At 41.4% G+C, this 72,089-nt stretch overlaps 1 protein-coding gene and 2 pseudogenes across 2 annotated transcripts; 2 read left to right on the top strand and 1 right to left on the bottom strand.

Moving 5' to 3' along the window:
• The first annotated feature begins 13,065 nt into the window (after positions 1-13,065).
• Positions 13,066-13,599, top strand: LOC147621713 (secreted RxLR effector protein 161 pseudogene; annotated as a pseudogene).
• Positions 13,600-34,759: 21,160 nt separating this feature from the next.
• On the top strand, positions 34,760-36,532 carry LOC147621712 (F-box protein At1g47056 pseudogene; annotated as a pseudogene). The gene has a single exon (XR_015269697.1). The product of XR_015269697.1 is annotated as an F-box protein At1g47056 pseudogene (transcript).
• A 28,070-nt stretch (positions 36,533-64,602) lies between these two features.
• On the bottom strand, positions 64,603-71,168 carry LOC147621711 (uncharacterized). The gene is made up of 3 exons (XM_086823579.1): positions 71,042-71,168; positions 65,434-65,723; positions 64,603-65,327 (listed from the first exon to the last, which is right to left on the bottom strand). Exons 2-3 carry the CDS (start codon positions 65,657-65,659, stop codon positions 65,203-65,205), a joined length of 351 nt encoding a protein of 116 aa, XP_086679705.1. The 5' UTR covers positions 65,660-65,723; positions 71,042-71,168; the 3' UTR covers positions 64,603-65,202.
• Between the last annotated feature and the right edge of the window lie 921 nt (positions 71,169-72,089).

Raw genomic sequence — 72,089 nt, 5'->3', positions numbered from 1 at the left:
TTACACATCAGTCATCAAAAGGTCAATTGCTTAAATATAAGTTATGACTTGTGTGAGCATTAAGTAGCAATAGATTTCTTGTCCCCAAGTTGTATCTCCATCCTTGTGAAGTGGACATCCACTTGAATCATCTAATATATTTTGCAAGGAACGTGTTTAAACAAAAGGGATTTTGTGAGCAATAAAACAAAATACGTGACCATGTCTCTTGTCCATTACTCCCAAAGGACAATGTTTGGAAGACACATGTGACACTTTCAGAGAGGTATTGATTCACTACAAATTTCTTGAAATTTATATGTGAAATTGCATATATTTAATTGTAATGTAAGTTCAAACAAGTTTCTTGCATGCGCTTGCACATAATTGCATCCCATGTATAACATATAATATCAAAACACAAGATTTACCCAATATGTAACATCAAGTAATGTAGGCTAGGATTATGCTCATGGAAGCATGTTTGATGAAAAAATGCAAATATAGCTGAAGGGATATGATGGTGTGATGTAATGCACTCTATAGTCAAGCCTTTTCAAATCAACATATCTAAATGCTTATAAAAGTGAGAGGTACTAGTGCAACAACCTCTGTACCCATGAACTACATGTGGTACTAGGTAGTATGAAAGCATGCCTACACAAATATATATACCAATGTGCACCCATCCATGCTAGACCAAGAATTGTAAACTTGAGTGTTGCACAAGACTTTGGTGTGTGTGGTATTCAATAGTAGCGAGGATATACATATCACCATAGCAATAGAGAATAGTTGAAGTTCTTTCATCCATAAGCCACCCACTGTAGGTCCAATCCTTCAACTCTTGTGTTACAACCTTGATTTGTTGTCTCTTCCATGGCTTTTGACAATAGTTTTTCATTAGCAACTCTAGTCTTCTAGTCAAATTAAACTATAAGGGAAGTGCCCAACTGGTACAAATTGACAATGCTTTTAAACCTGCAATATTGATGCAAAATTTAAAGACATAGGAAGTCATTATAAGATGAATGGAAGAAGCCCAAAGTCTGGGTCTTAAAGCACAAGACAAATGTTGCTTTTGAGAGATTTGAGATAGTTGTCAAAACTGATTGGCTACTTTCCAAGGTTTGATATCGCACATGTGTAACATTATTATAAGGCATCATACATTGGATGTTCCTTCCCCCCCCCCCCCAAAAAAAAAAAGAATCCTGAATGTGAATCCGTAGCTTTCCAATAATTGGAGTGACCGATGTAGATAGCTAAGAGGTTCCTCATGTGCTATGATTGTGTGGTGTGGTCATACTAGCGCTACTACACCGGATCCCATAAGAACTCCACAGTTAAGTGCGCTTGGGCAACAAGCCATTGTTGTCAATGTGCAATGCAAACAATCCAAAATATTTTGTGGCATGCTTATCCTCTTAGTGAGTGATTTTATGAACTTGAATATGTGTCTTTGTAGTTCATTGGCGAGCTATTGTGGAGACCCACTAGTATAAAGACCTCTAGAATTGGGCACGAAAATCCTTGATTACTTGTCTTTAAAGCTCGTTGAGTAGCTATTGTGAGACCCACCAACCAAAAGACCTCAAGAATGAATGGAGATTTGGTGACCAAGAACAACCACGAATGGAGGTTCCTTTTGGAAGAATTCCATTTTTTGGAACATGATCATTTGGACTGCCCTTGTTATCATCCCTACACTCATTTTCTTGATCAAAATATATGCTCGTTTGGCTCTTCATATGAGTCAAAGATTGTTGGAGTTTGTAGCTCATTGGTGAGCTACAAACTCATGCATATTTGAAAGAGGCATTAAAGGCTTAAAGGCTTTACAAACTTTGGCTTTGAAGAGTCATTTTGCTTTCCTAGATCATGTGCTAACACTATGACCCGCACTGCTCCATCTCTGTTGTGATTGCATCACGAGTACTAAAGCTTGTAGCTCATTGGTGGAGCTACAAACTCTTGCATATTGGAAGAGGCATCTGTAAAATGAAAAGGCTTAAGAGATTTATGAACATGGCTTCAAAAAATTGCTTGGTTTTCCTCAATTGTGTGCTAATCTTATGATGCATATTGAACCAATGCTCTCCATAGGACTAAATTGGCCAATTTGCTACACAAGCTCTCCTCACTTATGGTTGTATGAGTCCGCCAAACTGGATCATAGCATGGTGGTCAAGTTGTATTTTCTAGTGTTAGTGCTTGGCTCCACTATGTAGGAATATTTTAGAAATATAAGGGTTTTTAATAGAGCAATTTTCAAGAAACATGTACATAGGTCAAGATAGAGATAACATAAAATAGCTACAAAATTGCAATTGTTAAGAAGAGGCTTTTAACAAAAAATGTGGGGGGTTTGTAGTTCGCTAGTGAGCTACAAACCTCCACTCTCTTTCATGAAACCAACTTCTAAAATGGTGGTATTTATAGATACTATTTTTCAACTTGGAAGTCTATGGGAATTGTAGCTCATCATGTGGCGAGCTACAAACCCCACTCATTCTTCACACTTGCCAACTTAAAGACACTAGTGCTTTATCTTAAGGATCAACCCTCATCCTCTTCTTGTTAGATCAATCCAGGGGTGAGACAAGAAAGAAAGCCACCACTCAACACTCCTCCTTTATGTCTTAAGGCCCTTATTTTTCTAATTTGGGATCACCTAATAATAGCATAAGGTGCATGCCTTGAAAGTACATCTCTCCCATCCTTGTACACTAAGATCATGAAACACTTCCCATGCATGTATTCAAGATTAATCCAAATTTTTTTGACTATGTAATGACTCAATAGTAATCCAGATGTTGCTTCTGGGCTACACTATTTATCCTAATTCAAGCCATACCATGTTTCTTTTTTTTAAAATTTGAAGTTAGAGATATATATTGTAAAATAAGAAAATAAAGTCCAAAACCCTTTGATAGGGAAAGACCTTAGAAAGAAAGAGCCTTGTATGGAGAAATTCTTAATGCAAAGTTTCCCTAGGTTTAGTAGTAACCTTCTAGCATTTTTTGTCTATTTCCATCATGCAAAAAAATAAGGTAGTTTGATGGCTTGTCCACTGGATCTTGCTTGTATGCTTACAAGGGAAATAAAATGACTAGTTTTTGATGCCACAATGCTTGCCCACACTACACCATTGGCATTTATCAAGGCTCTACTTGCATCCTATGTCCATCTTGACTAATGAAAAGCATACTTCCATCTCATTTATTCCAAAAATCAAGAGAAAACACAAAGGCCCATTGACTCCATACATTTTGATCCTATGTTGGATGCTTCTTTGCACCTTCCTTACATGCATCCGATGTCCCATTCCACTAAGTAAAATAATACTACCATCTTACTATTTTAAATCAAGAGAAAAAACAAGGCCCATTGATGGCATGCCTTTAAACACCACACATTTTGAATCTACATTGGATGTTAACATTTTTGCCCCCCAACAAAACATTCTTGTCAATGTGCAAAGCAAACAATCCAAATAATTTTATGGAATGTAGTGCAAGACAATGCATTCTATTTACCTAAGTTTTAAGAGATAGGAAAGTGAGTTTTCTTAATTCTTAAGAGATGGCTTACTGAAGTGCTTAAGTGAGGTGCATAATATCCTTGATGGGGGGGTTCACTATATAGGAATTATCCATAACACGCTATCGTGCCATGGCACGTCTATGGTGTGAAACCATGCATGTGAGGCCATCAAATGCAAATCCAGATGCATGGGATTAAGTGCCACAGTGTACATGATATTCCGAGGGCCAGCAGAAGTCCCTGTGCCCGTGTACATATGATGGTGTGCATGGTTTATGAATAAGCTTTGCTCTGAATGCCCTGGCAAATGTACAGAGTGGGTGGTTTTATGTTTTTTTTTACGAGCTGATGGTGATGCCTGCATGTGAAAGTGTGCCGGGAACTCCGAATGTGATGATGGTTGGTCAATCTAGGGCTGGTTCTGGATGCAGAGATGGCACTCCATTTTTAGCAAGCGTGTGGCGATGATTGGTAGTGCATGGCTCTGATGGAATTGATGTGTCTGGTAAGTTGATGCTGCTGACTATGAGCTGTGCACTTCTTACATCTGTTCTGGAAGAAAGTCGTGGATGCCGCACTTGAACTTGAAACAAGGTGATGTAGAGGGCATTAGTGGCCATTATTGAGCTTTAAAAATAAATAAAATATGATACAGGTGGCCAATAATTAGAAGAGATACGTGGAGGTCTTATTCGTTTGCCAGCAGAGGTTCCAGAAAGGTGGCGAAGGCGTGGAAGGTGGGTGAGCGAGTGGAAAAGGAGAAATGAGCCGCCTAGAGGGGCCCCGGGTTCGACAGACAGGAGAAGCAGTGAAGGTAGTATTGCCGCCTCGTAAGCTGGAGGTCGCTGGCTGGAGACTTGTACAAAAAGGCGCCCGGGTGATCGTGCAAAGGGAGTGTGTAGGCGAAGAGGAGCTCACGCGACTGGAGCCGCCTTGTGTGAGTGAAGCACCGGGGGGGGGAGTTCTGCAGCCACGACAGCGTGGAGATAGTCGGGTGGTGCAAACAGCCGCTTGGTGTGCGAAAGGCTGGTCGTCAGCAAAACAGTGGAAGTGGAGAGCGAGGGGAAGCGTGGAGCGCAGCCACCACAGCTGAGAGCGGGGAGGTAGCTACAGACAGGCGAAGAGGGAAAGAACCAGGCCGCCTCTCTGGTGTAAAGGGCTCACAGGTAATATAAAAGACGTAGAGTGGTGGAGCAACAGCCTGGTTCAAAAAGGACGCTTGGCTGGTGATACTGCAGGAGCAAGGAAGGTATAGCTGCTTATGGACCGCCTTGCTGAAGAGAAAGGGAGCAGCCGCCTCGTGGACGAGTGAAACGCCCTGGTGATTCCGTGAAGAGCAGGTTGTGGCCGCTGCCTTGTACCAGAGGCAAGAGAGGTGTTTAGGCGTGGACCAGTTGTGAGGTGGCCGCCTTGTAAAAGCTGTGGAGAGCGTGAAGAAGCCTGGCGCAGAGCAGCCAATAGCTGAAGGCACTGGGAGCCGCTTGTGCAAGTTCACGAGCTTCAAGAGTCCAAGAAAGACCAAGAAGGCAAGTTAGAACCTTCCAAACCATTTATTAAGGTACATGTACCTTAGGTTAGGCAGAGTCTTAGGACTTGATCCTGATCTAGAAGACAACCTTTCCAACACAAACTACAAGTCTTCACATTTCAGTGTGCCAAGTTTTAGACAAAATAGATCTGACGATTCCAGATCTAACTACAATTCAACCTTTGTTCAAGGACCTGAATAATTCAAGGACATAAATATTGAAGACACATTAAGCCTAAACTGTAGCATGGATCATCAAGACAAAGCCAGAGTGAATATTGCTCCTAACTCTACAATGGTAGAGGAACAATCACTCTCCCACATCATCATCAGTAGAGCTAGATTGTATCAAGGCATCACCAATATAATGGGAAGATTCAATTTCTAGGATCCAAAGTATGTAGGAGGACCAAGCATCCAAAACAACTTACCTCAAATTGCAACTCGACCTCCTACCTCAGAACTAATGACTCAAGACCCTATTGCAATCATAGTAGGGGAGAATTCACCCAAGGAGAATCAACTCTGAGAAGGCCCTCAGTAAGATTTGAATAGTATCAAGTGGGACAATCGCATGGTTACAATTCAAGAAACATACTAGGTTTTTTCCAAGAACCAATACCATCTCCTAGATTCCTCAACATGCCTCAAAATTTAGGAGAAAGGATGGCTGAAATAGCCACATCAATCGCATCCATGCCATCTGCATCATCATCCAGAAGGGTCCGACCAAATGATCAAAATTTTAGCACAGAAATTGAGATGATAACCACCATAACCCAACAACAATTCATGCCATCATCTCCAACGTTTGAGCTAGACCCTTAGAACAAATTCTAGATCAATTCGGAATGCCATCGCACATAACTTGGGGTCTGGCACATACCTTTATACCATCCACGCATAAGAGAGTTTCAAATACCAACATGTCAAGAACCTAGGAGGAATTTGTACCTCCACAACTTGCATTTGTGCAAGCCACAACAATTCTGCCACAATTGGTTCCACCAATGCCAGGATGGCATAAAAATTCATCCAGATTTCCAGAATCCCATAATTGCACCACATTATGGAATGGGAGGATATTATATGCCTCAACCTGTGCCACCATCGATTAGTCAAACCATAATCTTAGATGATGCCATGAGATCCCTAGTGCAAGCTCTAGGAAGGGGGGCGAGCAATGCACCTAACAATCCAAATGCTGGAAGAGAACAAAACTCATCAAGAAACTGTTCAATTGCTATATCCAAATCCCTCACCAAGCTCCTTGGTGAGGGAGACCCAGTCTCACACATCAAGTGATTTGAACAAAATCGTGACACATATGGAGAAGTTGGCGATTTCGACAAGGGTAAATGCCTTTGGGCTAAGCCTTGAAGGAAAGGCAGGCCAACGGTATAGAGCCTTGGAACCTAAGGAAAAAGTAAATTGGACCCATTTTAAGAAATCATTTATTGTAGGATTCTCACCAAGTGGACCAAGATGGAGTCCAATAAACCAACTATACCAAGTCAAGAAAGAGAATCTTTCGCTTTGGGACTACATTGCTAAGATCAAGCATCTAAACACTCGTTTGTGAAGCTCATGAAAGACTTGGTGATGAGCAATTTTTTCCAAGATTCTTGTTAAGACTCAAGAACAAAAAACTGCATGATTTGCTATTTGCAATGGATCCAACCTCTTTTGAATTATGCAGCAAGATAGCAATCAAGCTAGGAGACAATATGATGGAAACTGAATCGGATAGACCATTATCACTAACACCATCTCTCTCAGGATCACAAGATTCAAGGTCATCTTCAGGAAAGGAGTCCAAGGGAACTACATAGACATCCAAGGACATGGATGTTGATGACTTGGCCAAGAAGCTTCTAGCAAGATTGAATGAACCCACAAAGCCAACAAACAACACAGAATAACCCACATTTATACCCATAGAGAGATATGGTATGGTGTAGGGTTTGTAATGGTAATCATCCTTTGAATGACTGTCCTAGTCTTTGCACTAGACCACCATCATTGTGGTGTAGACATTGTAATAGATGGGAAAACCATGAGACAACTAAATGCCGATACTCATCAAGGGTAGCGCCACAACCTCAAATGTATCAACCAAGAGCCCAATTGGCCTTACCACCCCCAATAAGACAAACCACTCAACAACCAAATTTTGCACAAGTCATCCTAAATCAATATTGTCCTCAAAACATACCACTACCTCCCCCAATGCTAGGACCAAAACTGCCACCATCACGCATCACTCTGATGAAGCAAGTATTGATGGAAGCTGGTACCATGGAATGGGTGGAGCAAGAAATGCCAATAGAAGAATCAAGAAACCTCAATTAGTATCTATGGAAGAGGAATTGGAAATGACCAATGTCATTAGCCACTATGTGCTTCACGGAGAACAACACAATATATCAAATAGTACCAATAAATCCAAAAGCACGAGACATGAATGCCACAAGCACAAGATCGCCTATCCAATGTTACAAGTGTAATTGGCCTCACAAGGCTTACAAATGTCCTTATCAAAATCAACCAGGGCAACCAATACTGTGTCGCGGATGCTAGGGCAATCATTATTACAAGGATTGTTCTTACAAGAACAATATTGCTTCAATAGTTGTTTCAACACAACCACAAGTACCCCCAACACAAAACATAGCCTCATGTAGTGGGTGTGGAGTGGATCACCTATAAAAGGATTGTTCAATGAGGAGGCAAGCCACACCAGCAGGAGATCTAAAAACAACTAGTCTCAACCTCTCAAGAATATAAAGAGGAAAATAGCTCATATTCCCTTAAATGCGATAACGTGTCTACAAGCCAATGCTATGAGACAAGAATTGAAAAAACATGAAAAAGAAAAGAAAAAACAAGCTAGCACATCCGAGGATCGATCACCCAAGCCAGAGACATCACGAAAACATTCAATCAAGCTGGCAAGGGAAAAGATCAAGTAATTGTGCAGAGTGTTCTGAAGAGGATACCTCCACTTATGCAAAAGCAAAAAAAACCCATAGTATGGTGAGTGAGAAATCTAGATCTTCAAAGGAAAAAGGACTAGGACCAGGCAAGAATGGACTACGACCAAGTATGCCTAAGGGATTGAATGAATATCCAAACCCTACGGTGGAAATGGAAAGGTTGAACCAGGCCAAGGCACTAATTGCAAAATATGAGAAACATGAGGAAGCTCAATTCTGACCTCAACTCATAAGAGAAACAATGTTCCCACCCCACTTATCATATCCTTGGCCAAAGTCTCCACTGAGAATAACTTTAATTATATGCGAGGAGGAGGGAATGTCCAACAAGAGTTCCTTCTTGATGGATCGAATGTTCGCAGAAGATCAAAAATGGAAGAAGAAGGTCCAGGAATGGTATTTAACCTTTCGAATAGATGTTCAAATGCACTCACAAGGCCAGATGGACCAAGGGATGTTAGTGGATTAGATTCATTCCTATCCATGGAAGTAGAAAATTTGCCGATTGCCATGCTATTATGAAGTAATCCAACCGTGTGTTATGATCTATGTGACTGGATGAACGGTCAACTCGACTCAATGGATGGTGGCAAGAGTGCCTAGTGAACCATCGGAACCTCCTTGAACCATCCATGCAAGGTTTGCAAGAAGTCCCATTGGTTCCAACCAATAAATTGGGACAAAATCTCAAAAGTGACAAACCAACGCCGTAATTCATGTCTCCTACCAAGGTAGTAACAACCATCTTAGATAGAGGAGATGGAGTTAGCATCATGACACGACAATATTGGGAAAAATGGAGCAAACCACCCATGGAAGAAACTTCCTTAATAGTCAAATTGGCTAATGGTGGAACAACAAGACTAGTAGGTGTAGTCAAGAACTTGAAGTGAAAACCTTTGGACTGACCTACAAAAGTATGGTTGGTTGTCATGGACTTCAGCAACCAATCAAACTCTTACAACATAATTTTAGGCATACCATATGTGTGTTAGATATCAATGCCTCACTCTCATGTAACTACGTGATAACCAGCTAACTCTACGTGATAACCAGCTAACTCTACTTAGCCCCCCATATGAGAAGGCATTTGAGTAGCTAGGTCATCTGGTAGGTCCTGGTTCAAACATCATATGGGGGCCATGTGTGGCCTGATTGGCTGGACGGCTTTAGATAGAGTTGGTACATTGCCAATTAGGCTACATGCAAGTGCAGGAAGGCATCTCATGACTAACTACACTAAGGGTAAATGGAGCATTTCCTAGGGCAACCCACTCTCGTGTTGCAGGGCTCGTTTGGGGCCCGAGATGATCTCGGATGGCTTTGGGCTGAATGGAGACCATAGGTTAGTTGCTCTATTCTATGCCACCAACCTAACAAGTGGTCGGGGGCCTAGTTCGTGTGACTGACCTCAAGGCGGCCATTTTGGGCCGACTAGGTCGAGCACCTAACTAGACCTCAAGGCGGCCGTTTTGGGCTGACTAGGTTGAGCACTTGACTAGACCTAACTGACCACGTGGTGGTGGCTATATAAGAGCGAGACCCTAAAAGGTCAGGTACAACACAAGCTACAAAAGCCATGAGCCTTCAGCATACAGCCTCCATCCTCCACTGTTTCTAGCATGCCATCGAAGCTCTCGCAACGGGAGCGCATGGCTAGGAGGCACTGCCATCTATTATATCGAGATTACAGTAATCATTTTTTTTATTCTACATACTATCAGTTTGTCTCTCTTGCATATGAGATCTTGCTATCTATTGAGCACAGATGTTTATTGTTTTCTTACATGGTATCAGAGCCTAGGCTCTAGCAAGAAGATTTGGTAGTTTGTTTTTTATTTGTTGTGAATAGATTGTAAGGGATGGCTCAACTCGCAAGACTGCGTATCCCACCATTCAGTGAAAGCGAAAAGTTGGATGGCTCAAACTACCCTCTATGGAAGTTCAAAATGAAGGCACTCCTGAGCACATACGAGCTTTGGTATACAAACTAGGATGGATGCGAAGCTAGTTACGAGACCAGACCTAGCCAATGCAAGGGTCTTGTTACAGCGCTGAACACACAGAATAGAAATCCGCCCCTCAACTTTGAGGATTTCAGTGCTATGCTTCCGGAGGAAGAGATGTGTCAAAATACAAGGAACAGAGAAGATTCAGCTTTCTCAGCTGGAACTAAGAAAGGTAAGGGTAAGGATTATGCTAACCCATCTTCTTTAGATGAAAGAAGAAAAAGAAGAAGATCAAGTGCTTCTACTACAGCAAATCAAGGCACAAGCAAAACGAGTGTCGAAAGAAGCTTATAGATGAGAAGAACGATGTAAAGAGAGAGTCCGCGGCAACAGTGAGCAGGAAGTACCAATAGAGGTGTTTGTCGCGATTGAGGAGATTTGCACAAAAGTGGTTCAAGTACCTACAGATGATTTGTGGATCATTAATAGTGGTGCATCACGCCACATGACCAGTCTCGCCATAAGAACTGGTATACCTCTCTACAGTTAGTAGAGAATGACATCCTAGTAGCGGTCGACAATGACACAAAGTGCCAGCCAAAGGAAAAGGTACGATAGCTCTCAAGTCAAATGGAGTTCTAAAGCAATTGTCCGATGTTCTTTATGTGCCAGACATCAAGAGAAACATATTGTCTATTTTTGCAATTACGGATCAAGACCTCAGAGTTCACTTTGACAAGAATGGCGTAGAGATCTTAGATCTTCAAGGGAAGGTTGTTGGAAAAGGTTCATGGTGCAACAATGTTTATGAACTCTTAGCTTTCAGTGTGTTGGAGCCGATGTGAGCACCAGTAAGTTGTGGCATGAGAGGTTTGGTCATCTAAACCTTTCTTCCTTAAAAGAGATGCACAAAACTGGTATGATTGCAAACCGAAATTACAAATTTGTCAAATGTATGTAAAGCTTGTATGATGGGCAAGGAGCATCTACAACCCTTTTCCAAAAAGGCCAGCAAAGTGAAGGCTCCTCTAGAGCTTGTTCACACAAACCTTTGCGAGAAGATGGAGACGGAAGCTTTGGGTGGATCCTACTACTTCATGTCGCTAATCAATGACTACAGTAGAAGGATATGGATATACTTCCTGAAGACTAAGGACCAAGCTCTTGGAAAATTCAAAGAATGGCATGCAGCAATGGTCGAAGAACAAATTAGGGTGAAAGCTAAAGATGGTGAGATCAGATAGAGGTGGTGAGTTCACATTAGGTGAATTCGATAGTTATTGAAAAAGTCATGGAATCAAGGGGCAAAAACCTCCCCCACATACACCTAAAGAAAATGGAGTAGCTGAACGCAAGATGCGCTTCATCGTTGAAATGGCTAGAAGTATGATGAATGGGAAAGATTTGCCAGAGTTTCTGGGCTGAAGCATGTAACACTGTAGTTTATATCTTGAATTATAGCTACACAAAGGCTGTGAATGAGATGACTCCACTACAAGCCTAGTCTAGTAAGAAACCTTCAGTTGCACATTTCAGAATCTTTGGTTATGAATGTTTTGTGTATGATCTTGATGCCAACTGGACCAAGTGGGATCCAAAGAGTAGGAAATGTATTTTTTTGGGCTATAATGAAGAGGCAAAGGGTTACCGCCTCTATAATCCTGTTACCAAGAAGATAATAGTGAGTCACGATGTGGTTTTCAATGAACGGCCGCATTAAGTGGAGGAGGGGGCTTCCTTCCCAAACAACCAGGATGAGAATATTCATCAAGTACACCCACCAAATGCAGACTGACATCCCCCAATGGTGCTTGGGAGGAATGAAGACAAAGAAAAAGAAGAGGACGAGCCTATAGAACCACAACGGCAACGGCCATTCCCGAAGTGGGTAAAGTAGCTTTTGGATGGTACTCGGGGGGGTCACTCACAAAAAAATGTGAATATCACGTGCGTTCAACAGAAGCATATTTTTAATTTATGAAACTTACATAAATATATTTACATAAGGGTATGATTTAATTTTTTTAATTTTTTTTACATATTCATAAAGAAAAGGGGATATTATATAGATAAAAAAATTCACAGATAAGGGATTTAAAATATAGGCCTTGAACGCACGCGATAGGGGTATTCTACATATAGTGACCCCCCCCGAGGGATGGTAGAGAACCTCCAAATATTCAGGAGGAACAATCTGAACACCATCAGTTTAAGCGACTAGAGGAGCAAAAAAGAGCACATGGACACCTAGTCAACTACGCATTGATGACAGAAGTGATCCGTGCTGAAGAACCCAATTGTCTTGCAGAGGCACAGGGGGATGATAGGTGGATGGAGGCTATGCAGTTGGAGTATGGCTCCATAATGAAGAACAACACTGGGGACCTTGTGGATCGACCACCAAAGCGCAAGGTAATCGGCACCAAGTGGGTTTATAAGACCAAGTACAAGTACGATGAAACATTGGATAAGTACAAGGCGTGGCTCATATAGGCGAAGGGTTTTGCATAGGTACATGGTTTTGATTATCAAGAAACCTCGCTCTCATAGCTAGACTCACCACAATTCGTAGTGTTTTGGCCTTAGCAGCACATGAAAATTGGCACATGTTTCACATGGATTAAAATTCGCCTTTCTAAATGGAGATCTCAAGGAGGAGGTCTATGTGGAGCAACCACTAGGATTTGTGATCCTCGATTCATAAGGTAAAGTCTACAAATTGAAGAAGGCACTTTACGGGCTGAAACGGGCCCCATGCACATGGTATCAGAGAATTGATGCCTACTTTATGAGAAACGGGTTTAAGAGGAGCCCATTAGATGCAAACTTATATATATAGAGAGAAGGAGGCAAATGTATGATCATGGTCCTTTATGTGGACAATCTTGTCATGATGGGGAACCATGAAGAGAAGATCTCACAGATGAAGCAGATGCTGGGAAGAGAGTTTGAAATGACAGACCTCGGACTGATGCATTTTTGTTTGGGGATAGAGGTTTGGCAAGAGCAAAACCAAATCTTCATCTCAGAGTAGAAGTATGCTGCAAAGATACTGAAAGCATTTGGCATGGTTGAGTGCAAGTCAGTTGGCACACCTATGGAGGTTGATGTGAAGCTTTCAACTCAAGACTCATCATCACTGGTGGACAAAGCAAAGTACAGAAGGCTAGTGGGCAGTTTGATCTACTTGTGCAACACACGATCGGACATCAGTTTTGCAACTGGTATACTGAGCAGGTTTTTCAATAAGCCTCGGGAGAACCACTGGAGGGCAGGGATGCGAGTGCTGAAATACATCAAAGGCACGCTAGAATATGGCATCACCTATACCAAAGGCAACATCTTGACTGGATTTTGTGACTCGGATTGGGCAGGAGACGTGGACAGTAGGAGATCAGTGATAGGTTACTATTTTTCACTTGGATCTGGAGTTGTTTCATGGGTCAACAAGAAGCAGCCTATGGTTGCTCTCTCTTCTACCGACCCTATTTTTCACTTGGATTTGGAGTTTTTTCATGGGTCAACAAGAAGCAGCCTATGGTTGCTCTCTCTTCTACCGACCCTAAGTACAAATCAGCATGCTTTGCTTCCTGCGAAGTAGTATGGTTGAGGAGGATATTGGGAGACATGTGTGCAACATAGAGCAACCCTACACAGTTGTTATTCGACAATCAAAGTTGCATGGCAATTTCAAAGAACCCTGTTTTCCATGCTCGCACAAAACACATTGAGATTTAGTATCACTTTGTGCATGAGCTCATCATGGATGGAGAGGTCAACTTGGTGTATTGTTTGACTACAGAGAATGTTATGGACATCTTCACAAAGGCTCTTGGGAGAGACTTGCTAGAGAGACATCTTCATCGACTCAACATTGGGCCGAAAAGGTAGTTCACTTCAAGGTGGACATTGAGAGGGGGTGTTAGATATCAATGCCTCACTCTCGTGTAAGTATGCGGCAACCAGCTAACTCTACTTGTGAGCCCTCCATATGAGGAGAAGGCATCTGAGTAGCTAGGTCATCTCGTAGGTCCTGGTTCAGACACCAGATGGGGGCCATGTGTGGCCTAATGGCTACACGACTTTAGATAGATTTGGTACACTACCAACTAGGCTACATGCAAGTGCGGGAAGGCATCTCATGATGACTGACCGCACTGAGGGTAAATGGAGCATTTCCCAGGGCAACCCACTCTTGGGTTGCGGGGCCTGTTTGGGGTCCCAGATGATCTCAAATGGCTTTGGACCGAATGAAGACCATAGGTTAGTTGCTCTATTCTACGGCACCGTCCTAACAAGTGGTTGAGGGGCTAGTTCATGACCGACCTCCAAGCGGCCGTTTTGGGCTGACTGGGTCAGGCACCCGACTAGAACTAAGCAACCACATTGTGGTGGCTATATAAGAGCGAGCCCATGAAAGCCCAGGTACAAAACAAGCTACAGAAGCCCTGAGTCTTTAGTATACAGCCTTTGTCCCCCACTGTTTCCAACACGCCATCGAAGCTCTTGCAACAGGAGCACACGACTGGGAGGCACCGCCATCTATTGTATCGAGATTACAGTAATCATTTTTTTGATTCTACATAATGTCAGTTTCTCTCTCTTGCATGCGAGATCCTGCTATCTGTTGAGCACATATGTTTATTGTTTTCTTATAATATGGGTACGGCAAGCCTGATACATGATTGGTTAACAAACATCATACCTGTGAAAAGATGATCAAGTCATCAAGGTAGATCTTGAGACCTAGAAACACAGACTGATCAATGGTCATTTGTTTGTAGGCGAATCAAATACAACTGATAGAACTATTCCAATAAATATTTTTGAGGCTGAGAATGAAGGAATTGACCAAGATGCCAAGTGGTATGGACCACTTCCTGAGCTAGTGTATTCCCATAACTAGACGCACTTGCTTGCAACAATTGATCTACCTACAACACGAGGAACCCAATTTGTGAAGGAATTAGACCACAAACCACCAAAAGGGACCATTGTGCCCCTAAGGATGTTTAATCTCCTTTAAAAATCCATACAGAATGAAGAAGTTGTGCATGTACGATCTGATCTTCATTGGCTTAGACATGTATGGGCAAAGACTGTTGGCCGTGAGTTCACACCCTATTGGGAAAGGAAAATGGAGGAGTTAGTAATACCTATTGGATCAATTCAAGCAGAAGAGACTCCACCATTACCTTATTTGTAGCCACCAAGAGAGAGCTCTTCTAACACAAAGACCTATTCTCTTAAGCCCTCGAAGCACAAAGTCATAATCTTCCACGAAAACAATATGGCAAAAAACCCAAACTATAGAGAAACAACTCACGAAGGAGTCAAAATCAAAGGAGGAAAACTTGTCAGACTCTAGGGTAAAATCAGAATCCTCATTTGAGAAAGATGAAGACGAAGACTTGAGAATTGTACCACTGCATTTCAAGTCTTATACCGTCCAAGATAGACACATTTTTTGCAAAAAGGCTAAAAGAATCGTTGATATTTATGACAATGGAGCTTATGAAGGACCCGCAAAGGTCAAGGATGTAAACTTGGTAGGAAAAGGTGAGACACATAAACCGATGTTTATTTCAATAGATCTCATGACAAGGGATGAATAGCGACGATTGGTTCTACTTCTCAAAGAATATCAAGATTGCTTCGCATTGTCATACAAAGACATGAAGGGTGTGCCACCCGAAGTAGTGCAACATATGATTCCCATACAAGATGATGCAAAACTAGTCCAACAGAAACATTATGATATGAATCCAAAATACAAATTGATTGTCAAAGAGGAAATTGACAAATTACTTGACGCCGGATTCATTTATGAAATTGAGCACACGAAATGGGTATCACCCATTGTGATTGTTACAAAAAAGAATGGAAAAATACGAGTATGTGTTGATCTCAAAAAGGTCAATGCAGCAACTATGAGGGACCATTATCCTTTACCATTCATAGAACATGTGCGCAAAAGAGTGGCAGGACATGAAGCATACAGCTTCCTAGATGGATTCTCTTTTCTGGATACAACCAAGTGTCCATTGATCCTAATGACCAACATAAGACCGCATTTGCCACAACATGGGGAGTTTTTGCATATCGAAAAATGCCATTTGGATTAACCAATGCCCCAGCAACATTCCAAAGATTGATGAGTACGACCTTTAAGGAATACTTGCGTATATGGCTAGAAATCTTCTAGACGATCTATGTGTGTATTGTCAATGGTTGGAGCATCTCAAATATTTACGAATGGTCTTCAACCGCTGTAGGTTATAAAGGATTTCACTTAACCCACTTAAATGTCAATTTTGGGTAAGACACAGTGGAATCCTAGGACATGTAGTGTCAAGAGAGAGATGGAATCTCCACCAATAAATGCAACATTAAATTGATTTGGAGTTGCGACCACCCACAAACTTTAAGGGATTTTAAAAGTTTACAAGGCACAAGTTATTATTGAAGATTCATCTATCTCTATGCAGAGATAGCATGACCATTGTGCAAACTACTCGTAAACTTTGAATGGACAAAAGAATGCCATAAGGCATACGAGGCCTTGAAGCATGCCCTTGCCACAACACCAAATTGGAAATTAATATTTTTCATGTGCATATTGATGCCTCTAACTTCGCTATAGGATGTGTACTTGCACAACTTGGTGAACGAAAACTTGACCACCCCATATATTTCACAAGTCGAAAATTAAACTAGGCTGAGCGGAATTACATGACAATAGAATGAGAGGGTTTAGCAATGGTGTATGCTGTAAAGAAATTTAGGCATTACCTGTTGGCCAACAAGTTTGTGTTCTTCATGGATCATTAAGCTCTGCTATATCTTGTCAACAAACCATGTCTAACCGAGCGCATCACAAGATGGATGCTAATCTTACTTGAGTTTGACTTCATAGCCACAATGAGGAAAGGTATAACTCATGTGTTGGCTGACCACATGTCATGGATTCCTAATAGAGAAGCGGCTACAAGAGTGGATGATGACCTTCTAGATGCCTCACTATTCTTAATTGACATTGTACCAGGATGGGCGGAAGAGATATGTCATTATCTTGCCAACGGACTACTAATCAAAATACCCTTAGACAAGGTAAGAGAGTGATGATGATTAATTCTAAGCGTAGCTCCCTATCAACTCATCATAGGGGAGTTGTATAAAATAGGGAAGGACGACATTGTTAGAAGATGCATACAAGAAGATTGGAATAGTAGGAGGACATTTCTCTACTAAAACAACTACAAGAAAAGTGTTAGAAGCCGAGCTATGGTGGCCAATGCTTTTCGGATGCACCGTAGAATACACTAAAAGATGTGACCCATGCCAAAGAGCTGCCATACTACAAAAATGGAGAATGCCCTTAACAAGAAATCTAGTTTCTCAGCACTTTGAGAAGTGGGGAATAGACTTTGTAGATCCCATAAGTTGCAAAGACAACACAAGCTAGATACGTCATTGTGGCAACAGATCATTTCCCAAAATGGGTCGAGGCAAGAGCAATGAGAAAGGTCGATGCCAAATCAATGGCAAAATTCCTGTATGAACAAGTCATATCCAGATTTGGATGCCCACTAGATCTTGTGAGTGATAGAGGTTCGCATTTCTTGAATGGTGTAATTTTACAACTCACAAGTGACTTCCTTATCATTCATAGGAAATCAACCCCCTACTATCCTCAGGCCAACGGATAAGCTGAAAGTACCAACAAAACGTTATGCAACATACTGACCGAAATGGGGAAGCCAGTCATAATGACTGGGAACACAAGCTTACAGCCATGCTATGGGCTTATCAAATAGCCTACAATATAGCAACAAACCATACCCCCTTCAATTTAGCTTTTGGAATGGAGGTAGTAATGCCTCTGGAATACTTAGTACCAAGTTTGAGAGCGGCAGTAAGGGAAAGATTCACTGAGGAAGGCTTATCAGAAAGGTTAGTTGAACTCGAAAGGCCAGAAGAAACAAGGCTAAGGGTAGCCTATGGAATGAAGGTTGAAAAACTAAGATGAAAAATGTGGTTTGACCAAAATATAAAGGACAAGGATCTCACGGGAGGAGACCAACAAATGAAAGAAAGACATGGATAGCCCCACAAGGATTCATCTCTAATGATGGCTCAACATCACAATCATGGACAAAACATATAGCAGAACTCCACAACCTACCATGAGAACACTCAATGGCATATTGTCCCCTGACACTATCCAAGGTCCCACTACCCAACTAAAGATGCTAAACACAAGAGAAAAAGTCAGCACAAACATCACTAAGACATGGCACACCTATTCCTCATGGATGTCCACTTACTCTGCCAATATAATTTCATAGAATAGGCACACAATGAAATAGGTACCACAACTCGGCACTCACCCATTTCCAACATGGGAAGTTGCCACTACTCTAGGATTATGTACAAAGATTCAAGAATGGATATTGAGATATGAAGATATTCCAGATCCACCATTTATTGCTACTATTGATTATTTACACTTTAATCTTTTGCTCCTCAAGGATTGCCCAAGATCACATGAAGAGCAAAAAAGTCCATTCTGAGCTCTTCAACCTCAATAAAGGGCCTAATCTGAAGCAGCTCATTTGATTGTACTATAGAGTACACAACCTTCATGCATATCACATTGTTATTTTTGAATATATGCATGATACCAATTTTTGGAAGCCATATTATGCCTTCTGTAGCAAGGAGTACCAGCTGTTGTCCCAATTTAGCCTTATCACTTGGGTACAATGAGAGCACCTACTCCAAGGAACTTGAAAGATTCCGAGGACATAATCTACATCGAGAAGGAGGGCATGTTTACTTCCAAATGTACTCTAACATTTTGTAACAATGTGTGTCTTTAAACGACCAATAATGTTGTTCCCAATACTAGGAATAGCATAGGAAGCTAGCTATGTAAAGATCTTTACTTTTGGGCCATGTAAATGCAAGAAATTGGTCTCTTTTGAGAGGACTAAAAGGAATTAGGGCTAGGGCTGAACCCTAAAAGCCTATGTATATAAGCTAGTTTTTCGGGCATTTGGCCTCATTATCATTTTTCACTCTTGGCAATAGAAGAGCACGCTTCCTTCAACCTTGTCTCCACTTGTGTTGTTGCAGTCTTGCATTCTTCTACTCCCTTCATATGTGCTGTGCATATGCATTCCCCATTCACCACACTCACGATGCGATTCTCTCTTCTCTACTCTCTCCCCTCTCTCTTGTAGGCATTTGGTTGTGTGAAGATGGGAGCAAGATTGACACTCATGCCAACTAGTTGGTTTAGTTGTGTTACCATATTATAGTAGTGATGTGTGTGAACACACTTAGGACCGCCGGGGCACTTTTTCCCTCACTAGGAGGTTTTTTCCCCCGTGCATTGTATATACGCCCATTATCTTCTAGGGCTGGTTATCTTTCATTTTTGGCACTCATAATACACTACTGTGTTGTGCTCAAACTTCCTCATCTTCTTGAAGTTGTGTGTGCATTCCTGCAACCCTAATTCCAACAATTGGTATCAGAGCAGGCTTCCTCCTCCCGGGCAGCATCACCGGCACCTGCCGCTTCATCTCCTCCGATTGCGACGAGGTTTCACGAGCGTCTGCAGGTTAGTATATGCCGTGGGAGAGCCCGTAGGGCATGTTCGTTTCAGAATTTTGATCTGAAGTCATTTCGCCCTCCGTTTTTGCATTCCAAGTACTGCGCAGGCAAAATCGTCCTACTGTGCAGATTTTCTGTCAAGATTAAAATCTGCAGGACAGGTGCCCATTCGTCTGTTTTGGGCTGTGCTACATAGCACAGGTCGATTTTATACAGGTTTACCTCTTACAGACAGCATTTACATCTAGTAGTACAGTCATTGGCCATGGCTGACAACAATGATGTATTTCGCATGTTGGCTGCTGAGGATAAGTTGGATGGCACCAACTATCCATTGTGGGCATATATGATGCGACATGTATTGGTAGCAAAGGGGTTATGGAACATTGTGCAGGGTATTGATGCACGTCCTATTGTGGCTGGGAATGCTGCAAATACATCAGAAACAGGTACTGTTGATGATGGTGCAGGCACAAGTGCTGTAGCAGCTGTTCGAGAACCACCACTTTCAGCAGAGCAGATTCGTTGGGATGGTAGAGATGCGCAGGCTCATGCCTTGATTGCGCTGTCTGTCAAACGTACCATTATCCCACATATTCGCTCCTGCAGGACTTCTAAGGATGCTTGGGATGTACTTGCCACATTGTATCAGGCAAGAAATGAGGCTCGTGTTGCTTATCTCCGAAAACAGTTGGAGAGTGAGCATATGAACGAAGGTGATTCTATGGATAGCTTTTTGACAAAGATCAAGGATTTCAAAGAGCAGCTCATTTCTGCAGATGAAATCCTGTCAGACAGTTCACTTGTGCAGACTGTTTTGAATGGTCTACCAGATTCTTATCAGGGTTTTGCTTCCACTCTTCGCTTGATGATGAAAGGCAATCCCAATGCCTTATCATTTGAGGAGTTAGTTTCTGTTTTGCTGCAAGAAGACCAGTCAAGGCAAAACAGGAATATTATGCGTGTCGCAGATCAAGCTTTCGTTGCTAGTCAGAGAAGCGGGAAAGGTAAAGCTGGCTTTTCTTCTAGTAAGCAGAAATCTGCAAATGCTGCGCAACCAAAGAAGGAAGACAAAGATGAGAAGAAGGGTGACAAACAGAAGACATTTTGCAAGTACTGTAAGGGAAATGATCATGTCATCAAAGCGTGTCCTAAGCTGGCTGCGAAAGAGGCTAAGAAGAAAGAGGCTGGTATGGCTGTTTGCAGATGCCTCTCCTTCTAACAATGAATCTGCTAATGTTGTGCTAGATACAGAATGGGCATTCAATGCGCAGTGCAGTTATGACCCATCTTTGCATGACACATGTATGTCTGCAGTAGATTCAGATGTATGGTACTTTGACAGTGGTGCCACTAAGCATATCACCTCGCAGCGCAGTTTATTCACTTTCCTTGAGTCTGCTCCCACAGGGAATACTGTCACTTGTGCCAATAACTCCTCTTATCCCGTTGAAGGAGTTGGACAGATTGTGCTGAATGTTGCAAATGGCAACACCTTTACACTTTTTGATGCATTGTATGTGCCAGGGATCAAAAAGAATCTGCTGTCAGTCTCCGCATTTGCCAAAACAGGTTTGGTTGTAAAATTTGTGGATGACAGATGTATTGTTCATGATCTCTCTTGTGGTGACATCATTGTAGCATCTGGTTCACTATGTCGAGGGCTGTATAAGCTCAATATGGATGGCAAATGTGTAGAGGATTCAGCATGTGCTATTATGGATACGCAGGCTATTTCAGATGCAAAACTGTGGCATGCACGTTTTGGTCATCTGAATTTTGCAAGTTTGCTGCGCCTGCAGAAATCTGAAATGGTGTCTTCTTTGCCTAAGCTTGAGGCACCTGTCAAGCATGTTTGTGAGGGCTGCATATTGGGTAAAATGCAGCGTGCTTCCTTTCCCAAAGATGGATCAGTGAGAGCTGAACGCAGATTGCAGCTTGTTCACAGTGATGTTTGTGGTCCCATGCAAACTCCATCATTTGGAAACTACCTTTACTTCGTGACTTTCATTGATGATTTTACCAGGCATGCATGGGTATATCCTTTGAAGGCAAAGTCCGAAGTGTTTTTGTGCTTCAAACAGTTTTTGGTTATGGCTGAAAATGTGTCAGAAAGTAAGATGGGCACCCTCCGTTCAGATCGAGGGGGGGAGTATATGTCTTCAGAATTTAATGCATTTCTGGCTGAGCGTGGGATAAAACACCAATGTACAGTGCCGTATACACCACAGCAAAATGGTGTGGCTGAGAGAAAAAACAGGTCTCTCATGGAAATGGCAAGATGTATGGTTAAGAGTCAAAGTCTACCACATGGTTTTTGGCTTGAGGCTGTCATGTGTGCCACTTATGTACTAAACAGGTGTCCCACCAAAGCATTACAGGTTGTCACTCCATATGAGGCTTGGCATAGCCGCAAGCCATCTGTTGGCCATTTACGTGTTTTTGGTTGCCTGGCATATGCATTAGTGCCTGTGCAACATCGCAGAAAATTGGATGACAAAGCTGTCAAATGTATTTTTGTTGGATATAGTGCTGAGAGCAAAGGCTATCGTTTGTATCATCCACAGACAAAGCGCATTTTGGTTAGCCGTGATGTTGTATTTGTGGAAGATGCAGTTCAGCCCTTGGTTTCATGTACTAAGGAGACAGATATCAGCTCACGTGATGTCTATGATACATTGTTGCCTCTTTTCAGTGGTGCACAGTCAAGTGCAATACCTCATGAGGCAGTTTTTCAGCCTATGCAGGTTTTAAATGATAGCACAGATCAGCCTATATCTGATGCAGATGTGCATGATGCACTTGAGGATGAGAGACAAGAGATTGAGGGCTCTAGGAATATGCCTAGATGGCTGGTGCAGACTTTGCGTGATAGCAAGTTGGATGCCCCTTTGTCTAGTCGCACTCGTTCTGGCTCTCATGGTGCCTCTTATGCGTCAGATTGTTATGCATTGGCTGTTTCTAGTATGTGCGATGAAAGTGAGCCTGTTTCATTTGATGAGGCACAAAGTTCAGAAAATTGGATGGCTGCTATGCAAGCAGAATACGATGCTATTATGAAGAATGGTACATGGTCTTTATGTGACTTGCCCCCTGGCAAGAAGGCCATTGGCACTAAGTGGGTTTACAAATTGAAGCGTAAGCCTGATGGCACAGTGGATCGCCATAAGGCTAGGCTTGTTGCAAAAGGTTATGCTCAAGAGAAGGGCATTGATTTTGATGAGACTTTTGCTCCCACATGTCGTATGACCACTGTTCGTAGCATCTGTGCATTAGCAGCTCATAATGGTTGGAATGTACATCAGCTGGACATAAAGACTGCGTTCTTAAATGGAGATTTGCATAAGGAGGTGTATGTATCGCAGCCTCGTGGTTTTGTTCAAAGAGGGCAGGAAAACAAAGTGTGCAGGTTAAAAAGGGCTTTATATGGTTTAAAGCAAGCTCCACGAGCTTGGTATGAAAAAATACATGCATATTTGACTGCACATGGGTTTCAGAATAGTCCAACAGAAAGCACTTTGTATGTTAAACGTGTGGATGGTGTACATCTAATCATTGCTCTCTATGTCGATGACATGCTGCTCACAGGACCAAATGAGAGTCATATTGCTGATTTTAAGGCTGATTTGAATGCCTCTTTTGAGTCAGATTTGGGGCATTTGCATCATTATTTGGGGATACAATTTAAGCAGTGTGATGGAGGTATTGCTTTGTGTCAGACAAAGTATATTGAAACATTGTTGCGGAGATTTGGCCTTGAAGACTGCAAGCCTATTGCTACTCTAATGGAGAAAGGTTTGAAGTTGAGTCTTCATGATGCTGGAGATCACTTTGATGTCACACTCTATCAGACAGCTGTTGGTTGCCTCATTTATGTATGCATTACGAGGCCAGACATTCAGTTTGCAGTCTCACAGGTGAGCAGATTTATGCATAGCCCAGGCATTAAGCATTGGCAGGCAGTGAAGCGTATCTTTCGCTATTTGAGTGGTACTCGGCATCTTGGGTTGTTTTATCCCAAGGGGGGATCATTGCCGCCAGATTTACATGCTTTTTCAGATTCTGACTGGGCTGGTTGTTATGACACACGCGTGTCCACGAGTGGTTTTTGCTTCATGCTTGGAAGCTCATGCATATCATGGTTGAGCAAGAAGCAGCCTACTGTGGCCACTTCTAGTTGTGAAGCTGAGTACAGGGCAGCTTTCACAGCTACGGTTGAGTGTGTGTGGCTCAGACGCCTTATGGCTGATTTGGGTGTTGGGCAGCCATCTGCCACCACCATCTTCACTGACAGTCAGAGCGCATTGGCAGTTGCGCGGAACCCAGTGTTCCATGCTCGTACGAAGCACATTGAGGTGCACTACCATTATGTCAGGGAGAGACTCTCTGCAGGAGAGATCAGTTTGGCTTATGTGCCAACACAGGATAACCTTGCAGACCTTTTCACAAAGGCTCTGCCTCGTGAGAAGTTCGAAGCTTTTCGCAAAGCTTTGGGCTTACTCCCTTTTGTGGATTCGTCCACATAGCTAGACACTTCCCTATACATGAGTGCTAGCTCTTGTTCACCGCATCACTCCAGGGGGGATTTGTTACCATATTATAGTAGTGATGTGTGTGAACACACTTAGGACCGCCGGGGCACTTTTTCCCTCACTAGGAGGTTTTTTCCCCCGTGCATTGTATATACGCCCATTATCTTCTAGGGCTGGTTATCTTTCATTTTTGGCACTCATAATACACTACTGTGTTGTGCTCAAACTTCCTCATCTTCTTGAAGTTGTGTGTGCATTCCTGCAACCCTAATTCCAACAAGTTGCTTCCAAACAAAGGTTACGCAAGGGATGAGCTCCTTGTAGGCTTTTTGCAAGATCCCCACGACACATTAGGTTGGAAAGCCTTAACAGTAACCAACCACCACCCTATCATAAAGAACCTTTGAGCTTGCTGTTTCATTCTTATGGATAGCCATCTTCTAGATCAAGAAGTTATGATAGAACTTTTTGTTCCTGAATCCCTACTCATTTATTCAATGGACCTAGAGGTCATAACTTAGGGTCTATTGTGGCTAGGGAGTCCAAGACAGAAGATGGTTTTTAACTTCCAACGTTACCTCCACCAAAGCTAAGAATATTTTGTCTATGAGCCACTAGGAATAATCTACCTCTTCAACAAAACAAAACATCTTTTCCAAGAATATATATAACAAAAGGGGTCATGATTCTTTATGATACTTATGTAGCATATTGTGTAGGTATCCCAATAGATCCTATTGAAGATAACCCAATGGATCCCAAGCATAAAAATATAGAGCTCCTTGAAAATAACAATGACTTGGACATTGATCAAGGAACATCACAAACACATCCACCCGTTGACACCAACAAGCCTTCCACTCATCACAACCACCACCACCATCAGCCACCAACACACACAACCTCCACATCACAACCACCCCCTGCACCCACTAGTACTCCTTCCACTTTGATCAAGGAACATCACAAACACATCCACCCGCTAACACCAACAAGCCTTCCACTCATCACAACCACCACCACCATCAGCCACCAACACACACAACCTCCACATCACAACCACCCCCTGCACCCACTAGTACTCCTTCCACTTTGACATCACCATTACCACCACCATTAGCATTAAGTGCATGAGCTTCACATGCTCATCTACTTAACACACAACCACCACCACCTCCACCATATTAGGAGCCCAATTCAATTGAACCATGCTGGTTAGGGCTGATGACCACATTTAGTTTGGATGAAAAACTTCTAGCCAAGATGCCTTATGATGACATGCTGTAGAAGAAACATCCACTCTAGTGCTACAGATACCACTACACTATAGAGCCAAAATCATTAGTGAAGGATCCAAAAAAATGGCTTGAGCATGATACATGAATTCCTAAGTGGTATGGAAAGAAGGTGCCATATAATGAAGCGTTGAGGCTCCTAGCCACATATGTGCTAGTGTACATTACCAACAAAAGATTCAAGAAGTTTCGACTAAAGATTCCAAGACCAGAAAGAGGAGGAGCAGGATCAATGGATCCACATTCAAAACCATGCAAGAGACCCTAGGGATGATAGCTTGAATGGAGAATTCCATTTCTTAGGCAAAAGAAATGGAGAATTCCATTTCTTAGAGGCAAAAGAGGTTTTGCTATCATTATTGCAATGCACCTCCATCCATAAGAATATATCCTCAATATATGCCATATCTGAGGACATGGTCAAGGGAGCAGTTCATATTTTTGTGGCAACAGGATTCAAACTATAGTTATAACTTCTCTAAGCTTCCACAATGGATGTAGTCACTACTCTTGGACTTTGCACACCAAGATTAGAGACTAGCTCTCAAGATATCATGAAGTTCTAGATCCAACTTTTATAGCCATCTGTGAGAATATCTCCATTTGTTGCTCATATTGCTCAAAGATTGCCCAAAGTCTAATGAAGAAGAGTAGCAGAGAGTAAGAAGTGAATTGGTTTTTGACATAAACCAAGGTCTAGCACTAAAGCAAATGATCATATTATAATATCAACTTCAAAGTCTATATGCCTTCCATATAGGAAATTTTGAGGACATGCATGACAAAAAAAATCAGCAGCCTTATCACTTGTTTTGCAATGTCCCTTCTAATCTACTACGCTAATACAACCTTCTCCATTGGATCAGTGAAGAACACCTACTCAAAGGCTCCTAAGAGATTTCATGGGTGGAATCTACATCAGGAAGGGGGGCATGTTACACCCCATGGCTACCTACTACATTTAGCATGAAAATATAACAAAACTCTGCAACTAGTGAGCCAACATATTTGTTCCCAACACTAGGAGTAGTCTAGGAGAAAGAGATCTTGCCAAAATGGCCATTTAAAATGAAGGAAGGCAATGGAAAAGAGTGCTCTCAATGGATTAGGGTTAGGGTTGAACCCTAAAAATCCTATGTACATATGCCAATTTTAGGGCTTTTTGCATCATTCTTCAAGTCTAGTGGAATAGAGAGCAGCTTCCTCCAACTTCTTGCCCCCATCTTGTTATTGTGGTTGTATTGCTTTCTCTTTCGCTCTATTGTGGTTGCGTTTGATTCACCATGCTCATGCTATTCTCCCTCTCTCTCCTTCTCTTCTCTACCATTGCAACACACTAGTGAGTGAAGCCAAAGCAAGGTTGACACCCTTGCGGGTTGCATGTCATTGTAGCTTTAAACCAAAGGCTAGTGTCAAGATTGAGCACCCTTGCATGCTCATTGCAAATTTCCTATGACACGTTGAGTGGTTAGACTTAATAGCCCTTTTTTTCATTACTTCTCTTGCACACTCTTGACATGGTATCAGAGCAGTCGGTGCTTCTTGATCTTCACCAACACAAAAGCAACCTTTGGATAGCAAACACCTAGTTGATACACACACACTCTCTCTCCGCCTCCTTCTTTGTTGATTGATAGTCACTTCTTCTGCCACCTAGACTAGCACCTACTTCTCCTCTTCCCGCTCATTCCCTTTTGATTGCTAGTCGATATCTCTCTCTACCTCTTCTTGGCTGGTTGGTACATCTTTTCACTCCTGATCTGGGATCTCATGCTGGTTGGCACTCTTCGTGCCTCTATTTTAGGCACTCATTACTGGTGGTCAATACCCTCTCCTCACTCTCTCCACCCCCTGTTGTTGCTAGTCGGTAGCCCCTTATGCCCTTGTTATAGGCCTCCTTGCTGGTTGGCATACTTCCTCCCTCTTCCTATGCCTCCAAACTTGACAATACCAGACTTGAGACTCCTCTACCCAAATCCCAACACCTGCAAGCTGACAGCTCCCTCTTCTTTATTCTTCTCTACAATTGTCCTCTTCATCCGCAATCATGGTAGATAGGAAGTCTAGTTCCAACCCTAGTTCTGCATTATACACCAAAATACTTGTTTGGATCCCTACTCATCCCACCTTCCGAACTTCAACATTTGGATGGACCAAATATGGTATTTGGAAAGTGGCCATGGAAGCAGTCTTGGAGACTTGTCAGCTCAAAAATCTCATTGTTATAGGATCAAGTTCTTGTCATCCTAATCCAAAGATAGCCTCTAATGCTATGGCTCAATTATAGGATAAGAAGAATGCTCGAGTCTTCTCCTTTCTTCTCCCCACTTGTCAGCCACATGTGATTAACCTCATCAAATAGATGACCTATGCTAGAGAGATTTGAGACTACTTAGACACCATGTACAATCGAGTTACCACCATCAAATAGATGACCTATGCTAGAGAGATTTGAGACTACTTAGACACCATGTACAATCGAGTTACCACCATCAAGCGGGTTACCCTTGAAATCCAGCTCTAGACTCTTTATCCTTCCACTTCTTCTACCATGTAGGAACAAATAAACAAGATGTAGGTATTTTAATAGGACATCATGGAGGCCATAAAGGCTATTCCTTCTGAAGACATGTTCATCACCCTTCTAATCCAACTTGTGGAGCTCATTGATTATGCTTTCTTATGTTCCTCTCTTCTTACTAGTGGATAGATGGACACCATCACCTAGGAAGAATTGGTCCCCTTGGTTCTTGACTAAGAGGAAAGGTTGGTTAAACAAATTGGAGATGTTGAAGCCTTGGCAACCAAACAGAGTGGTTTTAAGGGATCTAATCGGAACAACAAATAGGGCATCACCAATCAGCCTCGTCGTGCCATTGACAAAGTTTGCAATCAGTATGGTGATCTTGATTGCTTCTCGATATAGTGCCATCTTCAAACAAAACTTGGGCCACCCTGCAACCTAAAGATGCTTCCAAAGATACTTCACCAAAACTGAACCCTTCTAAGGGTTATGGACTTACACCTGTGGTCCCGATTCTTTTTTGTTGCAAAGGCTTTCCAATTTTGATAGGTCCAACCATCTTGCTCCGGATATGGATGGCCTCCTCTTCTTTAGGATTTATTTTCTCCCCCTCCCCCTGTGGTTTATTTGATACAACTGAAGTAGCAGCATTATAGGGAGACACTTATCCTCCTCTCCCACTACTTCCTTGGAGGTTCTTGGATATCAGATCTTCTTTGCCAAACCCCCTCCCTTTATACACTATGCTCTTTCAAGTCTTGCATTGGTTATTGTTTATGGCCTAACTGGGGAACTTATCTCTAGATGGGGACTCTCCACTTGCCATCTCCAACCACTCAAGCTCTTCATTGACACTACTTAGATGATTCTCTTTGGACACACCCAACTCCCTAGTTCCTTTGCTTGTAACTAGGAGCTGAGAGGGGGTGATAGCATTTTGTGCATTTCTTGTCGATAGCATATCAATGTGCATCCTGCTTGGAGTAAGGGCTTATGTTGTGGGTGCACCAACTTGTATGTGAGGATAGATTCGTTATATTTTTTCCCCATGTATCACGCTCATTTAGCCATCTTTCTAGAGGGATCTTTTCCTAGCCTTGGAGGGCCAAAGGGAGGGCCCGACGGGCCAGTCACCTTTAGGTCAGACATAATTGGCCAACACCTGGTTAGCCAAACTGGTGACTAGTTGGTTAGCCTAGTTAGGGCCAACCCTCTTTTGGGTGGCTCCTTGACCTATATATTTGCCCTCCCCCTTTCATTCTAACATGCTTGACCTCTGTAGTTCTAGCTCCCTACTCCCAAGCATCTCCTCAGCCTATGCTTCCCTAGTGCTCACCCTTGTGCTCCTACTAATTGGTTGCCCTATTTCTAGCTCGAGATTTGTGCCTTCATCTCGATCTACACCTCTCTTGCTGCCATCCTCAGGATCCAATTCAACCTCCTTCCTATGCTAGATTCGCACCTAATCAACTCTTGTGATCAGCTCGTACTGCTATCCTTGATTTTAGCACGTTGGCTCAATTAACCTCTATCTGCTTCACTTTAGCCTATTGGCAACCCCTCTCTCCCTCTCTTTCTGAGGTTGTATTCAACCTGTATTCATTTGGTTGCTGCCTTGATTTGTGGCTTAATTTACAACAAACTTATTCCAGTCATACAATGTCCTTTGTGTCCATATTTGCTTCAATCCTTTTTTGCATTCCTTCCACAACATCCTCGACACATTTAGCATGGTGAGATGCTAGTACTCTCTCTCTCTCTCTCTCTCTCCCCTTTGTATATATGCTTGGTGGTCACTCTGAGCAAGTGAAGTCCAACCAACTCTAGGTAGAATTAAGGGGGGATCCCATTAGGGCCTGGAGATTTTCCCCTTTTCATTCCTTTAGTTGCATTCTCCAATTCATCCAAAGTTAGTGGTATGTCCAATTGGACTTCTTGTCTATTGAAATCAAAATGCCCATAGCCACCCTATTGCAATGATGTTTGAACCTTTGGAGAGGCCTCTCTAATTGCAAGATTCCATACCCACCATGCATCAGAGTGTACCATCACAGGCACCATCACAAGCATGCATGGGCTGCCCAGATGGGCCTAGAGATGTAGCAAGTCTTACGGCCCTCTTGTCTACTAAAACCTAAATTCCCATAGCTACCCTATTGCAAGGATGTCCAACCCTTTGGAGAGACCTAAATTCCCATAGCTACCCTATTGCAAGGATGTCCAACCCTTTGGAGAGACCTCTCTGATTGGATGAATGTGCAACTTCCTGCTATTGAATCACTCAAGGAAAATAGCCTATATGATGAACAACCTCGGCCAACCTGTAGCACTGGTACACCTTCTCACCGAGCACATTTACCTAAGGTGCCAACAAACAAGCTAGGTGATTGTTATGAAAGTGACGACACTAATGCTATCATTCCTATCTTGTACCATGGCCACAAATATACAACCATTTTAGTTGGAGGGGTTGGAGTGATCATTTTATCACCAAGCAATGTTGGGAAGCTTGGGTTCCACCCGAGTTTGAGGCTTGCAATTAGTCAAGACGTATCATGTTGTGCTTATTTTGTTATGAGTAGCTATCTTGGTTTTTAAGTACAAATTTTCATGTACTAAACTCTTTACATTCTTTTAATATTATTATTTTGTCTAAGAAGAATCTCAAATCATGATAAGTTGGTAACATTATCGTGTCCAAACATAAAAAGTTACTCAAAGAGCTTTAAGATGGCTACTTTGGGTTTTAGAGATACTAATTATTATTGTTATTGACTTGCAAACCTGCTCACCTTTGTACCCTAGATATACCTTTGGTACCCTTTATAAAATTTGTACATTGTATATTTGCAAGAAGGTTTTACGTAACTGTCTATGTCCTTGTTATATACAACATTCAAACTTGTGGCTAAAGTTGGACTTCAAAACTTCATAAATATTATAATTCCGTTCTATTAACCTATAGAATAAGTAATAATATACAATGCAGTTTCAAAATGGATAAACATTGTTGCCTTTATGACATGATATTTTATTTTATACGAAGGATTTTATTTTATTTTATATTTATGTCTACAAATATTTTGCATCATAGTATCACATTATGTGTCCCCATGTCTTTTGATTTTTCACTTACCATGTTGTTTGACTTCATATGATGGACTAAAGATTTTGAATTTTAGTATCACATTATATGTCCCAATGTATTTTTCTTTGAAACTTAACAAATTAATGGTTGATTACATTTTAAAACTTCCCATTGTCATAATTTCCATGCATTCTATACATACCATTTAGTTCTGCCAAATCATGTATCTGATTCATTTCCAACATAAAAAAGGGCCAACATCTATAAATTGTCATTTCAAATGAACACTCTACCTATACACACATAAAGAATCTAGCTATATTATTAATTCCATTCTTACTTAGCTAGTGCTCATGAGCAGCCATAATCCATTGATCAAATTTAGTGATGCTTCACAAATCACCTTATTTAAGATGTGACAATATCCATGGTTTTTTAAGTGAAAGATAAGGTGATAGTTGAATGTGGTTATGGGTACATCACTAGGAAGCATCAACGACTTTAATAAGTTTTCTATGGAAGATAGAGAAAAATTAGAACATTACACTAGCATGGATTGAATTTTTTAAATGCTTGCAATTTGGGAAAGTAAATAAAAGGTTAAATGACATAAAATCATCAACAAGGAACATTCACCAAGCCAGAAGTGAAAACATGAAAAGAACTGAAGGAAAGGGGAAGCAAGATAGATAACGTGTCTTAACACTTACTCTTGAAAACTCAAAGTTGGGAACAAAAGTATTAATAAGAAATTAAAATGCTTATACCTTGCAAGGTTTAATATGGCATACTCAATAAGTTGTTTAAATTTGAGTGCAATATTTTGCTTAACATGTCTCCTACTCAAGTGAAAACCTTTGAATCCAAGTGCTATTATTTGTTTACAAAGAAACAATGTATTTCATGTCAAAGAAAGAAGTACACTCATTTGCTTTTGTAGATGAACTTGACATTAAGCTTATACAAAAGAAATTTGTGTGCACCGTAATCTGAGCTAATTTTACATCATTTATGAGGCAAACATGTTGTATTTAATATGATATGATTCCATCAAGTTCCTTGATAAAGCCTTGAATATTAAGGTTTTCCACAATATTTGAACTCTTTTGTATGGATTAATAATGTGTAATGTGAATCAAAATTTTTGGATAAAAATATTCAACATTATTTCAAAGATGGAAGCCTTTTTATTTTTAATGAGAAGAGAAAACTATATGTTGATCTAATATATATACATGCTATGTATTTTTACTAGCTGCACATGGCACCATAAGATTCTTATTCATGACTTAAGTTAGGCTCCACCACATGCACCAAATAGACTTTTGACATATTCATTTTATCATCCCTATATTCATTTCCATGATCCTCACTTGGCTATGTGGTTGTTATGTGGTGTGATGGGAGTGGGGAGGCACATGCATGCATCCTTGTGTGCATGTACATGAGAGAGAGAGAGAGAGAGAGAGAGAGAGAGAGAGAGAGAGAGAGAGAGAGAGAGATTATTATATATCCAAAACATGCTCCTTGTCTGGTGTTGGATAACATAAGTCCCTTCAACATGTGAAGTTGTGGCCATTCTTCCTATTGATAAGTATTAAGGTTTATGTTAGTTTTCGACCAAATGTCTAAGTTTTTTAAATAATTATAAGCAAGGAGGACACCTTCTAAACTTGAACTTCCTCTTTGCTTAAACAAAGTTGACCACATGTTTTATATCAATTATTCAAGATTATACATTCCCCTTTTCAAATAAGGAACTCTTATTTGATGGTATAAGAATCAAGAGAAAGATCACAATAAGTTAGGTATTGATCATTAAATCAAGTCCATAAGGTTAGATGATTCAAATAAGGAACATGACTCAAATTTATCCTTACATGCACTCACATCAAATAAGAATCAAGAGAAAGATCACAATAGGTATACTACAAGTTTAAAAAGATAAAAATCCATTCACTAGAGCAGAGACCGCCAATGTGCTAGACAATAAGAGAGTGTAGTGTTGTGAGTATAGTTTTTAGGTGATTGTGGATTTCATTGGTAATGCACTATCATTAGGAAAGATTAGACAAAGGCTTTTTAAATAAAGAGTATGGATGCTCTAGGAAAATGCAAGGCAATTTTTTTAATTTTAATAAACAGATTGAACAAATGATAAAGCAATAGATATTAGAGTGTGATAACTTAGCTATGCTAGCTCACTTAATGTAACGAGTATAATACTTAAGGGCATTGCCATGACAAAGTCTACTCATATAATGGAAATAAATAGGGTTAAATATATTTATTTACATAAAAAAATCCCCCACAACTCTAGAAAGCTACAACATGAGCACATATACTCATAACACTAGCTACTTGCAAAAGATCCACTGTTGTATTTAAAAGCTACCCTTTTTATAGATCCATTCAATAAAAAGGGTGAAATATAATCACAAATATAGATCAATAGATAGCCTTGGAAATAGAGCTTGATTGGCACATAGCAAGTTTCATAATTGCACACTCACATGAAAGCCTTGAAGACAATATTCATGGCCTATAAAGTGTCAGATGCACCTCACTCTTGACTTTGAAAAATTGGGCGTTTACCAATCACATGTTCCCAAATACCAGTTGAATGTGGAGTTCAACCCCAATGTCCTAGTAATACAAAGGGTCAAAAAGGGATGCTCTCAATGGGTCCATTCTATTAAGAAACTACTTTCCTAGCTGTTGAAATGTAGGGCTGGAAAACCCCATGTTTTCAATGGATCCATTCTATTGAGAAAACACTTCAAATTCAATGGTTGAAATCCAAGGATATGTAATGTGAATACATGATGGCAAGCAAAAGGCACATGCTCTAAATGGACCCATTCTATGAGAAACTATTTTTCCAATACTTGAAATTAAGGTAACAAAAATCCCACATTCTCTATAAGAAACAACTTTATCGAAGGTGAAATCTAGACTGGGGGAGGGGGGGAGTAAGCGACTTGGATGATGTTGTGAGGGAAGTCTAGTCTTGAAAGAACAAGCTGGATGTGGGGCTCATGAGGCATGCATGTGGGAGCACGAGAAGTCAAGAAGGGGAGCTCTAAAAGTCAAGCACATGAGCCAAGGAGGGAGGGTGTGTCTAGCAAGGAGAGAGAGTTTGACTTAGCTATATGTTTATCCCACAAACAACAAGGCCTACATGCCCTTTTGGTTTCTTTTTACTTCCTAGCCACAATGCCAAGGAGCCAAATATGACTAAGCATCCTTTTGTATTCTTTGATTCCATATCATATCCTACCATTCAAAGAACATTCACTCCCCCCTATATGTGCAAATCATAGAAGTTGTAGACATATTCCCATATTACAACAACATAATGAAGTTTCTGCTGAGGAGACCTAGCTTGGTGTGGCTAGGTGTAGGGGATAACGATTCTTTCCCTACGTAGATGCTTTGATACCTCCCCCTAACAAAAATTTGCAAAGGCCGAAAACAGTTCAGGCCCATGGTACCTTGCCCCTAGCCACACCGACAAAAGTTTATAATGTTAAATAGTAGAGGGAAAGGCCTAAAACATTAGAGAGAGAGACAAAGACAGAGACAGAGACAGAGATTAATTTGATTTCTTTTTAGGAACAATCCCAATGACGCAATCGAGAGGATGGAACCTACACGCCGAAAAACATAAGCCAGGAGAGAGAGAGAGAGAGAGAGAGAGAGAGAGAGAGAGCGCTCGTGTTTTTTCAGCTTTCCATCTACTACAGTGAGACCCATTCTTCGCATGCCAGTAGGTTGGTCCTCGAGAGCAAGTCAAAGTGTTGTTATGATGTGGGGATGCGTTTATAATCGAGAGCGTTTTCATCCATTCCTGTCTCTTTTTGCACATCTAGAATGGGTCAGAGCCCTTCTTCCCCAGCCCTCCTAACCCCTTTGCTTCTCCATGATGAGCAACACAAGAAGAACCTTATTGTGCCAACCCCCCCTTCACCCCTTTTACTACATGACGATGGCACCTCCTGTTTGCCTGATGAGTGCTTGGGTGCCATTTTCCAAAAGCTTTGCACCCTTGATCGGAATTCTTGCTGTCTGGTCTGCAAACGATGGTGCCTGGTCGATTCCAAGGCCCGAGATCGCCTCACCTTGCGCGCACCCAAGAACCTCGATGTGGCTGTTGTTTGCCTCATGATCCGATTCGAGCATGTCACCCACCTTTCCCTCAAATGTAGCCGCAAAGAATTGAGCATCGATGACAATACCCTTGTCCTCATCGGTTCTCATTGTAAGCAGTTGAGTAGATTGAAATTGCGCTGCTGTAAAGCCATCACCGACGACGGATTGGCACAATTCGCACAGGTTTGTGGCTCCTTGCAGAAGTTTTCCTGTGGTTCTTGCGGATTTGGAGGCCCAGGTCTCAATGCCCTGCTGCAGAATTGCCCTAAACTGGAAGATCTGTCTGTCAAGCGCTTGAGGAAACTCCGTGATAACCCAGATGCCATACTCGCTGGCCAAAGCAACCTGCATCGACTTTGCTTGAAAGAGAACATGAGTGCACATCGTTTTGAAACGTTGATCGCAGAGTCCAAGCGTCTGCACACTCTCGTCCTTGCCAGGAACCCGGGCATGTGGGATGTGTTTTTTGATAATATATCCGAGCAACTTTCGGAACTGACTGAACTTCATGTGGAATCTCTAAACATGGGTGATATGGCCTTGAGAGCCATTTCTCGATGCTCCAAGCTGGAAGTGCTTTATGTGAGTAAGGCTTCCCATTGTTCTGACAAAGGATATTGTGCAATTGCAAGTGGGTGCAGAAATCTCAGAAAGCTGCATATAGATGACAGGAAAATGGGCAGGGTTGGAGATGAGGGCCTCCTTGCTATTGGCAAGCTATGCAAGAATGTTCAAGAGCTTGTTCTTATGGGAGTTAATGCAACCGCCAGAAGTTTAGACATTATAGCTTCAAATTGTGCAGGGCTTGAGAGGATGGCACTTTGCAACTGTGATGCGGTTGGAGATAAAGAGTTGTCTTGCATTGCTGATAAGTGCTTGTATTTGAAGAAGCTTTGCATTCAGAGTTGTCCCATTTCAGATCTTGGCCTGGAGGGATTCGCAAGGGGCTGTCCCAATTTGTGTAAGGTGAAGGTGAAGAAATGCAAACAAGTTACCCCGGCTTCTGCAACTTGGCTCCATATGAATCGACCATCTTTGATATTTTCTTTACATAATTCTTCTCGGACACCAGAAGAGGATGAGAATGATGAGATCTCGGAAGGAGGGGAGGCTAGGTTTATCAGAGCTGCTGCTGCATTAGCCTGCAGCAGATCAAGGCTGGTTTTGGCTGCAAGCAATTTCTTGAGAAGGCTTTCGATACAATCTTGAATTTACACTATCTTCTGTTAGTTATGGTGTGCCCTTTGTAAATCAAGTTCTTATATCAAAAGAATTGAAAATCAGAGCTGTGCTGATAAAACAGGCAACCGATTAAGCAGTCAGTATACTCCAGCAAGGAAAATGATGTTGTTTTATCATATGTTGGCCAAACTCCCTTGTGATATAGTTTTTACTGTTTCAGAAAACTGATGGGTACTGTGTTCCAATTATATATGTATGTTCTGATTTATGTGTTTAGTTTGTCCAGGACAAGCATTCATGCATATTTAACGTTACATGTCTGGTCTTACTGCTCATATGTTATTAGTACAACTGCGCACCTGACAACAGAACACTGAGAAATATTTAAACTTTTGCTGAAATTTTTATCACAACTTTGTTTGACTTGTTTGTGATGTGGTCTGTGCCAAGAATGAATGCCATGAAATTTCCAAATGAAAGAATTTTCAGAGGTCTATAGCCGTAAATTACTTGAGATTTCTGTATTGTGTGGCTGCAAATCTTAGGTTAAAATAACTCTCTTTGAATTTGACTGCCTGCATTTGTTGAGGAGGTTTACATACAAGTGCATCAACGATTATTTAAATATAAACCAACGTGCATGAAGCTATCATGAATCCATGAAGTAGGCATCGCACAAAGCACTTCAGCAGTCAAACAAAATGCCACCAGCTTAAAATTGCGAGCTGTCGTAAGCTCTTATTTTTTCACTGCTTTGTTGCCTCTTTGCTGTGATATATGGTCTAATGGATGTCACCAGGCCTTAAAATTGAAGCCCATCTGGGCGCCATCTCAGGCTTCAAAGGAAGCTTCCAAGAAATAGCTCAAGCGTCATTTTGAAGCCCCAGAATTTTTACAAAGAGTCAAACGAAGCCTGAACCATGAGTCCTAGGCGTCCCAAGTATATATATATATATATATATATAAGTGGTGGTGCCAGCCTGCCAGGTGGTCGTGACTCGTGAGATTTTTCCCTACAAGATAAGCCTCATATTTGCATAATTTGCATGTCCCTTTCTGGCTGCCATTTTTCAGATAAGACCTACGGTCACCTCAAGGCTCACCTATCGACGGCCGTTTCTTCTTTACCTATCGACGGCCGTTTCTTCTTTACTTCTCCTTTTCAGCCTGGATTACCCGTAGCTCTAGTAGAATTACCCTTGTTGCTATGACGACGCATGGCTCCCGTGCTGCTTTCTTCACAATCTTCTTTGATGCCCACAAGGGAATTACGGCTCCTCTTGCTATAATTAGTGCTAATCCGGGATCTTGTATTTGCTCCAAAATCTTGTATCATGAACTTCTTGTTTTTATCTCGTTGTTTTAATATTTTTACAAATTTGAGTGAAGCCCTGGAATACTTTGGGAAGCTTCATAGGAAGCCTAGAATAAGTACACAGGGAGTCACAGTCCTTGTGCTGTGGGGAGTCAATTTTAAGGCCTGGATGTCACATTCCTATCCCGACCTTGGTGACAATTTCTAAGCTCATACTGTGTGTGGAAGACGGGAAGATTCAGTGTCTTAATGTGTCACAAATGTTACACTTGGCTTCCTGGCAATGAATTTAGTATCAAGAACTGATAATGCCATCCTAGAAGACAGGATGATGTGCTTTGCATTCTGAATCTTCTTTATGTCTTTATGGAGAAGTGGTGCCACGTGGTTGCTAGGTAGGGAGAGTGAGGTTGGTGAGGAGAGCAGCCACGTGCTTTAGAGATAGGTAGGTTGGAGGGTTCAGGTACTCTCTCTCTCTCTCTCTCTCTCTCTCTCTCTTCCCCCGTTTCCTTAAATTTACATTAAAAATCCTGTCGAATATCTATGTTGTCTAGAAATATATTCTTTCATTACCTAAGAGAAGAGCCATATTTAAAATAATATGTTCATTCCTCTCTCTCTCCCGTCTATGCTCTCAGCCCGCCCTACGGGGGTCACCGTCGCTCTCGTTAGGGCCCACCCGCCGCCCCCGACGACCGAGCTCGACTAGGCCGAGGCCAATCATCCATCGCAGGGTTTTTTTCGGCCTCCCATTTGACGGCCCCTCTATGATTGGCCTCTGACGATCACCAAATGCACATATATTTTTGTATCTCCCCCTTCTGCTCCATTTTTTGTGCCATTTTTGTATCATCTGGAGATAGACACACATTTTTTGTATCAGGACTAGACACACCGTCCTTCATAACTTTTTTTTTTTGTAGAAACGGTTGGCCGGCCCGTTTTGGATTCTAGCCGGTCTGAGCTGTCAGACTGTCGTTTTGGTCCTGGGATTACTCCCCGCATTTCGAACACTTCCATTGAAACCGCTACCGTTATGCTCATTGTACCAGTTACCTTTAGTCTCATAGACCTTCACGGTCTCCCGAAGACTTTAATAAACTTTCTCTCTCTCTCTCTCGATTAGAATGATAAATAGAAGGACCCTACCCAAGGATGACACACAAATTGAGAAATGGTCCAAAATTTTGCATTATACACATATTTCATCCCCCAAGCAGCCCCCAAGGACGATAATAAACATTCTTTCTCTCTCTCTCTCTCTCTCTCCCCCCAAAAAAAAATTTGTAAAATAAATAAAAATCATTTAAATTATCAAATTCAAATACTTTTATGCCTAAGGTACATACATATGTACATGTGTATTAAATTGGGTACTACAATGTGAGTGTTTTTGTGCATAAGTATTGCATGGGTTTGTATGTAAGTATGTGTGAAATGTATACTATAGCAATGCGAATATATGTGTTTATTTATATGTCCCATGTGTATTAAATGTGTGTGGGTGTGGGTGTGTGTGTGTGTGTGTTAGGCATCTAATTTAAAACTTTAAAGCCTTTAGAAATAGGTGAAAGCAAGGGATGGTGGTACAAAATTGGTTGTCTTTGACACCACCTAGGCTTGGTAGAACAAGAGTAAAGAAAAAGAGGGCAAAAAGGAAATAAAGGAGAAATATTAAGTTGTGAAAATTCCCTGAGGTGTTATACTTTAGTCTTTTTTTGAAACGTCCCATAACAGATAGACGTGGGTGGAGACGTGGGTGCAGACGCAGGTGGAATGCAAGGAAGTAGATTTCTCTCTCTCCCTCTCTCTCTCTCTCTCAGACCTCCCCTCTCTCTCTTTCTCTCTCTCTCTCTCTCTCTCTCTCTCTCTCTCTCTCTCTCTCTCTCTCTCTCTCTCTCAGGCCTCTCTCCTGCACATCCTCTATTCCCTGCCGAACACCATAGCCCTCTCTCTCTCTGTATAAACATGGCAGCTCAGGCCGTCACCATATTTACAGAGACGACGCTGGAGGTTGAGTGTGATCCCTTCACTAAGCTTGAGTCAGGGATACCTGCATTTACAGAGGATACTATCAATGAAACCCAAGCTGCTCACGAACCTGTTGGCAACCAAGAATTTCTCCGGGGCAAAAGAAGCGTGAGCAACGATGCAAGGAGCGCAACCCTGCTAGGGAAGGTAGCCTTTCAAGAACCAGGTCAAGGAACAATATATGCAAAGCCATGGCTAGACGTTGGCGTCGATAGACCCAAGGACTAACAATAGTAGAACAACAGGAAATTCTAGAGCAGCTCATGCATCATCAGCCGTTTTCCAAGTTGAGGAGTTCGGATGTGCAATCGAGTCTTCTTTCCAACGTTCGCAACACATTGACTCAATTGAAAGTACCTCACTCTGCAAGTGAGCTGTTTGTAAAGAGAGCCTCTTTGATGATGATACTGAACAATGGTGATCAGAGAACAATGTCAGTGAACCAGTCCAAAATTGTTGCTGTCTTGGATGTTCATCGACGGAATATAGCGGCAGCAGAGCAGTCGACTGGAAACAAAAGATGAGAATGAAGTGTTGCCACTTTGTGCTTGTCTCACAGACAATTGCCTTTGTATATAAGTATCACAAGTGAAAGTAGAGATTTGGTGACCGCTTTTTGGAAATCTGAGACGAGAGTTTCACCAAACAAAAAGGATATTTGTAAGCAGAGGATCGAGGCAAAATGTGTCATCAAACATCGAATTCATCTTCTAGATGACTCTCAGATAATATGTTTTTTCTACAATGCAATCCATGGTAGCCTTGATTTCTGTTGGAATAGTTCAAAATTTGTAGTCTTTGGGCAGCACTGAAAGCTTGGCTGTTCAGTACCAAACTGGTAGTTTTTTACTAGCAATCACTCTAGGCCATAAGTACCAATTTGGTACTGCAATCATTGTAGATACCAATTCCCAGATCGAAGTACCCACCATTGTTTGAATTCCCAGCTCCATAATAGTATCATTGTAGGTACCAATTCCACCTCCATAGGACCAAATTTGGCACTTCTCTGAATTTTGCATTGTACCCAACAGGATTTACGGTACAACTATTGATTGCAATGTCCAAGAGTAAGGAAGCACAGTCTCAATTTGGCACTTTTGAGAAGCACTCACACTTGGTAGTGTAATACCAAATTAGGTTTTGGAGACAGATTTGGTGCTTTCAATGTATCTTGCAAAGTACCAAATGGATGCATAGTACCAATTTTGGAGTGTTTTATATCCAAAAAAGTATCCAATTTTGTACTAAGCATCCAATTATGGTACTATAAAGTATACAGAGAAATAGCCAAGGTACTATGGATCAAGTTCGGTACTATGCAGGGTGCTTTAAGTGTGCCTGGTTAGTACCTAAGGTGTTCCACAGCTCCAATTTGGTTTTTTTGGGCACCACTTACACTTGGTAGTATAATACAAAAATGGGTTTTGGAAATAGATTTGGTGCTTTTAGAGGATACTGAAAAGTACCAAACTAGATGCATAGTACCAATTATGGCGCTCTTTGTATCCAAAAAAGTATCCAATTTTGTACTAAGCTTCCAATTATGGTACTGTGAAGTATACAGAGAAATAGCCAATTTGGTACTATGGATCAAGTTTGGTACTATGCAGGGTGCTTTAAGTGTGCCTGCATAGTACCTAAGGGATTCCACAAATCCAATTTGGTGTTTTTGGGCACCACTCACACTTGGTAGTATTATACCAAATTGGGTTTTGGAAACAGATTGGGTGCTTTTAGTGAATATAGAAAAGTACCAAACTGGATGCATAGTACCAATTTTGACGCTTTTTTGTATCCAAAAAAGTACCCAATTCGCCACTATGGATCCATTTTGGTAATATGCAGTATGTAAAACAATACCAAATTGGGTACTATGGTTCCAGCTTGGTACATAGAACCAAATTTGGTGCTTTTTTGTATTCACAAAAGCACCCAATTTGTTACTATGATCAAATTTGGTACCATGCTTAATGTAGAAAAGTATCCAATTGGGTACTATGGTCCGCCTGGTAATAAATAGAGCCTAATATGGTGCTTTTCTGCATCAAATTTGGCACTATAGTCTGATATCTGGCACTACAGTGCCAAATTTGGTACTTTAGAATGAGTTGGTGGTTTACAGTACCAAATTTTGTGCTGTAAACAGCTTTGGTGCTTTACTCTTGTTTGATAGTATTTTGAACTCTAACATGGATCATTTTTCGTTTAAAGGTGGAGCTCTACAAAAGATTCAAGAGCATGTATCCTGCGGTGAAGTTGTCACTTAGGTCCTTTGAGACACTCAAGCTGTTTTTTGTCCGAAGATTGAAAGAGCGCTATACTTGCTACTGTATTTACCATATCCAGATGGTATACTTCAAGGATGCTTTCAATCAAATGCGCCAGAACAAGTTTGGGCATCACGGCAAAGAACATCCATGTACATGCTCCATTTGTGGTACACATAGTGAGATAGGCCAATGTTCTACAAACCAAGCTGTTTTTCAACACATAAGTAACTTGCTGGATTTTATATTGTGCCCTCGCCCTAAGGATCGTGAATATCATGCGAAGAGATGCTTGCTTGGAGAGTGCCCCAAATGCGGTGTACGAAAGTTGTCACTCTGCCCAGCCGAGATTGCAACAGATAGCAAGGAGGTGACTGTTAAGATATTCCAGGATGTGGGCACTGGACAGGTTAATGGTGATGGAGGACTTGGTCGTGGAAAGGATGAAAAGTGCAACTTTCATTCATCTCTTTTCAGATCATCTGAAAAGCTTCATTAAGCACAACTTTATGTTTAGGTGGCAGGCCCAACAATTCAAAGACTGCTTGCTTAAGTTTCCCAGAGCTGTTGTGGTATCTGTTGTTGATTTTGTAGAGAATTACAGCTTTAAAGTGCAAAATGAGATCCAGTCCATGCATTGGTGGTCAACACAGGTAACAATACTGGTACACATCTCTTATATCAGAAATTCAGTAGGAGCTATTGAGAAGACTGTGCATTTTTACATATCAGATGATAAGCTCCATGACACGCTCTTTGTTCAGCATTGTTTTACGCTGCATGACAACTTGAAACAGCAAGGACACCGTTTGCGTTATTATTGGGTATGGTCAGATGGTGCCGCTTCACAGTTCAAGGCACAAAGACCACACTATTTCGTAGCCAGGTATTATCAGTTGACAGGATTGCTTATGATGCATAACTTCTTTGCTTCAGGGCATGGAAAAGGCATGATGGTGCAGGTGCTATTATCAAGAGAACCCTGATGCACGAAGAGCTAAAACCCGATGGCTGGCCCATGAAGTGTGCGGCTGATGTGGTCAATTTTTTGAACGCGAGGTTTCAGCCGACAACGGAAGGTGGAAGTGCCAGCACAAGGAGGGTGTTCTGGTTGGTTTCACCGAATGATGTGCTGCATTTTTCGTTGTGGGACTGTAAATCAATTATTGCAGGCTCTCGCTCATTCCATTGTGTTGAACGGCTACTCAATGCAGAATCCATGTGATGTGCGTTTTCGTACGCTGTCATGCTTCTGTGATCCATGTGTGAATGGGTAGTGGAGGAGATGCAATAATAAACAGCACATTGAAGAATGGAAATATGTCTCCATCGAGCCATTGACAGAGTCAGTACAACCTACAAATAGTGATGAGGACGACGATGATGAGGAGAACTACAATGATTTGTTTTCCTCCCATGTGAGTGAGGATTTAAGCATGCCTATGTATGAAGGAGACCCTGAGGTGTTGAGCCAATTATTGTCCATTGGGGATAACTTTGCAGTGAACGCAGCCGAGGAGAAGGAGGACTTCTACCTTCTTAAGTGCACAAAAACCGTTTATGTAGCACCAAGAGTAGTGAAGGACCTTTAGCATAACAAGATCGTAAGAGGTGGATTGCTAGTTGAGGGCTTGTACTATGCCCAGGTTGAGGGCAAAGTTGATACCTATACCCTATTAGATTAGACACCACCGGTGATGATCTACTCGCATCTTGTTAGAGCCATACGGTTCCCCATGGAGGCTATCCCTGGCCTCCGTCACCACTTTAAACTATCCTCAGAGATATATGAAAATATCTACAACAGTATGCCATATGAAGACGGAAGTGACCAGGACGGGAGCCATACAGTGTTTACCCCAACTACAATTCTAACCACTGGCAACAGTTGTAATTCTCTTGAATAGAATCTTGCTTGTGATCAGTACTGTCTAATTCTCTTGATTAGAATCTTATTTGTGATCAGTACTGTCTAATGCTATTGCTGTGTTATCAATTTGGTACTGTGCTTTATTGTTTTTAGCTCTGCTATGTTTCTGCAGTACCAAATTTTGGTACTGTTCCTTTTTGTTTTCACCTGACTATTGTGGCACCAAATTTGATACTCTATAGTACTGCAGTACCAAAATTTGGTGCTATCTGCTACATGTACAATCATTCAGTTACTATTGTCTTATACATACCAGTCTTTGGTGGTAATATGCCAGCAAATTTGTAGAACCAAAATATGGTAAGTACTGTGCTAATAGTTTTAGCTGATTGCTGTGTATAGTTTTTTTGCAGAGTTATAAAGCCCAACAATACGGTGGTAATAAGTAGCCTTTCTGGTACTATGCAATAACCATCCACTTTCTCTCACTCATCCTCCCCTCCCTTGCTCTCATCATCTCTATCCCTTGCTTCCTGTCATCCTCTGCCTTCCTCTCATCCAGCCATGAACAGGGACTACTCAACTCCCACTTGTCACTAACTCCAAAGTCATGCTTGTCACCAAGTAGTAACAGAAAAGTACAAAAGCAGTAGCCAAAAAAAGTACATGTACAAAAAGATAATCATCATTAAATGCCAAAGGCAATGTACAAGCATACAAAATCTTTTACACATCAGGGGGGTCAAAGCGGTACGAATACCCCTCCATAGATACAAAGTAGTTGGCAACACGAACGAGGAAATGTCATCCTCAACATCAAACAAGGGATTCCGGTGGCTGTAAGCAGTGGGGAACTTATCAGCTAGCCACCCGGAGATCCACCGAAAAATGACATCCATAAGATACTTCGGCTTGTCGGGGTCATAATACTTAGGCTCATATGACCGGATGCAGCAGCACGAGTCGTAATCATTCTTCAAGGACTTGTATCTCGTGTCGTCCACAAGGAGGGTGTTCGTTTCATTGAATTGCGGATACTTGCGACACACTTTTCTTAGGAGCTTCAGAAAAATAGGCTTGTTACCGAACTCCTTCGCAAGGACTGGCACATCTCTGAGTTTGGTAGCCCACCTTTCACAATGAGACTGGTCAAAAATATCTGTTAACAGGTAAACCGAGCAATTAGAATAGCAGCACAAATAAGAGTACCAAAGCTAACAAACAGTACATAACAGTCAACTGTCACCTCCTCAACAGCCGGCATCTCTTCATTGTTCTTCTCGCCTTGGTCAGTCTCTTGCTCAGCAACCTCCTCAATCAAATCACTTCCCCCCTGTTCTTTCTTCTCCGGTCCCTTTTCGTCTTTGTCTCTCTCCTGCACTTCCGCTTTTAGTCGATCTTCCCCCATGCTTGAGTCTACAGTAGGCTCAGCCCCTTTCCCTTCCCTTGTGTTGGCATCAAGGTCTTGCAGTATTTTCTGCACTGACTTGTAAGGATCTTCTTTAAACATGTAAGTGGCATCTGACTTACTGTGACCAGGGAGATCCTTTCTATCCATTGGGGTGTTGTCATGGGTGTCCGCACCGAAAGATTCTCTACCTACATATGCACAAAGATGAAAGACAAGATTAGATCATCAGTTCAAACAATATAAACATACAGTGTCCAACACAAACACCCCACTTACTCTTCAATAATGACCTCCCTGACACCCAGGCCTTTGCCTCCGAAGGGATTGCGATGTTGCAACGTGCCTTCATGCACATATCTCTTGTTCTCAACACAGCTGCAAAACACAATGGATGGTACTGATGCCTGCAGAAGGGAAGCATGAAGGTACCAACCACATAAGAAGTCTCCAAAGCCTCCCCACAAGCAACACAAGTACCAAACACATGAATTGTGTTGGCAGGGTCCACAACATGAGGCCTTGGAGTCAATGTATATTTCATCCCCCTCTTCACATTAGCACATAGCTTATGTACAAATTCTTGATGGTCTTGGGTCTCCAAGCATTCATTGTGGAGCTTCACATACTCCATCTGCAAAACAGACACATTCTATCCACTTATCCACCAAAACAAACAATTAGCAAGGAAGTACACAAGCAGTACAAAAACTGAACCAGAATAGGTACCAAAATAGGTAAATTGTACCATAACAGTTCTAAACAGCACTAAATGGGTACAATGAAGTTTCAACAACTCCCAAGCCAAACCCAAGCAGAATAAAAACAGTACTAAAAAGGATCGGATTGTACCAAAATAGTTTTAAACAACACTAAATTGGTACATGAAGTACCAAAAACTACCAAAACAGTACTAAAAAAGGTTGGATTGTACCAAAATAGTTTTAACAACACAAAATTGGTACATGAAGTACCAAAAACTACCAAAACAATACCAAAAATGTAGCAAAGCAGTACCAAAATAATATCAAATAGTAGCAGAATAGTACCAAATAGTACTAAAATAGTACCAAATAGGTTACAGACAGTGCTAAAAAGGTAGCAAATTAGTACCAAAATAGTAGCAACAAATAGTAGCAAAATAGCACCAAATAGGAAACAAAACAGTACCAAAACAAAACCAAATAGTAGCAAAATAGTAGCAAAATAGGTAACAAAATAGTACCAAGACAAACCAAAACAGTACCAAAAGGTTAACAAATCAGTATCAAAATAGTACCAAAAGGTAACTAAACAGTACCAAAAGGTAACTAAACAGTACCAAAACATGTAAATTATGCCAAAACAGTTGTAAACAGTAATAATTTGGTACAATTAAGTACCAAAAACACACAAGACTCCCAAAAATACCCAAAAGACCCAAAAACTTGTCACAGTGAAATTTCAAACTAGTACCAAAATAGTGCAAAAAGTACCAAACGAATCAAAGAAAACAAAAAATACCAAAGATAATACCTAGATAGCACCCAAGACATATTTAGCACTACACTCTAAAACTTGTAGCTAGAAAGTACCAAAGCAGTATCATAATAGGTCAAAAGAGTTTCAAATGAACAGCAAAGCACCAAAAGTACCAGTCATGGGTGCAACCAATTATCCAAGACAACCAAAGGTGCCCTATTAGACTAAACTCAGTAACCTGAAAGTACCAAAACAGCATAAAAATAGTTCAATAGAGTACCAAATAAAATAAAGAAGCACCATTAAGTACCAAGAAAGGCACCAGCACAACACCAAGTGTTATAAAAAATACCAAAACAAGTAAAGAAAGTACCAAAACAGTTCAAGAAGTTCCAAAACCACCAAAAATGTCAGCAGATAAACCAATCAAGAAGTGAAACATGCCAAATTGCCAAACCATGTGCAAATTAAACACTATCAACAGTCAAACACAATGCAATAGGCCAGAAATACAATACATCCTGCTGTTCAACCTCCGTTTGGAGCTTTTGGATATTTTCGAAAACCCCATGTCATCGCAACAAGCGCCGACTCGCTCCCAGCTCAGTCTCCACCTCTCTGATCTCTTCATCCGGAACAGGGATTTGTTGCTGAAGCTGAACAATGCGTGCTTCCAGGGTATTGATGTCTTCCATCAAACTCTTCGCTACGTCCTTTCTACCTTCATATACCACATGAAGGGGGCCCTTGATAAACTTTGGAGAATAGAAGTATGCAGTCTTCCACCAGTTGTGGCTGCAAATGGTTTAAATAGATCTTGCTATTCTTTTGGTACTTGAACTTGAATACAGTTAACCATTGCTCGGGTGGCATGTCCTCATCAGTCAAGTCCTTGAAGAGTTTGCCCTCAAGACTGAGACCGTACTCTTCATGCAGGTCCTGTGCCGTGTAACAGAACCTGGTTCGTTGAGGGTACTCCTCCATTTTGTTCTTACCTAAAATGTGTTCAAAACAAATCAGAGCATTGCTAACTCCTATAGATTAAATGTGGTGCCCGACATTGTGTCTAATGTGAGGTGATGCCCTACAGAACCAATTGTGGTACTCAAAGAGTACCAAATTTGCTACTGCAAAGTACCAAATATAGTACTGTTCATTTAACTGCAAATGTCAGTGCAGGGAGTGAACATGCACCATTTACTTAGCACATGCATATGCCAATAAGAGAATTGCTGACTCCTACAGATTAAATGTGGTGCCCGACATTGTGTCTAATGTGAGGTGATGCCCTACAGTACCAATTGTGGTACTCAAAGAGTACCAAATTTGCTACTGCAAAGTACCAAACATAGTACTGTTCATTGAACTGTAAATGTCAGTGCAGGGAGTGAACATGCACCATTTACTTAGCACATGCATATGCCAATGGATAGCGTACCAGATCTTGACTTGCTGGTAGATTTTGATTCATCGTCATTGAAGAGGAGTGAGGTCCGTTCGGAGTCGACCTTGCACTATTTTGCACTTGCCCTTGTGTTGGACTGGCTATGTGCTCCGGCTTTGTTTGTTGGGGGGGTGTGGTGGAAGCACCCTTCTTGTTGCTGCTCCCAGGAGGCACCATTCCCTCCTTTGCCTTCGCTTTCGGTTTGCATGTTGAAGGTGACACTACCAAATATAGTACTATTCATTTAACTTCAAATGTCAGTGCAGGGAGTGAACATGCACCATTTACTTAGCACATGCATATGCCAATGAATAGCGTACCACGTCTTGACTTGCTGGTACATTTTGATTCATCATCGTCGAAGAGGAGTGAGGTCCGTTCGGAGTCGACCTTGCACTGTTTTGCACTTGCCCTTGTGTTGGGACTGGCTATGTGCTCCGGCTTTGTTTGTTGGGGGGGTGTGGTGGAAGCACCCTTCTTGTTGCTGCTGCCAGGAGGCACCATTCCCTCCTTTGCCTTCGCTTTCGGTTTGCATGTTGAAGGTGACGCTACCAAATATAGTACTGTTCATTTAACTTCAAATGTCAATGCAGGGAGTGAACATGCACCATTTACTTAGCACATGCATATGCCAATGAATAGCGTACCACGTCTTGACTTGCTGGTAGATTTTGATTCATCGTCGTCGAAGAGGAGTGAGGTCCGTTCGGAGTCGACCTTGCACTGTTTTGCACTTGCCCTTGTGTTGGGACTGGCTATGTGCTCCGGCTTTGTTTGTTGGGGGGGGTGTGGTGGAAGCACCCTTCTTGTTGCTGCTGCCAGGAGGCACCATGCCCTCCTTTGCCTTCACTTTCGGTTTGCATGTTGAAGGTGACGCTTTGCTGGCAGCAGCTCCCTTGGCCTTTGGGGTCCTCATGGGCTAGACGACTGATCAATGCGAGCTCTAGAGCAGAGCAGCTCTGCTACAATCGAATGCGGGGGGGGGGAGAGAGAGAGAGAGAGAGAGAGAGAGAGAGAGAGAGAGAGAGAGAGAGAGAGAGAGAGAGAGAGAGAGAGAGATGGTCAGAGGAAGGCGACCAAACGATGCCCGCTTAGTTCAAACACAAATGAGCAAAAACAATAAAAAATTGAAACCACTACCACCACTCATGACACCACTACTCTCACAGGCCCCGCCGAGAAACAAAGAATCCCGGCGGGCATATTTCTTATTAATAAAAGGTGCCTGACACCCTTCAGCCGGCTTTTTGGGAAGATTGTCCTTGTTTTGGGGGCGTCACATCTTTCCTTGAAGTGCTTATAGAGCTCCCGGTTGGCTAGGAGCGTCCTCTAGGGAAGAACGTCCTTATCTTAGGGGCTATTATCTTTCCTTGTTGGCACTCCTAAGGCTACTGAGCCACTAGTCCTCAATTCTTTGAATTGTGGGCAGAGTGTGGTTCGTAGCTAATACTCGCGCGGAGATTTAGGGACAAAGTTGGAGTCACTTCCACTTTGCGTTCGAGCAGCGCAGGTAGTCTACCTTATTCTGCTCTATAAATGGTTTGATGGAGCCAAGAGTCCTCCTTAGGGGCTTGTATTGGTTCTTGATATTTGATAGAGTCTTTATTAGACAAGGGTCTATTGTCCTATACTAGAGTGTTGGGCAAACATAGATCTTTGATTTGCTTTGTCAATGTTAGAGTCTTAGAGAAGGTCTTTTGTCCTATACTAGAGTATTGGGCAATCATAGATCTTTGATTTGTTTAAAGTATCCTTAATTGGGTACGAAAGACATCCTTCATCGGGGGTGCAATGTGCATTGTATGCATGCAGTCAATTACATGTATCTTAAGTCTAGCAAAAATTAATATCTACGGTTCTGTAAGTTGAAAAATAAAATTCCTATAGGCAAAAAACTTTCAGTCATCCTTTGCAGTTAGCATGAATCGTCATGGATGTCTTTCTATTTTAAAATAAAAACAATAAACAACATATATGACGATCTTTTATTTTTGTCAAAATAGATGCAAACTAGTTTCAGATTTTTGCTTGGCTACATTTTAGCTTTTCAATAATCACTTAGTTTTTTAAGGCTTCTATGTTTCTGTGTGGTGATATATGTTTTGTAATATGTGAGTGGCTTTGTTGTTACTTCGTTTGTGTATTCATTATTGTATGCTTGCTTGAATAGGTTATTTGAGATGGAAGAAAATGTTGGACCTAGTGATACTTCTAATAGAACCCAAATTCAGAATAGCAGAAAAAGAAAGGTACCTGGGATAGAGTGGCAATATGCAATTAACATCGGTGACTGATTCATAGATTGGGAGTGTAAGCTATGCCACGCAGTAAAATCAGGTGGGGTGCCTCGATTAAGAGAACACTTTTTAGGTGGAGTGAAGAAAAAAGGCCGAGGATGTACCCACCCCTCTGCACCTGTAGTGGCCAAACGTTTAAGAGACGAAATGCAGAAGAAAGACGCAAGGAAACTGTTCTCATCTACTGCCAATGTATCGAGGCAAGAAGAACATTGTTGTTCTAATCATCAAACTCCGGAAGCATCGTCGGCTTGTACTCCGAACTTTAATGTGCAACCAGAAAGTAATCTACCCAGTGCATCTTCTTGCAAGCGTCACTTTAACATACCCATGTGTCAAACTTCATTGTAGGAAAGCTTACGTAACGGTCTGCTTGCTGATGCACAGCTCGTCCTTTGCTGAAGCGATCTACTTTTCAGGGAGTGCTATGGTGATGGTGGAGAGTGAGCATTGGAAGAGAGCATGGAAGAAAATCGGTGAATTTGAATCAGGGTTTTCACCGCCTTCGTATCATGCTATGCGAAATGATCTATTGGAGAAATGCTATGCTCAAGTGAAAGAACGTGTACATAGAATAATTCTTAGCAACATAGAGCTTTCTGGATGTAGTGTAGTCAGCGATGGATGGTCCAATGTACAAAGAAAACCATTAATTAATATAATGGTTGTTTCACTTAGAGGTGAGACTTTTATGCGTGCCGTGGATTCTACTGGTGCAATAAAATCTGGGGCGTATATTGCTGGTATCATTGCCTCTGTGATAGAAGAAGTGGGTGCCAAAAATGTAGTCCAAATTATTATGGACAATGCAAAAAATTGCAAGATTGCATCCAAAATCTTAAAGCGGCAGTATCCACGTTTTCCCGTCTGGCTGCAATACTCATAGTTTGAATCTTGTATTGAAAGATTGGTATAAAAGTGATGATACCAAATGGTTTGCCTCAATCGTCGATATTGTTTGCAAGCTTGTGAGATTTATGCTCAAGAGATAGAGAGTGTTAGATATTTTTCGGCCTCGCATGTCAGTTATGTTAAAGCTTCCTGCAGAGACCAGGTTTTGCACTCACTTCTATACTTTCGAGTCTCTTCTTCGAAACAAAGATGCAGTTTGTGAAACATTTACATGTATGGCATTTCATGATTGGGAGAGCACTCAGACTGAAAGAGTGAAAGAGAAAATCAAAGTCTTAAAGACGGCGCTCACGAAGAAAACCTGGTGGAACAGTGTAATGGATGCGTACCACTTAATGATGCCTGTTATGTATGCGATACGAAATCTTGATCAAAGAGCGCCTAATCTTGGAAAAGTATGGATGCAATGGTGGACTGTCCAGCGGAGTTTAGAGTGTCCTGAGAAATTAGAGCATTCGGTGGTTGAAAAGCATTGGCGTGTACCATTCTCCAGTCGACAAAGAAAAGTCCTATTGAAGTACTTCCATGCCAGATGGATTGGAGCGCATACACCATTACACAGTGCTGCTTATATGCTAGATCCTGAATACTGGAATATGGATTTGATGTCTAATGTTGAGGTGGTTCAGGATTTCTACACAGTGGTTAACACTTTTTATGACAATGTTGATGATCGTGTAAAATGTATAAAAGAGATGTCCTGTTTTCGATTGAAAGAAGGTCTATTTTCCAACTCCCTTGTTCAACAAATGGCTAAAGAGCAACCTGCATGGAAGTGGTGGATGATGAATGGTGGTGAGCACTATGCTTTGTTGTGCAACCTTGCGATGAAGGTTCTAGGCCAGGCTCAGAAAGAAATTGGAGCATGTGCAAATATATTCACAGCACTATTCGCAATCGACTTCTTACAGACCGAGCTGATAAACTTGTTTACATGTATTGCAATGAAAAAATCCTGCGACACATTGAAAGCGAAGAATATGAAGAAGATATGCCCAGATGGATGTACAATTTTGATGATGTAGAAGACGAGCACTTTGACGTTGGACCTACGTTGTGCACTAGCCTTGAGATAGAAGATAATCTGAGCATTGACTCGGATGAGCTCAATCAAGCAGATGGGAGAGTAGACAGTGAAAGGATTTTAGAGCACGATGTTGACATAGGGGAAGAAGGAACTTGAAGTTCCTTAAAATTAAGTTCATTATATGAATTATCAACTCAAATGAAAGATTTCAATTTGTCATTACAAGTTGTCATTACAATTTGTCAGTATAATTTGTCATTACAAAAAGATTGCCATTACACAAGAAGTGTTTGTACATTTAGCTTTCGTCTTGAAAGAGATTGCGAAGTACACTAGGAGTAGCAGAGGGTGACCCCGGTGGTTTGTATTCATTAGCCATACCGAACATAGCATAAATACCACGGTTAATTGCTATGCCGCACAATGCACATGTGGACACATTTTGCATCTGTCTCACCAAGCATATCAAGTGATAGTAGTGGCCACAAGGTAGAACATAGTGGCCGCTCCAACCGTCGAATGGTTTGTAGCACACGGGACATTGCGAGGTGGAGGAACTAGTAGCATCGCTAGCAGCCCCCACAAGCTTAGGATGCATCAAAAAATGTGAAATATGATTCCCTTGACGCATAGGATTTAAACGTGCAGATAGTCCTTGCACATCTTGGCTAAGCCGGTGAGCTGCTCTTGAACCTCTCTGTTGGCCGGGGGGAGTTTGGGCCTGTGACAATCTCACTGCTTCTTGCTCCTTCTCTGCGAGCTTTGCCCCTAGGTTGTCTTTGACCGCGTTCAGCTCTAGCCTAGCCCCTTCCACCATGAGAGCAAGCTCCTCTCTTGTGAAGGTCACTGTCTCTTCACGCAAATCGTGGGTGTTGACAGTGACCTCTCTAGAAGCGAAGTCCATAGGCGTTTGCAGGACAAACTGGGCATACAGCATCTTGGCAAAATATAGTGGAGCGTCTGCATTGTGGAGAGGACGACCGTACACTTCTAAGAATATTCGTTCGGCATTATTTCTGATGTCGTCTTGATTGCACCGCGACACCTTCCACCTTCCCTTCTTGATCTCGCCATTTGGGCATGGCCATATCAGTTTAATCATATCTGTGATTATTTGTTTGTTGATGTCTTTCTATTGGGCATAAGAAGGGTTTGCCCATTTTGACAACCGGCACGCCGTTCTAGTCGCTTCACGAGCAGTCAATCCGTGTGCAAGGGATTTCATGCGCTCGTACGACTTCTTAGCCAGCTCATGGCACTCGTTCGCTTGTGCGTCTCCCATGTCTGCACGAATAGAGGACAAATAAAGATGACTTTAGGCTTTTAATGAACTATAAAATAAAACGTACGACAAATTCATCATTATCCTCAAAAACTTAATTTTAAACACCACGGGATGAAAGATGAAATGCAAAGACTCAGAACGTATCCACTTAACATAAAAATACTTCAAAACATTGCACACACTAGAAAACATTGGTCATTCTTCAAAGTAAGGCGGACACCATGTTCAATTACATAATAGGATTAAATGATATAGAAAGCTCCACCAGCGGACGTTGTGCCCTTGCTGGTTCAGTCTTAAGGATTAAATGATATAGAAAGCTCCACCAGCGGACGTTGTGCCCTTGCTGGTTCAGTCTTAAGTGATCTAAAAAATTTTGCTACTTGCAAGAGAGATTTTCTCTCATCACGATTAGGCAAGCACATCCAATTTCTGACTTTATAGTGAAATGGTTCTCCTTGATTGGATGTTCAACAAATTCAAATGACGTCATGCCATACATGAATAGAGATGTTTCTTTGACTTAAATTCCTAGACACATAACTTGTGCTACGGATTTCAGGTGGGATTATGTTGCACCTCATTATTAGCTCAATCTAGTCTCAAAAATTCATTAGGAAGAAATATATTTTTTATTAATGCTACAAGGCTAGATTGTTAACCATAACATTCTAGCTATCATCTACTACAATGATAGATTATTTAAATCTCATCATTTACAGTTTTCTCCTCACCTATTGATGTGAGCTAAAGGGATCACACTTCGATTTAACTTTTTTGCTAATCATCCCTTTTTCCTTTGCTTTTGGCCCACTTAAGATAGTTGTTTGCAAAAAGTTTTGTATTAAGACTCAAGAGTTAATCATTTCAATAGCCAATGGGTCATAGCGTGGTGGTTAAGGCATGCATGTGTGTGAGAGTGGGTGGGAACAAACCCTAGTTTTGCCTCATCAGTACGTTTCATATTCCTTTTTAAAAAAAAATTAATCATTTTGAAGAAATTATGTGGTATCTTAACCACATTAAAAGCAAGTAGGATCAAGTTGAGCAACTTAAGAGAGTTGAGAATCATGTCATTTGTTTTTAGGCATCTCAATCACTATTATCTTCATTAAAAGCAAGCAAGACCATAGTGGTTTTATGACCTTGTTTGGTGTCACATCCAAAGAAATAGAGCCTGAATGGAGACCTCAAAGGGTGTTAAATTGGTCTTTTTGCAAATTTTGCATGATAGTCATAGACTATGTTATTGGCTCAGTAGAGATGTATCTTTGTCTACCCCCTTTACCCTATTAATACTACTCCACCCCCCAGTTTACTGCAAGACAAAAATGAATGAGATAGAGCTTTTAATTTTAGTATAGAAGGTTGACTCCTTAGGCCCTCCAGATAGTTGGATTAAAGATAGTGATGTCCCAACTGATAAGATAGATCCATTGCTTCCTTAATGGGCAAACAGTTTTCAATAAGACTTCAAAAAAGCACACCTCTTCTTCATGCCTCCCCTATTGACAATTCATTGAGTTCTATGTGACCAATATGAGAGCCATGCCCCAAGCAATGCTACCTTTCACCAGCCATGGCATGAGGCTATAGTTCTCCACATGTCACTGAACTACATGAGATAGTTTTCAATAAGGACGTTTGTCTTTTAATTTCTATCTACAGACTTTCGAGGTTAAATTTCATCTGGTGGCTTGGAGGACAGATTTGATTATCATACTACAAGACCCACATCACAATGACTTAAATATGTACTCCGCTCCTAAAATAAACTAAATCAAGGAATTACACACAGCATACATGTTATGACTTGTCGAGTTCATAATTGAGAATAGTGCACAATATGCTATCATTATTTTCATAGACTAAAAACTTCATAAAAAGTTGCTATGAGCTTGAGCTTGGTTTTTCTTCACTTGATGATGTGGTTATCAACCCAAAATCATCATGGGCATACAATCTACCCTGCTAATTGTGAAGCTTATCTTATCTATTGAATTGACCTTACTTATTGGTGGTAGTTGCTTACAAATATGAGTATCACAAGGAATCATGGTAGAAATTACAAGTCAAATTTATTTCCAACTTCCTTATGATGATTGAAGAAACACGATAAGATTTGTAACGGCTTGAGCTTCTGTAGTGAAAAGTAGACAGAGGAAACACTAAAATCCATTGTTTATATCAATCTTGCCATGCCCATAAATCCCATATCCACTAAGTGAAAATTTAATATTGTATTTACCCAATGTCCCCTTCAAAGGCAATATTTTTTTAAGCACTATCCTCACAGTCTACCCAAAATTGAAAATTTTACATTGTATCTATGAATTTGTCGATATCCATTACCATGGCATGAAGCTAGTAGTTTAGTGAGATGTTCTAGCAAAACCAAGGTTTGTCCTTTGTTGCATGAGCTCATAACTATAATGATGACACAATCATTTACTACAGATTGACACATATCACACCCACGTAAATTTGGTCATCTCTTGTTAAGCGCTCCCCTTCTCTTCGGGAGCCTTCGTGGTGCATTGGTTTTGGCATTACTCAAAGACAAACAATGGTTGTTGTCTGTTTACTTTGAGGCATTCTACCCTCATGTGAATCAACAACTGATGCATGTTCTCATATTACATTAAGGTACAATTTGCCGCATCAAATTTTTTCCCCACCTCCAGCAAAAACTTAGCCGAGCCAAGCCTTAGCACCACACAATGAGCCCCTACATCGAAGGCATGTTCTGGCCTAGGTTCTTCACTCTTGTGCATTCAATGTAGTAGCACCCATTCAAATAAAAAATGGCCAACTTCCTTGAAGCTAGGGACAGTTGTTAAAAGACATAAGTTAATTGAGTTTAGTGAACAATTTTACTCAATAGATAAAGAAGGATATTTATTGCATTGAAGGAAGAACAATTAGTTGTGAACAATGTGGAGACTCCATTACATACTTTGCCTCTAAAAAACAGTGCCTCTTCTGTAGTTCCAACAAGGCACACTGCCCTTTGCCCCTCTTGTATTGCAGGCACAGCCAGATCCACACCCCCTGTAGTACAGTCAAGGATTGAGTCGCCTTCTTTTTTGAAAGCATGCAACAATTCCTTCCAAAATGCACTGCCATGTTCAATGCTAGTTGCATGAAGACCAAAATTGATTCCTTTGATAAACCTATGGTCCTTATCTGAAACCATGCATGGGAGAAAAATTGTCTATCGTTTACTTGAAAATAACAATCCAGGTTTTTTCCCATGTAAATGATAAGAAATTTGTCAAACCCAATTTGAGGACAATTGGCATGTGTGTACAAACATGATTTACCAAAGCAATAAAGAAATATCTTGCACAAGACTCTCATCCCCATAGTGCACCCAATGTGCCTCATTGACATCAAGCTCTACAAAGTCCTCCATGCAGATGGCAAATTTTGGCCCATCTATGTGAGCATACACAAGCACATGCATCACGTGTATCTGCACAAATCATAGGCATAAAACATATCAAAACTCTCCTACATTGCATTGCACATGCCTTTGTTTCAAAGGGGTGTCACTAAATGAGCACACACCTTTCTACCATTCTCCACACATATTGGAGTCCTATAATGCATAGCCTGCAAGCAAACCATTTTCCACCTCTTTGTTTCAATGTTACACCCTGTGGCATGCTCATCCCTAATTTTGTTTATTCCTCATTTTTTTCCGACACGGGGCCAATATTTGTAAATATCTTAGTTCTCATTATGTATATATTGATAGGCCATGGGCCGCCAAAGGAAATGTAATGGTTATATTGGTAGAAGTGTTGTGACACTAGGACCACTGGGAAGAGAACTAGAGAGAATGCTAAAAGAACTAGGGTTGACCCTACCTTCAAAAGGATGGCTGTATATAAGCCAAGTCACTTGACTTTGGTCTTCATTCTTCTTTGCCAAGTTTGAGGAATAGAGAGAACGTCGAGCTTCCTTCACTTGTGTTTTACCTTCCATTGCTTTCTCTTGCACTCTACTCCTTGTTGCATTGCCCGATTGCAATTAATATTTCCCATTCACTGTGCTCACGATTCTCTCTTCTCCACTCTCTCCCCATCTCTTCTCCCTCTGAGTAGAATGCATTAAGTGAAGAATCCAAGGACAAAGGAGTGGCAACGTTTCACAGTTGCATGATTGATGGCTCTCTCAAGGAAGTAGCATTGGAAGTTGAGCTCTCCATTGTGGCTTGTTTGGACAATCCCCACGACACATTAGTTCATTGATGAATGTAACATATTTTGGCATCATTGCTAGGGAAGGTATGGCCATTCAAGCTTGTTGATTGTACTTTTGTTTCCTCATTATACCCTTGAACAATTGGTAGAATCGATTAGAACAGGCGGTAGTTTTTGAAAACTGGCCATTGGGCTGAAAAAGTGTGAAAACATGTGAAATAATTGATGTTTTTGTTTTGAAAAGTGCAAATAGTTGTTTATTAGTTTCTTTATATTAAAAATGACCTATCACATGCTACTTTCAAGGTTGATTTGATCCGTGAAGTGACAAGGGAGGTCAAAAAGTCAAAATTTTAGTTCTTGCAAAAATGTTTGTTTTTTGTTGGTTTTTTTGTTGCAAATAGCTAGGATAGTATCTAGACTGCACTCTACATACATCACAAATAAAAGGAAAAATCATTTTTGGACTGAAAAATCATCAGTCTAGTGTCGACAGTTCTTGGCCAGAATTAACAATAATCTAGTGCCACCAGATTAGCAACATTGAGTTAGCCCCAATAGCTCTTTGCCAACTGTCACCTACCCCCAGATAGAAATAAAAGTGCCACATGTCTTATCACCTACCCACCAGTAGATTGACCCAATGCGTCGAATTAATTTGTGACTCCAATTCTGGAATTGAATCAACTTTGTGAAAACCAATTGAAAATTGTTGAAAAATCTAAGGTGTGAAGAACTTAATCCTGCGTCTATAACCCAACGTCGCAGAATTATTTCTACGTTAGATCAATTGAAACTTCCTATTTTGCCAAGAAAGGTGTTATCATTTAATCCTACATTTCAACTTGACACCCAACCCTGCAAAGGACCACATGTTGAGTTAATCTAATCCAATGCCATTGAATTAATATATGGTATCTGACCCTGACCCAAGGTGTTCACATTGTCCAACAAGATACAAATTATTGAATCTTTCCTACCAAACCCAAGATTGTCCAGTTGTGAGGACAATTTGAACAAACATTGGATTAGCTTTAATTCAGTGCCACGGAATTAATTCCCGTACTGAATTGATGTTTGAATGACATAATCTGAACCAACCTACTACCAGCAGGTCTGAAACAATCCAACTCCAGAATCATACATGCACCTTAGATCTAGAAGAATCTTACGAGATCTGAAGGAGCTCTAGAAGACAGTGCATCAAACGTTGATTTAGAGGCTATTTTGGGCTTAAGAATTGGATCCTTAAGAGAAAGGTCTTCTCTAAATGATATATTTTCTATGTTAGGGCCTTACTTCAAGTACGACTCAAGTACAAACAATACCTTCAACATGGAGAGCATTCCACAAAACCCTAAAGAGACTCAAGTTTCCACTGCTTCAGATTTAGGAACTCAATCCGCAACCCAGCCAACTTCATACCAAATATATGAAGGAATATCTGGTTTCTTTAGAAAGTTTGACCCTCCAGCACAGTTGTTCAAAACTACTGAAAACATCAACCCATTTGCTCATGTAAACCCAGTGACCTCAAGACCACCTGTTGTCATAGAACCAACCACAAGGATGATGATGCCACCCTCTGAAATATACTTACGGTCTCAAAACCTTTTGTTTAGATATTAAGCTTCACCCCTGATGTATATCCTAGGTGACTATCATTTATGTCACCGTCTTTTGTTAGGTACACTTGTGGCATAGTTAGATAGCCACATATGTTTGGATTGGGTTCACATTTTTCCTAATTTTCAAGAACTTATTGCTCTTTTGTTGAGTGAAGAGCAAAGGAATGGTGGTTCAGCCACAGGAAGTTCTCAAGAGAGTGCATTCTACTCAAATTAGGATAAAGGCAGAGGTAGAGAAAAAGGTTATTTTGGTGGCCATTCATAGAATCAAAACCAACAGCAACAATAGGAAAACCAATCCTATGGAGGAGGACATGGTCACTCTAGATGCAGAGGGAGCCAAAGAGGATGTGGTTCATGGAAAAGGAACCAGTAGGTAGATAGCAACACAGAGTGCTATTATTGTAGGAAGCCTGGACATAAAGAGAAGACTTGTTTTATAAAAGGCAAAATGACATCATGAATGGAAAGTTGCAACAAAGAAACTACCCATCATCCAGTGGTCATGGTGATGACAGAAATGAGCACATTTTTGTGATGCAGCACATGGTCAACTCTATGACAGAAAATGCTGAAGATTGCAAAACTGTATGGTTCATTGACTTAGGTGCTTCTAACCACATAAGTGGTTTAGTGATGTTAGAAACTTGGAAAAGCTAGGTTATGTTGAAACATGTGATGATATTGCTCATCCAATTGCACAGATTGGTAAGGTGCCACTGGCTATGTAGGATGGAAAAACAAAGTACTTGTCAAATGCACTTCATGTTCCTAACATCACCAAGAACTTGGTTTCAATTCGCCAAATGGTTGAGTATAGTTTGTAGGTCAGATTCAACCCAAGATGGGTGCTTTGTTGAGGATTTAAAAAATCAGCGCCGCTTGGTTGCAGAAGGAAACAGAAATGGCAAAATGTTTACCTTGCATGCTGATATCCCTGAGGTGTAGGCTACTATATTTGCACATGGAAGAGGTGTCATTGTAGATATTGAAACATGGCATAAGCGCATTGGGCACATGAATATACGACTGAAATCCATGCAAATGCAGAGTATTGTTGCAAGTTTGCCAAAATTTAAAGTAGATGAAATGCAAAAGGTATGCAAAGCATGCAAAATGGGCAAGCAGGACAGACATGCATTTCCATGCCATGCTGAAGTAAGCAACAAGGCTTTGGAGGTGATCCACTCAGATGTGTGGACAACCAAAGCTACTTCTCTTGGTAGATGCCACTATTGTGTGAGCTTCATTGATGATCACACAAGGAAGGTATGGGTGTACTTTATGAAGCATAAAAGTTAAGTATTCAGTCACCTTAAACCCTTTAAGTCCATGGTTGAGAAGGAAAAGGGCACGAAGATAAAAGTGCTAAGATCTGACATTGGAGGGGGAGAGTATTTATCAGATGAATTTAGTGATTATTTAAAAGAGCAGGGAATTCAGAGAAAGTGCTCATGCAGATCTACTTTTTTGTAGAATGGGGTTGCAAAAAGAAAGAATAGGCACATTGTAGAAGTCGCAAGGACTTTGCTGAATGAAAAAAAGATGCCTGATTATTTTTGGGCTGAAGCAGTAGCAACTACTATGCATATTACGAATAGAACCCCCATTATAGTTGTCCATGGCATGACACTTGAGGAAAAGTATACAGGCAGAAGACTATATATTTCACACTTGAAAGTATTTGGTTACATAGCTTATGTTCATGTTCATAATGAGAGGAGAACTAAGCTAGATCCAAAGGCAGAAAAATGCATCTTAATTGGGTATTCTGTGCAGTAGAAAGGGTACCATTGTCATAACCCCTCCACTCACAGGATGCAAGTGAGCAAAGATGGAGTTTTTGAGATGAAATGAGTTGTTGATATGGACCAACAAAAGTAACAAAAGATGCAAATGCAGGAAATGGTAATGTTGCTATAAATGTAGAGCAACAATCACAAAGTTTGAGTGGACTTGGTAAGTCTCAACAATGGATCCAATGCATGGACAGGGAGACTACGATCTAGTGGCTCTTCCCATGGCAGTCTTGATAGAGGTACACAGGTGGATCCTACACCTGTCTTTGATGTCTCATGTAGTCACTCTCATGTTGATGGACAATCCAGTAGTTTAGAATTGAGCCTTGATGAGGAACTTGGGATTCCTTCAACTGCTCTTCCAAGTGCAAGAAAAAGCAGACATGTGGTTAAGACTCTTGGAGGTGATGTAGGTACATGTAGGTCCACACGTGTGAAGTATCCTGTTGATAGGGTGAGATATGATGGCTTTTCAACCCATCATTATGCGTATATGGTCAAAATTCTAGAAGAACCAAAGCCAACTTTAAGGATGCAATTGGAAAGAAAAATTGGGAGGTAGCCATGGATGAGGAGATAGTAGCCTTGGATGCAAACCACACTTGGGAATTGATGCCTTTGCCTCATGTGATAAGGAGGCAATCGGCTACAAGTGGGTGTATAAGTTGAAGCACAATGCTGATGTGGGTCTATGAGCAAGTATAAGGCAAGGTTAGTTGCCAAAGGATATGCATAAACATATGACATTGACTATGAAAAAACCTTTAGTCGAGTTGCAAGGATGGCAACTGTGAGAGTAGTAATTGCTATGGCTATTGCAAAAGGATGGTCTTTGCATCAAATGGATGTAAAGAATGTCTTTTTGGCTTGGTGATTTGGAAGATGTTACGTACTGTAACATCCTCCAACTACCTCTGTACATTCTTCATTCTTTATGGCCAAAGGCCTAGAGAGATGTCATTCTTTAAGTCTTCAATTGATGTTGTATAAATGAATAGATTGTGGGCCAAGGAAGGGAAATAATAGAAGGCTAGAAGAGAGGACTCAAAAGATTAGGGTTGACCCTCCCTTCAAAAGGTGTATGTATAAAAGCCAAGTCATTTGACTCTGGTCTTCATTCGTTCATGTAAAGTTTGAGGAATTGAGACTTGGAGCTTCCTTCATTTGTGTGGTGTTTCCATTGTTCCTTCTTCCCTCTTACTACCTTGTTGCATTGCTCTACGATTACGTTCCCCCCTTCACGACACTCACAATGTCCTTTCTCTAATCTCCTTCCCCCTCCCTTCGCCTTGAGTGGAATGCACAAGAGAAGAATCCGAGGATGACGGAGTGATGACGTTGCAAGATCATGTGAATGATGGCTCTCACAAGGTAGTAGTGGTGGAGGTTGAACTCTCCATAGCTTGTTTGGACAATTCCCAAGATACGTTAGTTCACCAATTGAGATTAACAATTTTGGTGCCATTTCCAGGGAAGGTACGGCCATTCAAGCTTGTCATTCGTGTTTTCTTTTCCTCATATTACCCTTGCACAATCAGTAGATTTAGTTGGAATAGGCGCTAGTTTAAGAAAGTGGCCAGAGGATTGAAAATTAGTGAAAACATGTGAATTTGTTGTTGTTTCTATTATGAAAAGTTAAAATAGTTGTTTATCATCATCTTCTTATAAAAAACAACCTATCATAGTTAACTTTTGGGCTGGATTTGACCCGTGATGAGTATGGCCTTCAAGGAATACTTGCGTATATGGCTAGAAAAATTTCTAAACAATGTATGTGTGTACTTGCATTGGCTGGAACATCTCAAGTACTTATGAATGGTCTTTGACTATTGTCGATTGTATAGTATTTCACTTAACCCACTCAAATTCCAATTCTAGGTAAAACACGATGTAATCCTAGGACATGTGGTGTCAAGAAATGGAATCTCCACTGATTATGGCAAGATTAAACTCATTTTGGAGTTGCCACCACCCACAAATTTCAAAGGAGTACAAAGGTTCATAGGACATGGATATATAAATTGCAGTAAGTTAAAAAGGTTCTATGAACCTCTCATGCTTCAAACACTACAAGCCATCCACCGAGACCAAGAATAAAAGAAGGAGTAACTCCTCCTCAAAAAGAAGGTCCAACAAGAAGCCAAGGCTAGGGAAGTTAAAACCAAAAGCAAGAGCCGGCCAATGACTCTTTACAAGGCTACCCTAGAGCAAAACAATGACTTGGACACTGAGCCCTTGGTTGAACAAGCTAAACTAATGCTCAAACTTGTAGATAGCACAAGGATTATCTCTAGGAATGGAAGCAATCATTGACCCAGAAGCAAGCAATAACTTTGTTTCTCAATAGGTTTGGGAATCACTATCACAAGTAAGCCTCACCTCAACAATTACTGTAGTATGATCAATTGATGGTACCTTGATAGGGCCCTTAGGATATGTAGAACTTACTAATGAAGTCAATGGCCGTATTGTAAAAAGTAAATTTTTTGTGATGCCTGCAGGAGTAATGGATGAACACATGGTGCTAGGGAGAACTTGGTGTTACGAAGTCAACTGTCAGGTTGACTGGAGGCAACAAATTGCTACCCTTACTAATAATGGAAGAATCTCTATGGTTGGATTGTTAAAGACGGATGATCCTACAACAACTAAACTAAAGAGAGAAGAAATACTGCCTCAAAAGAAAGCGATGGCCCAACACCATCCACAACCCTCACCTCTACAAGGAAGGTATGGGTAAGGAAGGATATTCTTCAAGCACAAGGCAACAAGAAGGAATTATGGATCCCTCAAAGACCAAAACAACCTCACCAATGTCAATCCCATAATCAAACTCCAAATACTCGACCAAGGACTTCTACACCTTGTCAAAATAAGATAGTCACAAGGAAGGAAAATCCTAAATGGATTAACAAGGAATTGTTGATTTCCCAAGGATATTACCATGGGGAGAAGTTTATTTGGATACCAAAGCAACACCATCAAACCCCCTAACCCATCAGCATCCTCTTCGACCTTGAAGGCTAAACCTCATCATCAACATCCATTCTCCACACCAGTCATAATATCCCTCATGGTCCTAGATACATATGTCCCAAGCCAAGTACCATATACAATGCATGTGGAATGTAAACTTCACAAAGAGAACAACTAGCAGATCTAGGAAGATAGTCAAGTAAACAATAAATCTGAAATCTATGAAAGCATTGCAGCGCATAAAAGCTAGTCAAAGCATCAAAAAAGCACTGACATATGGGACAAACAAAATTGTATGGACTATCAGGTTCAAGCGGTTGCACTACATATGGTTGTGAAGTGGGGTGCCAACATAGTGCCACTCACACTTCCATGTCCTCCCCTTGCAGTGCCGATCGTGCATTTAGCGCCTCTTGCCGCAAGCGCATGTTCAGGCCCTCTAATGTTCTCAAGCGTGCTTGCACAACTGCAAGCTCATTCTGCAATTCGGCCTCTGTTTGAGATCACTCATTTGTCAATTTTTGCACTTCCTCAAATCTTGCGAGGTTCTCCTCTCGCAATTTTTGCAGTTGTTGCTGTAGAGGTCCTCGTGCACCCTTAAGTGCATCTGATAAGTGTGCTTGAGTGATGGTGACCTCTGGGCACCCTCGAATGTGCTTGTCCTTGTAGGACAAGAAGTCCACCTACATGCCCTTCACAAATTACACATACAAAAACTTTGCAAAATACAATGCCACCTCATTGTGATGAGGTGGCTTTCCAAAAACCTCTATGAAAATGTCACGGGCATGCAGGCAGATTTGCTCATTTCTACAATTCGTGATTTTCCATCGCCCGTGTTGATCGAGGGCCTTGTGTTGGGGTCCCACCTCCACCCTCTTAACTAGACCTGCACTGCCTACAAGGTTGGCTACCTCCAGCCTCATCTTCCGCAAGCTCTAATGGCCAGATGTCCATAAGCTCTTGTTTGGAAACAAGCTTATTGACATCTTTCCATTGCATGCCTATAAAACCAATTCACATGCTATCAAATGTCAATAGCTATTCCAGCTAGTAGTTTTCAAAGCACACATCACAACAAATAAATTTAAAATGATCAGACATGCTTACCGGTAGGGTCTGTGTACTTTGATGTTCTCACGATTGTCTCTGGCATGTGCTCTACAGGTGCGGATCCCACCTGCCTAAACCACTCGTACTGTAGGCTTTGAGCCTCAGTACACCGAAATTCCTCTTCGGCCTCTTGTTGCATCAATGGATGCTTCCTTGCCTCTCTAGACCTTACTGCTTCCAAGTGTGGCTCGTGCGGGGGAGGAGGGCCTTGTTCCTCATCCATTCTCAGTGGCTTGTGTGCAAGTGTGTATGATTGAATACAAGTTCAAACTTCAAACACGTAATAACTACAAACACCAATGACAAATGTAACCTTATGTTAGTTCGCAATTGATGGCATAGTTTTGGATAATGATGCATAGTGATGGATTCAAGCACCACATCAAAGTCACCATAATGATGCATAGCACTGGATGCAAATGATGCATAGTTCTGGATGCAAACACCACATCAAAGTCAGCATAATGCAATGTGTTGATGTATTCATGAAATTAGGTGAATAGGAGACAACATATCATGTGTTGATGTCTTAAGACTCAGGAGGAGTTAACCATACCAAGAAGAAAAAACAAGGATGGAGGGACAACTAGAGAAGATGGCACAAGCTGGATCTATGGTGCTATTAGTCCTAATTCCACTCTGCTCACCACTCACTACACTCCACTTATCATCAAGCACTACACCTAAAAGCACTTCCATTAGACATCCCATTAGATGGTGCACTACCCACACATCACTTCCTCACAATCATACATAAGTTCCCATTCCATGTCCATCCAGTTATCACAATGCTATTTTCCCAAGGAGAGCTTATTCTTGAAAACCCCATTGATATATATTAGCTTAATCTTCACCCCCTCCTACTTAAACTTAAGGCATGGTGTATTATTCTATTAGAAAGCCATGACTTAGATAAGGACACTGCTTGGCCACTAGTCAAACAAATGCATAAGTATTTATCCAATCAAGAGCTCTCATCTATCCCCCAAAGAGAATTTTGTTCCTTTTTTATAGGATTCTTACTCTTTTCCAAAAGCAACTCGGTAATGAATAAGATATCATGCCATATGATGATCAGTTTGTAGCCTACTCGCTCAATTTTGACAATGAGCCCACTTCTTTTAACCCTCTCGCTTCTCCCCAAAATATAGAGCTTCCCAAATTATGTGAATACTGGAACAGACATGGAAAGAGGAACTTCACCCACCTCCACAACTATCCACCTCCACTACACCATCACCACACACACAAGCAACACCGCCTCCACAAAATGTTGCTTCCACATCACAACCATCAATCACCTCCACAACCAATCATTCTAACACCATAAGCTGCCCATAATGCACCACTAAAGCTGCCCACACAACCACCACCACCTCCACCCACCACCATTCCATCGGGGCTTGGATTAGGGGGCTGATGGCAACATACTCTGAGAATGACCGATTCCCAACTGACCTACCATATAATGATTAGCATTTGGAGGTCAATCTGCCACCACTTTTCTTCTTCATACAAGAGCCATCCTTGACACAAGACCCTGATAGAAGGCTAAAACACGATCAAGAAATCAAACGGTGGGAAGGCAAAAAGGCCCTTCCAAAGGAAGCAGACACACCCATGAGCAGTCTGTTATTGGTGATGGGACAAAATTCACAATTCCATGAATTTTGAAGACAACATCCAGGGCACACAAGAGGAGGAGCAGGGCCATTAATAGATGATATGAAGCCTGCCCTCAAAACTTCTGGTATATAGCCCGAATGGTGGATAAAATACCTCAGAAAAAATCATTTTGGCAACAGTATATTCATGCACCCCCCCTCTATATGGGTGGATCTACAATATATGCCATACAAGTCAGTGGTATCGTGGGCAGTTTTCCAGCAATTGCGGTAGCAAGATCCAACATATATGTACAATTTTCCACAACTTCCAAATTGGGACGTTGTTACTGCCGCTGGCCTATGTACAAAAATTGAAGAGTGGATTCAACAATATGAAGATGTCCCTGATCCAACCTTTATCACTACTATTGATTATTTACATCTCATTCTTTTATTACTGAAAGAGTGCCCAAGGTCACATGAAGAAAATTGGTAGAAAGTACACTCTGAGCTCGTCTTTGACATCAATAAAGAACCTAACTTGAAGCATCTCATCTGCTTGTACTATAGAGTATGCAATCTTCATGCATATCACATTGCAATTTTTGAAGATATGCATGACAAATTTCTGGAAACCCTACTACGCCTTTTGCAACAAGGAACATCAGCTCTTGTCTCGATTCAATCTAATTGATTGGGTACAACGAGAACATTTACTCCAAGGCAATTGAAAGATTCTGAGGACACAATCTACATCAGGAAGGGGGCATGTTAACCTCCAATTCTACTCCAATAATTTATGTTTTAGAAAAGCTAATAATGTTGTTCCCAATAGTAGGAATAGCATAGGAAGCAAACCATGTAAAGATCTTGCCTTCGAGCCATGTAAAAGCAAAAGATTGGTCTCTAATGAGAGAACTGAAAGGAAATTAAGGTTAGGGCTGAACCCTAAACAGCCTATTTATTTGGCATTTGGGTCATTCTTCACTCTTGGCAATAGAAGATCTTGCTTCCTTCAACCTTTCTCTACTCTTGTGGTGTTGTATTTTGCATGCTTCTACTCCGTTTCATATGTGCTACGCATACGCATTCACCATTCACCATGCTCACAAGGCGATTCTCCCTTCTCTACTCTCTCCTCTCTCTTTTGTAGACGTTTGATTGAGTGAAGATAGGAGCAAGATTGACACTCTTTCCAGTCGGCTGATTTAGTTGCTTCCAAACGAAAGTTACGCAAGGGTTGAGCTCCTTGTAGGCTTTTTGCAAAATCTGCATGACACGTTAGGTTGGAAAGCCTTAACATTGGAACAAGAAGTTTCCCGCATGAAATAGGAAGCAATACGTGAGGCACCTGAAACGATTGCTAAGGCCAAGGCAAGAGCAGCCACCATCAATATTAATATGGCCACCCTTAGCGATACCAAAAAAGAGGACGTAGTGGACGGTAGTTTAGTTGCTAAGGTGTTTCGTTGTCAAAACCCAGGTTGTGGGTTCGAACCCTGCTGGCTACCCCGATTGATGCGCCTTGCCCTTGATTTGTGGGATAAGGGGGTCCCATGGGTACTAAGCCCGCTCTTCTCTAATGCCAAACTAAAAAAAAAAGAAAAAAAAGAGGACGTAGTGGTACCCACTGCACGCATAATGATCGACTTACGCACCCAAGGGCTAGAAGCACGAGTAGATGCTCTCATTGATACAGAAGCAAGTCATAACTTGCTCTCCTTTGAGACCTTATGCTAAGTACTTCCATAATCTTAAGCTGAGTCCAACACCAAGGAAGATGAAATCAGTCAATGGTAGGTGCTATTGAAATACTACCCCTACAGGAACCACACCAAAATAGGTCATCCTCGGCCGACATTGGGTTATGACCACCAACTGCCAGGTCAACTGGCACAAAAGGTTTGCTTCCCTTCATCTACTGATAGGAAAGAGCATCATCAAGCTATGCCCAAAGCTAGGTAAAGGAAAAGAAGTCATCCAGTAGAAGAAGGCAAGTCGCACCGGAGCCGAGGTCATGCCACCAACAACCGTCTCCATCTTAGGTAAAAGTCAACTCCCTGCTGCCCTAGCCTCTACACCAACCACTACCCCCAAGCCCTCGAAGCTAATTTCCCCGATGTGTCAACGAGACAACAATGGATCCGAAAGGATCTCCTTGCTTCAGCAAACCAAGTACATGGTTGCATGAAGTTCTGGTGCCCCAAGCCTAAACCTCAGCATCAGAATAAGTCCTAGCCATGATGTCTGCCACCAAAGCAAGAAACCTCCAAGCCATGACAACCCCATCATTGCAACGACAAAAAGTACCCCACAGAAAATTGTTGAGCCTTCAGTCCATCCAAATTCCACTCTGATCATTACTCTCTGTAGCCCATATTTTGCTAAAGTCAAGTCCTCAATGTCAGCTTCATGCTAGAGTCAATACTTCCACTTTTCAGTCGTCACAAAATTACACATAAAGTTGTCAGAATTACGCATAATTTGTTAGAATTATGCATAAACTTGTCAAAATTACCTCATAAAGTTATCAGGATTACGCGTAAAGTTAGCAACTTTATACATAAAGTTGCCAGAATTACGCGTAATTTTAGCTCTAAGGATTACGCGCAAAGCTGTTTCCAAGTCTATAAAAGCAATTGTCACTCTTATTTTTCACGTACTTCTCTGCTATCCAACCCCTGCTAAAACTCTGCCAAAATCGCATCCAAAATAGTAAAAAATTAATCAACAAACAATTCCCAACCTGTGAGCACACTCACATCTATCTACCAACCACCACTGTTTTTATGTTGACCCTATTTGCAAGAGTTCATAATGGCTGAAAACATTAAATTTGATTTTGAGGAAATGGCCATGGAAGGAGGCCAAGGTCTTCACTTCCAGGACCCCATCGATCAGGCCTTGGATGCCAAAGAACTCACAAATATGGCCACCCACTTCGGAGCCTCGTCATCCCTACCCCGCAAAAGAGTACTTCAGAAGTCCCTAAATGGATATACAAGCAATCCAAGATCAACCTGAGAATTGACCACCCCCTTGGACAGATTTGTTGATGGAACTCCAAGGACCTGTAGTCCACTCTCGCTACACCCTGGAGGATTCCAACACCACCTTCTAGCTGGTATACCACACTGCAAAGGCCTTCCAAGCTCTACACGACCTGACCGTCAATGAACACTTAGCCCACACCAGCCTTGTAGGAATGGCAGCAAAATTCCCCTTCAAGCTAGATCTGTACAGAGTTTTTCAGTGTTGTGCTAGCTTCATCGCACGCGCTAGTCAAGCTCATATCCCCAACAAAGAAGGTATTGGCATGGCTTGCATCACCCCCACCATGGAGGCAATACAAAGAATCTTCAACTTGCCAACAATGGACGAGAAATACCAACAACAAAGGTTTGCTAGAAAGGAGTTATTGAAATATTGTACCTCTCTCAAGCCCACAGGAGTGGACCCTTCCACAACATCACCAATGACAACCTTCATAAGGCAGCCCGAGCACTACCACTTCTCACCAAAGTTCAATGGATAGATCATCATGCAATAATCCCCCAAACTATGCTAGCAAGGCTATTTCCAGAATATGCAAGGTGCAATTGGCAAGGTATTTCCACAAGTAACTGATTGCGGCTTGCTCCGAGTACCATCTGGGCAATCCCTATGTTATCCAGCTAATGATATATGGACTTGCTGGATGGGAATTAGAACCATCCATGTTCGGCCTAGTTAAAGACCCTATCACTTCACCAGTAAAGGTCGTAGCAGCACCCCAACCAAAGAGGGCCTACATTGAAGAAGTCCCAGAAGCTACCACCCTAGAGGTTGAACACCCCCTTCAAGCTCAAGTCGAGCAAGAGAATAGAGAATGGGCATAAAGATTTTGAAGAAGAATGGAAGATGAAGCTACCCAAAGAGCCATTGAAGAAGCCTACAAGGAGGCTGAGGCCAGAGTTGCATGTGGTAAGGTAGTGGACGATATCATTGAACTCACTGACCTTGAGATCCATCCACAGGTCGCGGGCCCCTCAACAACACAACTCCCTCCACCAGCAGCACCTGCAAAAATCCAGGCCATGCTCGCGGCATTCCAGCAGATTGACTCAGCATCGTACCAAAGCAAGGAGGCGTACCACAAGCATCGTGACCAAAGATAGATCTAATAATTTGCTACAATTTCCCTCTCATCGAGCTTCGTGAACACCCCTAAATGGAAGGTGGTCTCGTCAACCTCCTCCGTGACTTCAGCATCCAGCACGACACATTTCTCGACCTTGAGATCATCATCACTCAAATCTTCTACCAATATGTATGCCAATAGATCGCAGACGTGACCCCCAGTCATAAGGAAATTGAACTCAACCTTAGGATGCCGTTGGTGTTCGACCAGAACAGAGGCCCAAACCTCAAGCAGATGGTCTACATGTATTATCACATCCACGACTTAGCATCTCATCACATGTATACATTCGAAGACATGCATGAAATGGCATTCTGGTCAACCCATTTTTCCTTCTGCCAACATGATCCAGTCTCGCTCTCAAGGACTAAACCTCCTACATCAATTTTGAAGATCCAAGGGACTGGATCTTTAACAGGAAGGGGAGCATGTTAACCCCTAGGCCACCAAGAGTAGCAAACGTCAAGAGGTCGAGCTTCTAGCCCCAAGGACCTGTATATAAATGTATCATACTCATTCATTATGATATATTTAGAAAGAAATGTAAATATCAAAAAAGGGAGACTCCACTTTATATTATGTTCCTAGGCCAAGAGTAAGAGTCAACAATTCTTAGAACTCAATTTGGACCTATTTTGGGCCATTTGAGTAGGATTAAGTCCAGTAGGAAGATTAGGGTTAACAAAAACCCTAAAATGCTATTGTATATAAGACTGGTCAATCGATCAAGTCTTCATTTTGTCATTTTCAAAGCAAGGAATACAAGTGATTTCTCCCTCCATCTTGTCTTGTTGTGTTTTCTCTCTTGTACCCCCCTTGTATGCCTCTTGTCTTGGTGTTTGTTGCATTCTCTTTCTCTTGCATTC

The sequence above is a fragment of the Cibotium barometz genome, chromosome 29 (assembly GCF_041138505.1).
Source record: "Cibotium barometz isolate CiBa-2024 chromosome 29, ASM4113850v1, whole genome shotgun sequence".
Taxonomy (NCBI): Eukaryota; Viridiplantae; Streptophyta; class Polypodiopsida; order Cyatheales; family Cibotiaceae; genus Cibotium; species Cibotium barometz.
The sequence above is the reverse complement of the archived record's forward strand: the minus strand, read 5'-3'. Positions and strand labels throughout refer to the sequence as shown.

Excerpts from the sequence above, each read along its gene's own strand:
- LOC147621711 (XM_086823579.1), bottom strand. The coding sequence starts at position 65,659 with ATGGATGAGGAACAAGGCCCTCCTCCCCCGCACGAGCCACACTTGGAA. Across the intron at positions 65,328-65,433 it reads AAAGTACACAGACCCTACCG|GCATGCAATGGAAAGATGTC; the intron begins GTAAGCATGTCT and ends TTGGTTTTATAG.